Source organism: Solanum verrucosum, unplaced genomic scaffold (genome assembly GCF_900185275.1).
Source record: "Solanum verrucosum unplaced genomic scaffold, falcon-dt-bn FXZP01000012.1, whole genome shotgun sequence".
Classification (NCBI taxonomy): domain Eukaryota; kingdom Viridiplantae; phylum Streptophyta; class Magnoliopsida; order Solanales; family Solanaceae; genus Solanum; species Solanum verrucosum.
In genome coordinates, this window is record NW_026020063.1 from 2,993,224 (window position 1) to 3,065,312 (window position 72,089).

The 72,089-nt window shown below is 32.4% G+C and overlaps 4 protein-coding genes across 4 annotated transcripts; all 4 read right to left on the bottom strand.

Moving 5' to 3' along the window:
• Positions 1-1,022: 1,022 nt before the first annotated feature.
• On the bottom strand, positions 1,023-3,423 carry LOC125823448 (pentatricopeptide repeat-containing protein At2g37230). Its single transcript, XM_049502829.1, has one exon. It carries the CDS (start codon positions 3,251-3,253, stop codon positions 1,058-1,060), a length of 2,196 nt encoding a protein of 731 aa, XP_049358786.1. The 5' UTR covers positions 3,254-3,423; the 3' UTR covers positions 1,023-1,057.
• A 10,105-nt stretch (positions 3,424-13,528) lies between these two features.
• Positions 13,529-27,646, bottom strand: LOC125823489 (terpene synthase 17-like). Its single transcript, XM_049502864.1, has 7 exons — positions 27,536-27,646; positions 16,162-16,444; positions 15,491-15,863; positions 14,862-15,080; positions 14,596-14,737; positions 14,002-14,250; positions 13,529-13,825 (listed from the first exon to the last, which is right to left on the bottom strand). The coding sequence occupies exons 1-7, from the start codon at positions 27,644-27,646 to the stop codon at positions 13,529-13,531; spliced, it is 1,674 nt and encodes a 557-aa protein (XP_049358821.1).
• A 38,650-nt stretch (positions 27,647-66,296) lies between these two features.
• Positions 66,297-67,945, bottom strand: LOC125823481 (uncharacterized). Its single transcript, XM_049502858.1, has 2 exons — positions 67,563-67,945; positions 66,297-66,378 (listed from the first exon to the last, which is right to left on the bottom strand). Exons 1-2 carry the CDS (start codon positions 67,943-67,945, stop codon positions 66,297-66,299), a joined length of 465 nt encoding a protein of 154 aa, XP_049358815.1.
• Positions 67,946-70,516: 2,571 nt separating this feature from the next.
• LOC125823482 (uncharacterized) lies at positions 70,517-72,004 on the bottom strand. Its single transcript, XM_049502859.1, has 2 exons — positions 71,472-72,004; positions 70,517-71,369 (listed from the first exon to the last, which is right to left on the bottom strand). Exons 1-2 carry the CDS (start codon positions 72,002-72,004, stop codon positions 70,517-70,519), a joined length of 1,386 nt encoding a protein of 461 aa, XP_049358816.1.
• Positions 72,005-72,089: the final 85 nt, after the last annotated feature.

The following is a 72,089-nucleotide window of genomic DNA, read 5'->3' on the forward strand; positions in this document are numbered from 1 at the left end:
GATGTCTTTTACTTTCATTGAATCTTTTCTTTTTCCTCTTCTTTTCTTTTTAGCAAAGCATCTTAGTGCAATCTTTATTGAACATAGATACTTACCATCATTAGACATGGAAGGAGACAATAGGATGAATCAGATTTTAAATGCCACAGGATAAAAAGTATACAACTCTGTCTGTCGGCCATCACATGGCAGACAGACAAGATAAGAGCAAAGAAATTGATGTTCAACAGGGATGGCAAGAGAATAGTGATTGAAAATACAAGGAAAATCATCATATATAAAAAAGAAAGGGAATAAATACACAAAGGGCGTGAACTTCAAACATAGGCAAGTACCATTAACAATGATGGCAAGGAAGCTAATGGAAGCTTAAATGCATGAAAAGAAATTGGTATTAGAGAATAATTCTATCTTTTATTTTTTTGTAAAACAGAAATCATTATGCTCGATGTATAGTGTGGATGGACTAGTCATTCAAAAGTATGGCATAAATGTATACCAACTGTATATGAAATCCTGTCAATCCTTTTTTCACTGACCCGGAAAAGCAAAAATAACTAGATCTTTACAATTTCTCTCGAGCACAGCAGTTCATTGGACAAAAACAGGGGTAATACAAAGATATTTTTCTTTCACCATAACATCAACTTCTTCCATATAATTGAAATGATACAAACACCTCATTTAGTATAAATATTGAAAGATGGGACAAACCAAAAAAATTTATGTTATTCACTAAAGCAAGAGATAAAAGAATAAATCGAACAAAGGCCACTCATGAAAAGTTAAACACCCATCCGATTGTAGATGTCGTTAGACCTCAAAACACATTCCCTATGTATTTTCCAGATAACTTATGGTTATATGCATTTGCACATCTAAAAGATAAAATTCCTACTTAAAGATATAATATCTGACTTCAAAATGCAAAAGCTTAAAAAGGGAAAATGTCCATAGGCTTCTCATATTCTGCTACAAAACAAAATTCCTGCCATCATCTTTCAGAGAAATGTGATTCAGAAATTCTAACCTGTAACCAGAAGCAAAATTGCAGGAATCAGGTAGCAATGGGTGTCTTTTTCTTCCCTTTCTTGCTGTCAAGTGTTGTTTCCTTTCCGAGTATCATTCTTCTTAGAATATCTGCTTGCTTTGTGTTTCCCTCATCATTAAGGCTCTTAATTAACTCTTCACAACTCTTGTGATCTTTAACTCCTCCATTTTCCATCATCTTGCACAAAATAGAATAGGCATTAAGTGTCTTCCCAGCAGCTAAGAGAGAATCCAGCACCTTATCATAGCTTGGAAAGTCTATGCTACAATTTCTTTCTAAAATGAAATCTAACAGCTTCAGAGCAGCAGAAGTCTTTCCTTTCTCACATAGAACTGACAAGAGACCATCAAGATCAGGTGAGAGACTGTTGTGTAACAACAATTCAATTCTTCCGAGGGCCTCCTCAACATGGCCCCGCATGAGGAGGGCTTCCAAGATAGTAGAAATTAAATCCATGTGTTCTTTCACTCCCTTCTCCAACATGATTTTCATCACTCGACTTGCTGTTTGAACCCTTCCATCTCCCATCAGGCTCTTCATCACTGATCTATACAACAATGAGTCCGGGTCATGTCCATGTTCAAGCATATTGTCCAGAGCAGCTTTAGCATCAGCAGGCTCCCCTTTCTTCAGATAGCTCTCAACAAGTGATTTGTGAGCAATACCGTCAGAAAGAACCTTTCTTCTGCCCATAATCTTCAACAGTTCAAAGGCCAAATCAGGAACCCCTTCCCTTGAGTGCCCACAGACAAGATTGTTAAAGGCAATAGGATCTTGAACCCCAGTTTTCATCAACTGTCTAAAAAAAGTTTCAGCCTTGCCTGTCTGGCCATTATTGCATAGGTAGTCAATAATCAGGTTATATGCACTTGGTTCCATAGACGAACTACTCTGTGGTCGCAGGACGATTTCTTTCTCAATAAGCTTATCCAGAAATTTGATAGCTCGATCATAGATACCAGCCTTGCAGAAATTCTCAATTAGGACACCATAATGTCCAGCCTCAGTGGGAACACTTAACCTGATCATAGTTTTCAGAACATCAGCTGCAGCATCTAAATCACCTGCCTCACACTGTCCAGATATTAACCTTATGAAGATAGAGTTATCCTTGGGTGCAATATACTTATCTTCCATCTCTTTCAAAATCGTTCCAGCTTCAGACATTTTCTGAGCATCACAAAGCCCTGGTAACAGTGTCGAATAAGTAATAGCATTTGGTTTAATACCGAAACTCTTCATCTCTTCAAACAATCTCACTGCATCATCTATTCGCTCAACCGCACTATATCCTTTAATCAGTGTTGTATAACTGATGACAGTCGGCTCTATATTTCTTGCTTTCATTTCCACAAAGTACTTCTCCGCTTCTTCTATTTTCTTCACCCGAATATATCCATTAATCATAGTATTATAAGTTACTACATCAGGCATAATCCCCTTACTCTTCATATCCTCAAAAAACCTAATTGCAGTATCCACCTTTGACGATAAAAAGAATCCCCAAATCAAAAGATTATACGTATGTCCAGTCGGTTCAATACCCTGATTAACCATCTTATTAAAGTACCTCTTGGCCATCATATATCGTCCTCGACGAGTTATCACATTAAACAAAGCATTATAAGATTTAACAGTCCTTTCAACACCTAACTCTTCCATTTTCTGAAACAACTTAACACTCTCTTGAACAATCCCAGCTTTACCATAACTATCAATCATCAAAACCCATAAATCCTCATCCCAATCAACACCCTTATTAGGCATATCAAGGAGTATACACCTAGCATGATTAAGCTTTTCAGCTCTACCAAGAATTTGAATAATCTTGAAATGGGTTTCTCTATCATGCCTAAAAAGACCAGATCTTTCAACCCACCTGAAGAACTGCAACGCATGTTCAGAATTTTTCGCACTGTGTAGCACATTGTAAACAAGTTCATGATCGAATGAAGGAACAATATTTCTAATGGAATTCTGTAGACGTGTAGTCCAGGCACGAGTAGACATCATTCGGCAAATGAGATCTTCTAGTTTTTCTTGGGGTTTAGGACTGTTACCTTTTGGAATTCGATCATGATTGTTGAGAGATTCGGAGTTGTAGAAGAAGATTGTTGATCTTAGGCATAATGGTGTAGGCGAAATTGTGAGGAGCTTCTTCGGCTTGAAAATGGTTGCTCTTGAGGCACACAAAGAAGCCATTTTTGGTCCAATTTGATGTTTGTGCGATCTGTAAAATGGAGAAGAAATTAAACTTTGGGTATCATATTGAGAGATGTGGGGAGGCCGCAGGGTTTAGGGTTTTCCAACTTCTTCCAAGTCTTTTTTTCTTTTTCTTTATTTCTTCTCTTGACAATTCACACATTGCCCCCTACATTGTCATGTCACATACAACAATATATATTTAGAGTCGTTTGGTAGACTATATTAGAAAAAAAAATATATATATGTATTAATTCTGCGTATGGATAATATCATATTTGGTATATTTTGTATTAGTTATACATTCTATTATATATTGAGAAGGGTATTATTAATATCATGAATTTTTAGGTATTAATAATGCAAAGTGATTTAGAGCCTGTTTGGCATTATTGGGAGGCTAAAATTGTTATTTTTAAAAGTAGTGTTTGGCAAATTCTCAAAACTGCTTTTAAATGGAAGGAGAAGCAGTTTTTCTATTGTTGGGAAGAAGCTAAAAATTTTTGCTTCTTAAAAAAAGCAGAAGCAGAAAATTATTTTCTTGAAGATTAAAAAATATCCCTCCCATATATACATATTTACCAATATATGCCTTATTAATCAATTAACATCTATTATAAATTTGGTTAAGTTTCATACAAGATTTTTTTATATATATAATATTTTTTTATTTTATGTTTATACACTATTTTTATTTTATATTTTATATATTATTTAAGTCTTATTTTACAGAATCAGAAATAAATGTAACAACAACATTTTTATAGGGTTAAAAATATGAAGGGTTTTATTTCTTTTTGTGGTGATTTTTTTTGTATATAGTGGTTTAATTTGTGGAATAGTTTTTAAATTTATTTTTCTTGATATTTTAAATTATATTAAAGTTATCATGTTAATATTATATTAATATTTAATTAATTAATTTATGTATAATATTGATTGAAAATTTGAATAGCATATTTTCATTAAAAAAATTCTAATAGATATTTAAAATAGTTTCTCTCTATAAAATAATCTTAGTATTAAAAGTATATTGATACTTACCCTTTTTTGTAATTTGATTCTCAAAAGCACTTTTAAAAAAAATTTATACACGATTTGCTTATCAAAAGCATTTTTCAAATGAATTAGTTAAACACAAATTATTATTTTTCAAAAGCACTTTTTTTAAAAGTCATTTAAAAAAAGTGCTTCTAAAAATAAGCAGTTTTTAGCAGCAATGTCAAACAGGCTCTAAATACATGCATTGTCATGGTTAAAGACTCAATTACTCTTCAAAACACCTTTTACATCTTTTCCACCATAATTGTGGAGGATTTTTTTATAAATAATTTTTTATATACAATACATGATGTTTTTAATACATCAAACTAAACAATACATAAGAGATAATATGTGCAATTAATGCAAGCATAACTAATACAAGTATTACTAATGCACTATATTTAACGTTATTTTTATACATCTTATCAAATGACCTCCTAGTGTAAATGTAATTCATATATAAGATATGAACAGAATAGTGTGTACTAGAGCTATCAAATGAGTCGAAATATAAGTAATTCATTCAATTCGTCCAGAATATTATAGGTTGGGCTTAAGATCATTTAAATTTGGTCAATCTCAAGTCATTCTAGCTTTGGCCTATTTTAAAAGGATCTTCAATTGACCCCAATTCAATCCGTTTTTAGACTTTATATTTGCGTTGGTGAAATGTATTTTCTCATATTGAATGTATGAATTACTATCTATTTTATATCTTTTAGGATTTATCTATCCATTCTTTTCATTTTTAAATTGATATTTTGCTTTTCTTGATCAAACTAACTAAAAGAAATTAAACTATATTTTTTCATAGAATACATGTTGAGTGAGTCATATTAAATGTATGTTTATTTGGTTGGTATAATGTTTGGTGACTTTCCACTTCAAAATCAAGAATTTATTTTTTTATTTTCTCGAGTTGAAATTCAAATTGTGATATAAAAAAAATAGATATGACACCCTATATAACGCATATGCTAGTTATATTCAGATGACACTTGACATAACTTTATCGTATAAGTGAGGGACCATGTTTCGTATATGAGAAAGTGTTGGTTTAATATAGATTGAAGGTGTTGTAATTCCTTGCACGTTTCAACAAATACTTCAAGTTAACCTCGACGGAGTATTAAGCTCGAGATAGTAAGGTGGTGGTTGAGCTTAAAGTTAAAAGTTAAGTGTTAAGTCAAAGCAAAAGAGATTAATCTTTAGAAAATGAAATAAAATAGTGAGTAACTTGTTTGGCTTAATTAAGCTAACAGGTGTATCACCTACTTGAGCTATATGGATCTAGTTAAAGAGGTCAAGGTTAATGGATCAGATTTAGGCCTATCTTAATGGACTTATTCCAGGCCCAAACTAAGTAAGAGAAAAAAAGAAAATGAAAGAAAGCTAAACATTCAAATCCGCCAAGACCCTATGTAGTTAAGCCCAACTAAGAATAAAGCAAGTAGATGATGATTTTTTGAGCAGCTTGATCTAAACAAGTAGGTTCATCACCTACTTGATCAATTAGTGGCTGAAATGGAGCTAAAAGAAGGAAGATTCTATAGGATATTTTAATCATTAAGAAGGCTAACTATTTTTTTCACTCATTTTACCATACAAAAAATCATATTTAATTTCAACTTTCTTCAGTTCTCTCAAGGCTTAAAACTTCAACCTTAAAATTTCTCCTAGGGATCTTGAAGAAACCATCATTTTTGCAAGACAAAGTAAGTGAAAACACTTGTAAATTTAGCTTAATTCTCCCATGAAAGATTAGGAAAATATGTTATTCATGCTTAAGTATAAATACAAGGTAGAATGTTTTCACAAGATACTGCTCACATTTCTTGGTTATTAAGAGACTTTTCTCTTCTTCTTTGTTTTAGGTGTAAAGGGAAGTTGAAGTTCTTGAAAATTTCAAGTTAAAATTAAAGGAGAAGTTGCAGAAATTGAGATAAGGTAACTGCGTCATTTCTATCCTCCTTGTGTATGAGTTTGGATAAAGAATTATGAGTGTGTTGTTATTAAGAACTCAAGGGATGGTGATTTCAATATTTAATTGCTATGATAAAGAATATTTGGAACAATTTTAGTAGCTATTTTATGTGTATATGTGTCATGCCTTGAGACTGCTCCTTAACGCAACACAATGCTTAGAGCCTCAAGTGACCCCAAGTTATCCTCATGACATGATACTAAGATATCATATTAAGATTGAAAATACTGAATGCAGAAATAAGTTTGAATATGCTATCATATCACATAAGAAGAATCTGATAAACACATCGTAAACGGAAATAGCTATTTGTCCAAAAGCCTCTACCAATGCGAGTCATTTAAATTGATTAACAACAACAATGTAATTATTTATTACCTCCACAGCCTCTCTAATTACCTTCACGGCATTCCTGAGTACCTTCTCGTCCATTTTGTGGACGTCCTCTACCATTATTACCTCCTCTCGTTGGAATCATTATTCTAGTTTGTTGTTGAACCTGACCAACGATTTGTTTAAGGGGGCATTTCCTCAGTGTCTCAACTTAATTACTACAATTAAAACATTTGCGGTTGAGCGAGGGTATGTTAATTGATACATACAAAGTCACTTGACCGCCTTGAGTTAGAGATTGCTCTGGAACCCCTGAATGAAATCCATAGAAGTGGGTATAACTGACTGAATCGGACAAGCTGAATACAACTGTTGACTGGAACCTTTAGAATACAAACTACTATAGTTATCCACATTTCTAGAATTCTTAGACAATGTCTTGGCATGTCCAATTTGTCGAACTTTGATCCCTTTACTTTCTTCACATAGTCAGTCACTTCATTAAAGCTCTTACCTGCAGAGGTTATATGCACAAACAAAACTTGTAACTCACAATTCAAACCCTTGACGAACAAATGAATCCTCTCTTCCTCATTGTTCACCAACTATGTAGCATAATGGACAATGCATGAAACTTTGCCTCATAAGCAGTCGCAGTTATGTTGCCCAACTCAAGAGCTATAAACTCATCTTTCTTTCGATCTCATAGAGTATGAGGCACATGCTTCTCTAAAAATAAGGCATGAAACTGTGTTCAAGTCAATAGAGGTAAAATATGATAATCGACATTCCATAAAGGCACTCCACAACTGTTTAGCTTCACCTTGAAGATGGAAAGTCACAAACTTCATCCCATGTTGTTTCATAATATCCAACTTATAAAGCCTCTCACAATAGTTCAAGATGAATTCAAAGGCATCCTCACTCTCGGAACCATGGAACACAGGAGGCGTAAGCTTCAAAAACTTGGTCAGCATCTTATGTTCAGTGTTAGTCATCACATGATCAAGTTATGGACAGAAGAGAGAATTAGTGCCCGAGTCTTAGTCCATCTTAGGAATTACAATAGCAACAAGATGAGTAACTGGAACCTGAGTACCCTATACAGTAGGAATGTCTCCAGTACCTGTTAACCTGCTCAGAAAGGCTAACACTTGCTAAATCACACCAATGTGCATAAGGAGAAGACTTGTAACCCCGTTTTCACCTCTAGTTCAGCCTCATCCTCGACCTCTATCTCAACCTCTTCTTCCACATGATTCTAGGGTGGGGTGGGGCTGCCTCACACAGTACATTCTCTTCCTGAGTGTCACCTGTCAAGCCCCGAGCCTACACCCTGGATGTGGCTGGCACTCGAAGACCATTTTTGGCCCCAAGCGAACCCTTGGCCTAGCTTTCTTAACTCAGCGGAAACCTAACTCAACAGAATAAATCCATGCAATGCAAGAAACAACTTAACTGATAAAATCTGGCCAAAAAGGCAACTCGAGTCCCAAAATAGCATATTTTCATATATACATAGATAAGAGACTCAATTCTAACTGACTGACTGTCTATGAAGCCTCTATAATACTGAGATAGATGTTGGGACAGACCCCACAACATCCTAACAAAACAAAACTAGAAACACAAAATAACAGAGTCCTCCGGAATGCAAGGAGGCTCACCACTGACTCTGGAATGCTCAACTGGATCAACGGCGTGCCGGGTGCTGATCCCGGGTACCTGCATCTGCATCGTCATAAGATGCAGGCCAACTGACATCAGTACATTGAATGTACAAGTATACAAGCTGGAAAGCTAAGCAACATAGGCTAGAAGGAAATCTGGAAGAAACTGAATAACTTACCTGGCTCAACTCAACTCAACCTGACTGACTCATTTCAATATAATGCAATTTAAAACAAGTGCAACATAAAGAAAAGTTGTTTAAAACCTGCTATAAACTCTGTGTGTATACAAAGATACAATAAGCCTAAAATGTATATAGAAATACAAATGAGCTGATGTATATAAAAATACAATAATTTCTGTGTATGAAAATACAATAACTGTTGTGGGAGTTTCTCTAACCGACAACCATCACATAAGAGCTATAGTGATGATACAGCAATCGACCTCACGCTGCTAGAGCAATCTATACCCGGCCAAAGGTATAAGACCTAAACTGCCTAATGGATCCACTAGTCTATCTGAAAAAGGATTCATCTAAAAAGTATGATCATTTTCTACCTATGGTGGCTAACATGGTTCTATGAGGGTTGTGGGTTCCTTGAACAGTCCCCCAACTCGGTGCTCGATACTACTCCCAAAATGTACTGGCTCTTATGTTTTTAAAACATATTTCTTCCTGCTGATTTGAGATAATTACTCAAAAACTTAGCTCAAAGGCTATCTTGAAAATCTCAGTTTCCTCTTTTGCTTTATTTAGAAAGCGATAACTCTTTTTTCTGAAAAACTAGCCCGAAGGCTCTTTGGAAATCTCAGTTTCCAAAGCTTGTTTAAATGTGAAAACATTTATTAACTTCTTTGGGAATACATAGTCCCCATATACTTCTTTGAAGAAAAGAACTTCAAACCTTAGCTTTACTTTTAAAACAACCTCTTTCTTTAGTTTGAGATAATTACTCAATGCTTAGCCCAAAGGCTCTTTTGGAAACGATGTTCCCTTTTCTTGCTCAAATGTGTAAAAACATTTATAAACTCTTAGGGAATACTTAGTTCCCTTATAACTTTTGAGAAATGAACTCAACTTTATACTCTTGACTTAACTTGAAACTCGATACTCTTTGCTTGACTTGAAACTCTATACTCTTTGCTTGACTGGAAACTTGAGCCTTAAAATGAATTTAAAACGTTCATTAAAGACTCTTGAAAAACTTTAGAGACTTGCTTGACTTACTTCTTAACTTCTAAGCTTGGCTCTAACTTCACTTGACTTTGATCCTAACTCGCCTTGAATTTGATTATGGATTCAAGGTATATGATCACACATTATGGATGAGTTCTTGACGTTAAGAGGTACTTTGGAGTGTTGGAAACAACTATGAAACATAGGTACAATACCTAAGAACATGCATGAGAAAGTGGGGAAGGAATGGGAAGACTTAGCGCTCTGAGAGGCGCGGAGCACTAGACCTCAAAGGTCAGAAGGATCTGGTTGGGGCTCTGCTAGGGGCGCCGCCCCAAGGGCTGGACCTCAGAGTCCCCTTTGAGCCGCGCTGGCTGGCGCGACGCCCCAACCCTTTTCCCCGAAAACTTGACTTTTCTCCTTCATTTTTCCAACTCTAAACCTCCTTTACCTTCAATGGTTTCAACCCCAAACTCTAAGGATCATAAAATCCCTCAACATGCAATAGATTCAACTCAAAAACTCCACCGGAAACATACACCAAACCAACAAGAACTTCAACACAACACAACTACAACTTCAACAAACATCACCACAAGATTTCAACAACCACAACTAAATCTTTTCTCAAAATTAAACGAGTTTGGCGTGTGGGGGAAAGAACCAACCCAACACTATGAACTCACATACCTAATAGGGATCACCCCCGACGATATCCACAACGATCTATGACGAAACCTTGCTTGACCTTCTCTTTTTCCTCTTCTTCTCCTCTTCTTCTCCTCTTCACTCTCAAACCCTTACTTTCACTCTTTAAAAATGAGAAAAACTGATCAAAATCAGTCTAACACACTCATATATATCCAAAAGAAAAGGCTAGGGAAAAGACCAAAATACCCTTATAAATTTCCAGACAGACTTCCCTGCCAACTGCCCAACTTCCGAAGGGCATAACTCACTCATACGAACTCGGAATCGAGCAAACTCGGCGGCGTTGGAAAGGCCATTCCATGAACTTTGCAAACATAACTGAAACTACACCTAACTCATCCTGAGATAGGAGTTATAACTGTTCAAAGTTGGCCAAAAACTCATTTTTTTCCCATACTTGGCTAAATTTCCAGATTTAATTATTTCCAAAAATGACTATTTCCAATTCTAAGCCTCTTCATAGTTATTTCACATTGCCGGATGTTACATCACCTCTGGCAGGTGTTGCCCTTTCTCTATCCCTGCCCCTACCTCTGCCTTTACCTATGTTGTGTCTTATCATTGCTTGCTTCGTGGCTTGCTCTGCCGCGGAGCTACTTTGTTGCACCATTACGTCTCGTGTCAACCATCTACAAATAGAAGAGTGAAAGATGTTAGATACCAATTTAGATCGTCACATATCAATTGGAATCAAGTTATAGCATAAAAGAAGAAAGAAGAGATAATTTTCCTAAGTCATGTAGCCTCTTGCAGAAAGTACATACGTCTCCATACCATTCTGTATGACTCTAGTAGACCCGTTTTGGTACATAAGATCAACAAATCTAGTGCTTTGATATCAACTTCGTCACAATTCAAATCGTCGTGAGTGACACCCACACTAAACCACCTAATGATGGAACCAACTACCAACCAAAACCTTAATCCAACAGATCATTTCTAAAATTAATTCTTCATATAAAACTAAGAAAACGATTTAAAACAACTAAAGAATTGAGTCCTCATAAACTCAATCTAATAATCGAAACATGTATGCAGAAATAAACATCTAAGAATTGAAATTCATAGTACTAAAACTCTAGATAATCAATATTGGGGATGCAACCCCGAAATTAAAAACATAAGTCTAATAGTATAAAGTGTCTATGCCCGAAAAAATGATCAAGAAGATGATAGAAAATTCCCTGAAAGAGTAGAGTACCCTTGAATTTGAAGACAAACATTCCTTAACTAAGGTTTCGGATCAGCCATTAGAAGATATCATGTACTCAACAAGAAAATAACATGTACAGTATAGGTACACATGCCACAACAATCACCAATATGTATAGACTACCAGTCACAATATCATGAAACAACAGATACATGGATGCATGTCACACATGATCAGAATTACAAATACCCTATCCTTTCATGGAACCACAAATACACAAATTGTTAGTATACCGGCGCGGTACCTGACCCAAGCAGAGACAGTGATCATATCAGGTGTAGTACTTAAGTCAATTGTTAGTATTTATATCAGGTATAATATTTGAGCCAATCATTGGTATACCTATACCGACATGATACTCGAGCTAATAAGTAATCACAAACTATCATGGACAATCACAAACACAATGAACAATAACACTTAAAACTACAAGTCACATAAATATGTTCATTGCATGATATTACCAACATGATGTCATTTCATATGCTTCCTTATGTTTTACCCTAACATGCATTGCACTAACGATACTATAAAATAGTAGACATGCATACATACATAAACCGAAAAATATACAACCATCACCTACCTTATATCAAGCCCCTTGGAAACTCTAAAGAACCCAAGCTTTCTCCTTTTAAAGTGTCTTGACTTGTTTTTGGTCTAAATAAATAAATAAACACAACAATCAATCATAAATGGCCTAACAATATCCAAATTATCACAAAATCCTAATTTTAGGCCAATTCATGATCATTCTATCCAAACTAGGGATTTTTCCACCATTAATTCAAGTCAAAGACCTCACTCAAGAGTAATATCCTAGATTTTAATGCCTAAGAATCAATTTACAAAACTGAAGAGTAACAAACTTATCTTTACCTACGAATTTCGTGCAAAAAACAAGTGCAAACAACCCTAAGCCGCCCCTCCCAATCCCAAGAACAATAATACATAAAATAGAAGGTTTTGAGACTCTTTCTACATAAAATCTTGACCTACCCCGCTATAGCAATGCTGACCCGCTATAGCAATGCTGACCCGCTATAGCGGCCTGAACCCTGCTATGGCACCTACTCATGCCCTCTATAACGGATGCCTCCTGCTATAGTAGACTATGCGAACTTCAAAGACTCGGAATTCCTTGAAAATACTATTTTTCACAACATACTTCCTTTCCTTGACGTCCCAAGCTATCCCCTTCATGCCGAATTTGATTACGGGAGTTTTACTCACCTGAATTCGATTGTGTGAAGCCCTGCAAATTCCTTAATGTCTTGGCTACTAAAAGATATAAACAAAGCCTAGAAATTTCACCAAAAATTATAAATCACTATATTCCGAAAATTTTTATGGCCCAATTTATTTCACCGTTGACCTACTCACAACGACTCGGTCAGGTCGTTACTGGATGACATTGAAAATTTTGTTGAAGCTTACGGACAATGGGACCGGGTAAGGTTTATACCAATTCCTAAGCTTAGTGCCTATTCATTTGGTATTGTAGCTAGCATTATTCACTCCTTTGGGTTTTAAGATAAGATAGGGTGACATATTACACCATCATACCCCTTATAAGCATTCAATAGCATGTGTTTCTTTCAACCTCATACATGATATGATTTTTCTTGCAAAACAAATCAAATCAAGTTATCAAAGAGTCGATTATATGTTAAAATGTCATACTATTTATCCCTAAATTCATAATCCACTATATCAATTTAATTTGTTTTTATGATTTAAGGAGACACAGATTAAAACGGTCAAAAAGTAATATTCTTGATGCTAAATCTCAAGGTTAGTATGATATAAAAAAAACTAATATTATAGACGGAATAATCAAATAAAGCAAGGTAGTGAAAGTAGTAGCTATTTGTGATGAAAATATTATATATCAGATATAATTGTGGGGAAGAAATACTTTTATAACATGACCCTAACTAACATATTTGCACTCTCCTTATTTGTACATCATACTTGCAAACAGAATACATTACATAGATTTAATTTCCAACAAAGCAAACAAAATACATGCATTACATAGATCTTGCCTTTACTTTTATTTTTGTAGAAGAAGGGAGTGAACCTAAACCAACATAGAAAACAGCATACATGCATTACATAGAAAAGTTTATGAAGTTGTCATGTTATAATAGGATGAATTAACAACATAGAAATGACGTCTTTTAAGCTATTATTGGAAAAACTATAAGCATCTTCATCTTTATATACGAATTCTGCTGTCCTTGTAAGATTGAGCATAACCATGAGCAAAACCCTTGGTATAACAACAATGTGCTTGAGGTAGTCTTCATTCAAATCTTTCCAATAATTTGCTATTATTTTTCTTATCTCCATATGTGCCTTTTCCTTTGTGACACCATATTCATTCATGTAACATTCGATACCAGAAGCTGCATCTCCTCTTTCCTGTTCTATCTTCATCCCACAATATAAATAAACAAACAAAGTTAATTACTTCATATTAAATGGTATGAGTTATACTTATGTAATAATATTTTTTATACTTACTAGCTAGTATATTGAGAGGAAAACCTTATATTTCTATATATTTACAAGAATTTCACTAAGAAAATTTAATTTAATCTCTATACCTCATGTGATACAAGATCATTGAGTAATCTTGCAATGATACCGGAAGCAACTAGTATTGGAGGTTCAGTTGCTATCCAATCAAATGCATCTTTAGTTGCTACATCTCCCATGCCTAACAAAAAAGTAGTTGAAAGCAAATGGTAAGTGCTAGATAGAGCTCCATTCTTCACATACTGCTCCATCTTTGGCACAATTTTCCCATGATACCATTTTGTCTCTTGGAAGTAAGCTTTCAATAGTTTTTTCATCTGAAACATCATAACAAAAATGAAGTTTTTTCCCAAAAACACATCGGGAGAAAGGATGCAATTTGAATAGCACTTTTTCACATTGAATGAATTGTGACAACTTCGATAAGGCACAGTAACACTACTTTTTGTTGGCTATAAATTTAGAGGACAAGTGTCATTTCAAACAATCAATTTTCTCCACATTTTCTTAAGTCTTTGTGTGATTTGTTCCGTCTTTAAGTTTGTGTTAAATAGTTGGCATTTGATGTACCACTACTCTAATGACAAGTATATCTATTTTATCTTGGGAGGAAGTAATCCAACAGTAATCACTACGTGAGTAATTGTTCACAATTTTATTACCTCATTTATGGAATAGTTGACAAAAATTAATGATTTATTTTCATTTGTCAACTCTTTCTCTATTTCATTGTAAACATCTAGAAGAGCATGGTAGGTAATCTTCATATATGGTGGTAATTGTTCTGAAGCATCAATATTCCACCTACATAAATGAAATACATCAATAATTATTTCTCAAGTCTCACTTCTTCATTTAAGCTTGTATCATCGTCGAAGAAAATAAAATAAAAGTGATAAATAGTTATCAATATCATCAAAAAAATTACCTTTCAATTGCATTTGTGAGGAGAGTAAGCTCATTTAGTGTCCCATAGGTATCATAAGTATCATCCATAATTGAACAAAAGGATAAAACTTTTGTTAATATTTTCCTGGAAACACTATATTGAGGCTCAAAATATATGCCTAAACACCAAAAATATAACTCAACCATTCTGTCTCTTGCATAAGGTACAACCTTCACAAGTTCCAATTCCTTCCACCACCTAAAATGTCAAATTCGACCAACAAATTGTGTGTTGATTTAGTAGACATTTGGATAATATTTGGTGGAAATTGATGTAATGAAGTATATATTTGGAAGTAAAAATTGTGTTTCCAAATAAATTTCACTTGAAAACTAAAGTTCAATAATTTAAGTTAATGTGTCACTGTTAAAAAAATACAATTTTTTCATTGAAAAATATTCAATAGATATTTTGATTGAATCAATAAAAAAAGAAAAAAAATAGTAGTGTTCTCATACGGAAAAATTAAGAATGCATTTTTTCAGTGAGCTGATTAAGTGGGGAAAAAAATCATATTTTATAGCATAAATTTTTCGTGAATTTTTAGTGAGAAAACCCTCTATTTTCAGTAGAGTGAATAATAGGTGAATGAGTAGGTTGTCAATTACCTTGTGATATCACATAACTCCTTTTTATGCAACATTTGCAAGATGTTGAAGTCCAATTTGGCAAAGTTTAGTAACACTTTATTGCATGATTTATCTTCTTTGTAAATTGATATGTATTTCCATGCTTCTAATCTCACTATACCATCTCTGATTGAAAACTTAAATGCACTACTTACTTGTTGTGCAAGAGAATTATTCAAATTAGGCAAAATTAGTTTCAATTGGGTGGTTGTGAAATTCATTGCTTCATCCAGAATTTGTTCATCATGTACTCTAAATTGTGCTGCCTCATACAAGCTCAACATTCCTTGCACATCCCTAACCAATGCTTCCTTGTAGCTTCCTTGTTCATCAGTAAACTTCCTAAAAGCATCTGATTCAACATTTTAAATAGGCTAAGCTAATCGAAAACGTTATTTGGACTGAGATGGATTAAGTCAAGATGGGCTAAATAATGAATCATATCTCAATCGACTCAACTCTTACCATGTTTTTTTTTGTGTTTGTTTTCTTATAAATTATTTAAATATAATATATATATATATATATATATATATATATATATATATATATATTATAACTATATACTATATATACCATATAAAAAAAGTATTTTAAATATTTTTCATGAGCTAATTCAATTAAATTAAAATATGATGCAGGATACTTACCACAGGAGACATAGTAACCTTGTACCCTAAGTAATCGAAAACTTAGAGCAACAACATGAAGGTTATCGGCATTATCAACTTCACCAATCCATTCTTCATAACCTTCAGAGAGATAACTCAATGATTCTTGGATCTCATGTTCAAAATGATAATCTACTCCAAGACGTTGGATTGTGTTGATCACTTCAAGCTTTTGTATAGATTTTGAAGGAGATATCACTAGCATCTTTCTCACTTCTTCTTTTAGGTTTGCATGTTGCTTCTCTTCCTGCTCATTGGCTCCCTACACGATCGAGTACATCTCGGAATATGTTACTTTCTTCGTTTCAAAACAGGTGTTAATTATAAGTAATGATTTACAAGTTATCAAATTATCATAATATAGGAGCGCAAGACTACATACGAATTATGATCTTGAGTAGCTGTAAACTATATATAGGATCGTCACTTAATTATTTAAATACTTAATTTTTCTAAAACATAACAATTAATAAATATGCAAAATTTCAACATTATTGTGTGATTCTCTTGGGTTTCTGTCTCATGAACCATATAATTTTTATAATGTATCGACGTACCATGTCTAATGTTCTTGAGTTTTGACTGTTGTTATTAAAATATTTTCAAATTAAATTTTAAAAATTACTTAATTATGCAGTTTATATTTATTTGAACATAATAATTAATAGAATTTCTTTTTTAGAAGTCATATATATCAATAACAAATATAAATAATGATTCTCAAATTATCAAATGACGTAACATAGGAGTGTGTGGAAGACCACAACATAATCATGTGACTCTCTTGGATTGTTGTTCGACACTTATGAACTATATCATTTTTGTGATTATCTATAATGTGTTAGATATCTACTGTATCTGATGTGTTTTGAGGTTTGAATGTCGTTATTAAAATATTTTCAAACTATATTTAGAAAAGTTATTTAAACATGCAAACTTTTAGATCTAAAACTTTTAATATTTTCAATTCTTTCCTTTATTTATTTTTCTTATCATGAACATATAATTAAAGTGTACAATTTTTTATAAGGTAAAATTTTAATGATATTGAAGTTTTAAATATTGCTCCCTTCGTTTAAAAAAAGAGTGGTCTAGTTTGACTTGATACGGAGTTTAAAAAAATAAAGAAGACTTTTGAATCTTGTGGTCCTAAATTAAAGTTATGTCAAATGTACAAAATGATCATTTAATCTTGTGTCCTTAAACATGCCACGTGGAAAACTGAAATTAAAATGTTAACAAAATATGAAAGAGGTCATTCTTTTTTAAACAGATTAAAAAGAAAAGTAAGTCATTCTTTTTTAAACAGAGGGAGTAGTAATTTTAATATAGGCCAACTAAGAAAATATTTACGCAAAATTTTCAAATAGCATATTTACTTTCTCGTCCTATTTCTAAAGATAAATAGAAAATGTTTAAAATGAAAAAAAAACCATTTAACTTATCACTTGAAAAATATATAATAAATTAAATCACGTAACTAAAATCATAACAATAATAATTTAACTTTTATATTGGAAATTTCAATAATTGCTTATTATATGTAATGCTTGAGTAAGAATCATATTTTAGAAGAAAAAATAGAATAATTTTAAATATTGAAAATTTTTATTATTAATACCTATATCTACCTATTTATCTATATAAATAGCAGAAGCAAAATAATATGATGATGCACATCATAAAATTCTAAAATAAAGATTTAAAAATTTAGGGATTAACAATCCAGTTAAAACGCATAATTGAGTAAATACAATACTTGAATATATTATGATAAATTCAAACAATATTTCGAGCAGTATTATTTTGGCCATATGGGAATATAATTAAGTAATTTTATACTATGACCATATGAGTTCGACCATTCTTTTTCGAGCAATTCCATACATTAATATTTATGGGAATCATGGTAATTTGTCCATTCCCATGGATTGAAAAACTAGATATAACGGGTTCGTGCTTGTTATTTCATCTGTCTGAATTTTATGCATATAAAATTAGAAAAGTCAATTAAATTTTTGTCTGATTTTGAAATATTTTAAATTGTTAAATAATGTAATGTATAATATATTTAATGTAATTTTTAAATAATATATGTAGCTCTGTCTATCTCAATTTATGTGACACCTGTGAATATTTGATAGTTAACCAAAGTTTTAATATATTTTACAAAAATAGTTTAAGTTGTTAATTATTATGATTTATAGAGCATTTTATGTAATTTCAACTAATATATAGTATCTATCTGTCCCGATTTATATTGCATTAGTGAAATTTCGAGAGTCAGCCAAATTTTCAATCAAAATTTTAAGTTATTAATTATTTAGATTTATTGTACTCCCTCTATTCCATATTAATTGAATTTTTAGGGCTTATTTCATTGTTCAAAATACTCCCTCGTTACATTTTATATGTTACTATTTATATTTCACGTTCCTTAAGAAACTATGTAAGCTTACCTTTGTGTCCTTATTTAGTATTCTCTTGAAGTCAAGTTTTCAATAAATGAACATAAATTAATTTATTTTGATTAATTAAATCGACCAATGAACATGAATTAATCATTTAGTTTTTCTATGTTGGTCAAGTTCATACATCCAAGGTCAATAATTCTCAAGGGTTAAATAGGAAGAATAGTGTCATTTATGCATTGATTTTGTTAAATGAAAAATATTAAGAACCATTTATTTTTAGCAATGATGACATATAAATAGGAATGGAGGGAGTAATTGAATTTTTCAAAGTTCAAGATGGATGTTTGAATTTATTTTTTTTCACTTTTGCCCTTTCCTTTAATGAAGGTTTATATTTTCTAGGGATGTGCATCGGTCGGTTCGGTTCGATTTATTGATTTTCAATTTTTAAATATGCTAAATCAATAAGATATTTTTATCAGTTTTCTATATGTCGGTTTTTGATTCTTAAGGGTTCAGTTTTTAGTTTAACCAGTAAGAAAATGTCTCATAAAACAAATATATGATTTATTTAATAACTTAGCGCAACGAAATAATAATGTAACTTTGTGCTCATAAAATAGAAATAGTAGTAAATAACATTAAAAGAACTATACATGTGCAACACAAATAAAAGAGTTGTGACAACAATGTGAATTGAAGGGTACAGAACAAAGGTAGTAGCCACTATGGTACTGATATTAATATTTAATATTTATGTAGGGGTAAAGTAGAAAATCATTACCGTCTTAATGGGTTATTAGTTTAAGCAATAACCCAATATTAAAAATCAAAATCAAATCTATAATTCGATAATTTTTTTTTTACAAAACTATTAAAAATCTGTTAACCCAACAACCCAATCACTATAATCAATAGCGTTTTTATTGGTTCGATTTTGCACACCCTTAATATTTTCTAGGAGATAAATTAACTATTTACAAAGTTATATTTACAATTTCATATAGGATATCAGTGAAAATTATGATTTAAATTATGCTTTTAAATATTTTTCTTAATAAGTGTGTATTATCTCACAAAATAAGTTAATATAAAATAGAGGGAGTACAATTTATTATAAGGCGAAATATTCTGATAGACCCTTGTACTTGTATGAGTTTGTATTTTGGATCCTTTTACTTAACCATTTGTCAACTAAACCCATTGAAATTTAGTATTTTAAACTCGTCTTTTGATTTGTCATCCTATGTGGCATTTTTTGTCCAGAGTGTATATTATACGGCTTAAAAAAAGATAACAAATGTTAATTTTTTACCTAATTAAAGAGTCATCTTCTCCCCCATTTATTCTTTTTAGGGCTTTTCTACTCTTCAAATTTTTCTTTCCAAATCTTTTACCCATTATTTTTTCTGTTGCTACCTTTCACGCTCATCTTTTTTGTGCAAACTCCTCCTTTTATCACGTTAGAAAAGAGCTTCCACAAACGCTAAATCCTCTTACTATTCCACAAAAAAGGTAAGTAGAAGAAGAAAAAGAAGAAGGAGGAGGAGGAAGAAGAGTTAATATTGGGGGGGTTATATTGAGGGACATATATTGGGGGGTTTAATTTAACTTTAAATTGGTGTCAAATAATTTTACAGAGAAGAGTTAATATTGGGGGTTTAGTTTAATTTTAAATTGGTCTCGAATAATTTTGCAAAGAAGGGATCAAGCGAAGAAGAATGTGAAATGACGTGGCAATTAATAGAGGAGAAAAGTTAGAATTGGTCTCATTTAATTTTGGGGGCAGGGAAGGGGGAATGGTATGTGAGGCCTTTATACTTGGCTCCGTTCGTATATTTTATTTTTGTACTTACAATTTTGCCAATGGGATCCTTGAACTCGCTGCAACACAACATATTAAACATCTCCAACCATTGACTGAACATATGTGACATCAATATTGTTGGCTTGGAATGATGCATGATTCCACGCATTTTAAAGCAAGTGTGTATAAAATTTATATGAAAGGAAATTAAAAAAAATTGAAAAATAAATAAATGAAAACACCCAAAAAAAAAGAAGAAGAAGGGGAAGTCATCTTCTTCAAAGCAGCCTAGCACTGCTTCCCTTCCCCCCCCCCCCCTCGCCCCCGCCCCATCAAATTTCTTAAACTCATTACACTTCTTTCTTTGGATTCACCCACCATTTCCCTTCTTCTTCATCTTAACACCCCCGCACATTGTTCCACCCCTAAATATTTTCTCAAAATTCATTCTTTTTTCTGCAAATCAATGTCCCTCCTAGTTCTTTTCGTTTTGCCATATTTCTTCGTTTAAAATCTCGATTTCGTGTGTATTATTTGGTGATAGTGGATATTGAATAATGAAAAACTTCATTGATATGCTTGATGAAGCTTCAAGAATAACAAATGAGTTTTGTGAATTTATGAAATAAATTTAAAATTGTATAAAGATTTGTTGAGTTTGTGTTTGTGAACCAGTAGTGTAAAATTCAGGTCAAATGGGTAAAAATTCCACCCATTTGACATGAATTTGGTGCTCAATTTGAGAGCAAAAATGGAGAAAATAATTTTCAAAATTTCTAGGGTGCGCTTTTTATTTTTATTTTATTTGTTTCATATTTAATTTCTTATATGTCATTAAAAATGATGTGGAATCCTATGTGTAAATGAGTGTACCACACGCACACACATAGGATGAGGAAATGGTTTAAAATATTGTGTTTCAGTGAGTTAAATGAATTAGTTGACAAAATCATAAGTATAAGGATCCAACTTACAAACAGAGCCAAGTATAAGGGCCTACCAGGTCATTCGGCCTTTTATTTTCTACCTGAAATTTGAGGTGTAATAGTTGTATTACACGCACCACAAGTTAGATGAGATAAAGATTTAAAATATCAAGTTTCAATGAGTTCAGGAGTTCAGTTGGCAAAAAGACAAGTAGAAGAGTTCAGAATACAAATTCATACAAGTACAAATGTCCATCAGTCCATCTCCGCGTTATTATAATTGAATGAAAATTACTTAAGAGTTTTTCTCAACCCCACATGGCCATTATATAATGTGAGTAGACTTTATTACATGTCGTTCTTGTTAAAATTAGATGTTTACTAATACACCCTCCGTCCAATAATAGTTATTCAATATGAGATGTCCAACAATATTTGTTCACTTTATAAAACAATGGATAATTTTACACTTAGTTTCTAATTTACCCTTGTCATTAATTACAATCATTTCCTTATTACATTTTTCAAGACATTATATTTATTATAGTAAAATTACCCTTCTATCTATAATTTCTTAAGAAGCGTGCAAAGCCAATTTCACAAAATCAATGCATAAATGACACTATTCTTCATATTTATCTTTAAGGGTTATTAACCTTGAAAATATGCATTTGGCCAACATAGAAAAATAAAATAATTAATTTATGTTTATGTAACGACATGTTCCCGTCGTTATAGAAAAGTCAACGGGAAAATTTTTTAGGCTGAAAAACTTTTTCATAGTAACTTGAAATTTTTCAACCTAGTCCAGATTTGGAAGAAATCGGAGTCAGTGAGGTCTAGGGAAATCTGATAACAAATGGGAGATCTAATTATGATTTTGATCACATGAGTAGATAGCTAATACGTTAACAAACCCGTACGATTTTACGGAATTGAATTCGGGTGAGCAGAACTCCCGAAACTGATCTTAGCGTGAATAGGTAGTTTCTGAATGTCATGGGTTGAAAGTGTGTTGTGAAATGAGAGTTTGAGACTCTTAATTCGACTCACTGGTTCAATTCAAGCTGTTGTGGTGGGATTATTCCCTCTAGGGGGGGACACTGTGGCGGGATGGTGGTCGCCATAGCGGGCCAATCGCGACTTAAGTTGGAAATAAACCCCAAAAACGTCTTTATTTTACACTTTTCGACCTTGAGAGCTAATGAATGACCCAAGATGTTTTCTTAACAACTTTTCCCCATTCTTGAGGCTAAAGGTAAGGTTTTTACTCCCCAAATCCGTTTTTCGATCCGTAGAATGTAAATCCATGGGTAATTATCGATGAGGGAGGGTTTTGATATGGGATTTATGGTGGAAAAAGCCTTAATCTGGGGATCAAGGGTTCGACCTAGGGTGGATATTTTGATTGTAATCAGGGTAATTAGGCTTCGTTTATTGATCCTCACGTTTTATTGATTGTTTGTAGACCAAGAACAAGCGGAAAGAATTCGAAAATGGAAGAATCAGGTTTCTTAGGGGATTCAAGCTTTGTTTGAGGTAGGTGATGGTTGTGATTTCATGTTGGTGTGATATGTATTTGTAATTGCTTCATTATAATGCATGTATGTATGTGAATGTTGCATTATTGATCACACTAATCGTAAATGAGGATGATTGAGTAATTGTATGCCATGAATCATGACTTGATTGTATGATTATGAGAATGTACATTGTGATTGTGATTGTGGTTTGTTGAATGGATCGGGTGTTACGTTCTAACACACTAACATGGATCGGGTGCCACATTCCGGCGCATCTATGGGATCGGGTGTCACGTCTGGCACACTAACTTGGATCGGGTACCACGTACCAGTACACTAACAGTTTTGGTTTGGATTTCATGAGAGGACCATTGACTTGACATGACTGTATATCTTAAGATTTGTGAAATTGTACGTTGTCGTAAGTGATAATTGATATTGTATATGTTCAGTGTATGCATGTTTATTATTGTTGTAATGACTTATATATGTTCACGTATTGGGATAGATGTATGATCCTATCAGTACACTGTGGTTGTGTACTGATACTGCACTTGCTCTTTCTTTGTTGAGTACAGGGCATCTTCATGTGGTTACTGATAGACCTCGTTTAGAAGATTAGTGATCGACTCGAATTCAAGGGTGAGTCAGTTCTTCCGGGCTGCCATGAGTTCTTTTTTGTTTATGTCCACATCTTCGGACTTAGACTAGTACTTTAGATTTTCTTATGTTTAATTGGGTTGTGCCCATTTCCTTTAGACTTATGATCCTTGTTAGAGTTTTGGTACATTGACTTTCAGGTTCTAGGCGTTATTTTCGCAATCGTTGATTAGACTTTTGGAGTTTATGAGAACTCTATTTTTCCTTTAGCATTTAAACCTGCTTCCATATCTTTAAATGCCTTAGTTTTTGGTTGAGTTGTTCAGTTTGGGTTGTAGTAATGGTTCTCACACCGGAGGGTTAATATGTGTGCCAATCACGACGGTCTGAGTTGTGACAGTTTATTAGTCAAATTAATTAATCAGAACAAATTAATTCACTCATTTATTAAAAATTTAACTTCAAAAAAAACACTAAATAAGAGCTAATGATAAATTTGCCTAATTTCTTAAAGAACGTAAAATCTAAAAGGATGACAACTAAAAAGAAAAAAAAAGTACTCCCTCCGTCCCATTTTATGTGGCAACATTTGACCGAGCACGGAGTTTAAGAAATAAATGAAGACTTTGAAATGTTTACCAAATTACCCTTTAAAAAGTAGATTCATTTTTCTCTCTCCTCATATATGTATTGGAGTATTATTTTAAAATTAAGTGGGACCAACAAGGGTAAAAGAGAAAGTGTACCTTTAAATACTTACCATACAAGGAAATGGTGCCACATAAAATGGGACGGAGGGAGTATAACATTGGGGTCATTGTGGCCAATAATTATGACCAAAAAGATTTTTCCATTATTTAAAACCTTGTCCTCTCTTTTCTTTTTATAAACCCCATGTCGCCACAAAATGAACACAACATAAAAATTGGATCCCACTATCAATTTACATCTATGAAAAAAAGACATGTTTTTTAGGGGAAGAATTACTATTTCCTTTTTTTCATATTATAAGTTATGGGCAAAAAACTTAAGTATACAACTTAAGTACCTTAATTACTACTATATAACAATACTTTTTTTTTCACTTACATAGCAATAGTTTTTTACAAAATTAGAATTTTTTTATTTTTATTTTTAAAAAAAGAAACGTAGAATTAGAATTTTTTTTTAAAAAAAAATCGTAGAACGAGTCTGCCATATTATCACATATCCCTTACCTTCCCTGATTTACTCAGATTTGTTAAATATTCTCTCTCATGAAGAGAGGTTTCTAACAAAAATAAAACTCCCTGACTACTATGATCAACTATTGAAAAGGATACCAACAATTTTTCAATTCTAATACAACACAACGGGCGATGGAACTCATCAGGTATGTGAAAAAAAATGATTGAATTGGTTTTTTTTTACATTGTTGATATATTTGATTTTTCTCACCATATGTGTTTAATGTTTTAGATAATTAGCCATTTGTTTATATTGTACTTTGTTGTGGTGTAATATAAAATTTATATGATTTCGTTAATAGCATGATACATCGATTGGATGGATTTTATTGTTGAATAAACATTAAATATTGATAATAGTTTTTGGTATAATATTAGGGTTTTGTTATATTATTAGGTTTTTGGTGGTATAGAAAATAAACTTTTGGTTACTGTGCGTATAAAACAATACAACTTAAGTATGCATGTTGGCATCAAAATGGTTTAATTGGTATGTTGCATATGTTATACTAACAGCAAAAATCAATATGGTGTTATTGCTAATATTTAGACGTTATACAAAGACCAACTTCAAGTTAAAATTCTGATACGTGTATTGGTGTATCTAATTTGATTTTTTTTTTGGTATGTGATCAGATGTAATTGGTATGGTACATGCCTTATATAAAGAACATAAACAAATAATTGTTTTTGTGTGTGATATTTTGTTATTAGTATTTTTTAAGGTCTTATACAATATATCAAGTTCAATCAATATTTTGATATGTGTGTTGGTGAATTTGTTTGTCTGATTGGTGTGATAACGAATTTTATATCTTAATTCTCAAATACTTATGATATGTGCTTTGGTGTAATTAGTAATTTTTTGACCCTGTGTAAAAACCAAGTTAAAAATTTTAATATTTTTGTACATATTATAGCTAAGAAAATTAATGAATTATGTGTTGGTTATAATGCTTAAGGATGGTGTAGATGATTTCGTTTAGTTGATCTCGTGTATTATATATTTTATAAAAATCAAATTTCATATCAATTTTATTATGTAGTTTTTGTTGGGGTGAATAAATACAATGACATTGTGGTATGTGATATGGTGTAAATTATTTGGTGTAATTGATATTATGAATAATGTTTTGGTGTGTGATTTGGTATGTGAAATGGTAAGTTATTTGGTAAGTGAAATTGTGGTGTCTGATTTGGTAAGTTTTTTGGTGTCTGATTTGATAAGTTTTTTGGTGTCTGGTTTGATAAGTGTTGCTTTAAATATTATCGTACATCAAATTGGTGTATTAATTTACCTGAATTGATTTATATAACATGTTTAAAGAAATATTGAGTTGATAGTGTAAATAAATTATGTTTTGGTAAGTCATTTGGTAATTGATGGTTACTAATTGTGGTACGTGATTTGGTGACAATGTATTTGTGGTGTATTAATTTGCCTAATTTGGTATATATAACATGTTTAAATAATATCGAGTTGTCTAATTTGTGTGGTGAAATTGATAGTGTGAATTATGATTTTATAAACACCATAAGCAATCTCAAAGGTATTCTGTAGTTTTGTTTTTGGTGAAAATGTTGGTCTGAAAACTACTTAAAAACAACACCCGTATGTATACCATCAATTCCCATACTAACCACCAATAATTAATACCAACATATCTACATATATATAAAGCTAAGTGATCATTATTATAAACTGTGTAATTTAATTTATGTATGAAATGCATTCTGCTAAGTAATGAAGTTGATTGATAATTTGTAATCTTATACAGGTAATTACGTGGATTATGATATCGAAGGAGTGATGTATGATGCAAACACCAAATACGAAGGCTTGATGCATACTATATCTTCTCAATTGGGTGTGGACACGACCATATTTCATTTAGAACTCAAATACGTCGTGAATGATCCATCTCCACCAATGAAGAGTCATAACGATATGGGTGTCCAAATTTATTTAGATCGAAAGAGATTCAATTCAGAGTTAAATAATTACCTTTTTACGCGATTTTTCTAATGCTTTAGAATCTGTATTTAATCTTAATCTTTTGAAAATTGCATTTAATCTTCAAAATCACTATCATGTTGGTAGTTTTCAGAAATAGAAACTTCATTTGCCTTTTCTTTACGCAATGGTGCAAGAATTATAAAACGCAATAATGGAGAAACAAAAGAAATGCAACAATGGAGAAACAAAAAAAAAGAAGGAAGAAGAGAGAAGGAAGAATTCTAAATAGCGTGACTAACTAAGGAAGGAGTAATATTGAAAAGAGTAAAAGTATTTTTTTTTTACCTTACCTAGATTGTATCATATAAGGAATAAAATAAAAATAAATATTATATTAAATTAAATATCCGTCACTTGTAAAATTAAGAAATAATGATGGAAAGACTAAAAGTTTTTACTTTTACCTTACCTAGATTGCATCACATAATAATAATAAAATTATTATTTATCAAAGGAAGTAACGTGTTTATTTATTAAAGGAAGTAACGTGTCGAATTAAAAAATATCCATAAATTTAGGCACGAATTCCTATAAGGAGGGAGAGAGAAAATTCAGAAATTGAATAATTAACTTAAATTAAAAAATTAATTAATTTGTTAAGTTTGTAATTTTAAAACTATATTTGTAATTAAATACAAGTATATGTATATACGGTTAATTAAAAACTTAAGTTGTATATTATAGTAATTTTTCCTATGTTATTTTCTTTTTGTTTCTTAAGAAATCATATAATTTGAAGTAAATAATTATAGTAATATGAATAATTAATAAATAATATGAAACGGAGAAAATATATGTGGTTGTTGCATATGCATTAATCATGATGTAAACAATGTTTACCGTGAGTTCATCATATGCAAGAAAATGATCTCCCCAAACACTAGGATGATGATTGCCAATGCGACGTGTAACAACCTCATTAATCGCAATGGTTTGAGTGCACAACTCCATTTTACAGAAACTGTTTGGTAAAAGGAAATGAACCAAAATTTGAACAAACATGAGTTAGTGTGATAAAGATCGAAATCTCAAAAAAGTTTCATTAACTTTTTTTTTTTTTTCTTGAGATAATTGAGAAACATTTTAGGGTCAGTGGAATAAAATACAAAATAAATACTATTAGAATTTTGACTATGACATAAAGTTCCATTAACTTACTATAACTATAGAACTATCCCCCACTATAACTATATATAGGATAATCTCCTATAGTTTTTTTTGTTATTATGGAAATTTAAACAGATTCCATAATTACTACTTTTAGGAAGAAAAATATAATAAGCTACTCTTGTATAAAATTACACTGTTATTTGAATTGATGATCTCAATAAAAGAAAATGGGACATACCTTCCAAGTTGCAAATTGAAGTTTTCTTTGACTTGTGAATACACTGAAGGAGGACTCAGTTCCTATTTATAGCCATAAGTTAGTTTCCTTTTTGACATTTTTAGCCTTTTCCTTTCAAATTTTAAAAATAAAGCTATTTAGTTTTTCCTTGAATATGACAGACACCGACACATTATAGAAATAATAAAAATCATATAGTTCATAATCGTTGATCCTGGTTAACAACAATTCAAGAAAGTCACGTATTATTGTTGTAGTCTTGTACCTCTAATATTCTATCTCGATCTAATAATGACAGATATAAAAACTAAATTACAATATAGCCGTAATTTTTTTTAATTATACACTACAAGAAAAGTGTGAATTACATAGGGATTTTTCTGGCGATTATAAATGAAAATTCGCAGGAAAATAAGTTTCCTATGGATTTTCCTATCAAAAAGAATCTGAAGGTAAAACCTTCCTAGGTAATTATTTCCTGCGAATTTCAAAATTCCCAAGTAATTTACCTAGGGATTTATATTTCGCACGTAAATTACTTGTGATTTTTCTTGCAAAAAACAACAAAAAAAAGAAAGAATTTTTTTACCAATTTATTTGCAAGTAAAGCTGCATAAAAATATTCTAATAATTTATTTAAAATAATATTAATTATTATTTCCTAGTTATTTATTTGTTCATTGAACCCCAACCAACATTTCTCACACTCACCCCACTGCCCCCTTCACCCCATTTAATAAATTACTATAGAGAAATTATATCATTTTTAATGCTTGTAAAAAAAATATATCAATTTGATATATAACTAAAATTATTTATTTTTCATTTAATATAATTCTATCAACTAGGGGTTGATTAAAATTCACTGTATATAATTTAATTTTTCTCTACTTAAATATAATGTTTGTCTTATTCAATAATGTAAAATTTAATATAAAGTAATATTAAATCAAAATTAATTACATTTATGATAGTTGGTTTCTATTAAACAAATAACTAGCCATATAATTTTAATGTTTTGTATCTTTCAAATTAAAAAAAAAAACAAAAAAAGATTGCATCATTGATTTTTAAAATAAATTTTGTAACTATATATAAGTTAAAACTATTGTTCCTGCCATTTGTGGTAATGTTCCAACACAGTGCTAGATTGATATTATTGTATAATAATTTATTTAATCTAAAAGTAGAGTAAATATTTAACAATAAATTCATTCTAATGTTATTTTTATTTTTTATATTATTATAATTTTAAATTTTGTTAAATGTATTTTTTTTTTAAATATTCCTTGAAGACTCCAAATATTCTTAGATTCCAAGAAAAAACTTCCAATTAAATTGTATTAAAAAAATGTTCAAGTATGCATCCTCTATAAATCTCCAACCAAATTCAAATAAATAAAATCCCCAAGTAATTCTCTAAGTAAGAAAATTCCCAAGTAAATCCTCAAGAAATAAAATTCCAACAAAATTCATTGAACATGAATCCCCAGGTAATAACATGTATAAAATTATTTCTAAATAAATTTTCAAGTAATTATTTCTAGCTAAATCTGTAAATAAGTTTTTCTAGGAATTTTCTTGCAAACATTTTACAATTTTTATTTTTTTTATTACTTGTGAATTTACCTATGAAAATGATATTTGTAAAATAATTTCCCTAAATAATTCCCCAAGTAATAATTTTGTAAAAAAGGCGCCAAAGTTACCTACCAATTTTTCTGGGAAATTATTTTTCGCATGTAGAGATGTCTAGAATTTAGGAATTTCATATTTTCTCATGAAAATTTGTAGGAAGTTTGTGCGGAAATAATCCGCAAGTAAAATCCCCAAGTAATTTACAGTTTTCTAGTAGTGATAATTCTTTTTAGCTTTTTAATCTTTCTCCACTCAAACTTCTTTCTTTTTATTTTTTACACTAAAGAATGAAAGAAAACATAAAATAAATTAAAAAACTCAAATAAAAATAATCAAAGAAGTGAAAAATAATTTATGAGTGAAAAAGATTAAATACAGATTTTTAAGTCACTTTTGTAACATCTTGCAATTCACCTTATCCGGTAAGTTACCTAACAGAACTTGAAACTTTGGCTCATTTTCTTTATAAGGGTATATGTAAACCACTTTTGTAACACTAGGGGTATATATGAGTCATTTTGTAATGATAGGAGTATATGTGAACCACTTTTATAACGAGGGACATATTAGCTCTAAATGACAAAGTTAAAAAATATATCAGACCCTTATAAGTAGAGAGTAATATTAAGTTATTTATTCATGTCCTATATATTAACTTACCAAAATAAAAAAAATTCTCAAGAATACTATAATTATACAATACAATTAGACTTCTTATGAAATTGAGAATCATACATTGATATATGTATTTGTAATAATTTGAATGTTTAAGTTATTTACTATTCAATTTTGATATTCAAAGTTGATAAATTTATTGATTATTTAATTAAGAACTATGCCTAGAAAACTCAAAGCGAATCAAACCAAATTTTAGTTTGAATTAATCATTTACTTTGTTTGGTTTTCTGGTTTAATTTCAAATTTAGAAAAATTAAAATTGAAAAAAACTGAATTGCACACACACACACACACACACACATATATATATATATATATATATATATATATATATATATATATATATATATATATATATATATTCAAATTAGAAATATAACTTTGGTTATGTTATTAATTATTGACATTAACCGATTAACCAAATCGAAAAAAGCCGAACTGAATAGAGAAAAATCAAATCAAACCAAATCAAACCAAATTTATTTTGATTTGGATTGGTTTATACTTTTAAAAAATCAAAAAACCGAATAATTCAAATCGAATAGTACAAAATCAAACCGAAAAATCGAATGTAGGTATATATAAGCATATATATAAATATTTTATTTCTATTTTATTTTGAAACATCTGTTTAATTAGAATATTGTATTAACTAATTTCGTAGTCGTGATTATAATTCAAAATTATATTTATTTTTTTCTTAAAATAAAAACTCACACATTATATGGATGATTCATTAATCATTGTAGAATTATATATAATTTTATTCACTGATTATATTTTAAAAAAATTCTATTGTAAATTTGAAACTCATACTTCAGTTAACTAAATTGTGTATTGCTGACTAATTAGTATAAATTTTAATTAAAGAAATATTTATTTATATTTACTATTAGCTTGAAGTTCATTGTCTCCTTCAATAAAAAAAATACAAAAAAGGAAAAATTACCTTACTACATATCATTTATTATCATATTTTCTTATTTTTCCTACCATTTCAAAAATATCAAAAATCCCCTCTTTTGCTCCCATCATCCCCTTTTCTGAATACATTAATTTGAAATCTCATATCATGATTTTCCTTCCTTTTTTCACGCCACAAATCTCTCCACAATTATCTCCATTAATCCATTTTTGTATTTAAAATCTTTTCTCTTTCCAATTAATGATTTCAAGAGGTAGATTTCTTTCCATCACTTCAATTTTCAATTTCTTTTATTTATTTATTTTAGTTTTTCATCTTTTTTCTTCATAAGAAACATAGAAATTATATTGTTTTGGATATGCAAAAGGAAGTTGTGTACAGTGCATACTTGCAAGAACCACACCAAAGAGGGGTAGAAAACGTTGCTAATGCACAAAGTTCATTTTGAAGTGCATTTGGAATGGTTCCCAAAATTTCTAATGGCAGTCTTGATACACTTCATTTCATTGGTTCGATCTTTCAGTAATGGATTTACCCAATTAGTCCGAGAAGGATACATCTTCGTTGCTTTCCGTTGATCAGATTGTTGACTTTTTTTCGATCTTTTGGTTGTTCATCTTTTTTGATACATATAAGTTCAGATTTTTAATGTATCTAGTTGATTTTGTTTCTTAAACTAATGTATAATGTCTTCGTTTCAACATTATGATACATTACAATTTTATCATGCACAATGTATCGTGTTTAAATATTAGTTTTGATACATAACCTTAATTAGTATTGATACTTGATACAAAAATTCTACCAAATGTATCATTTATCATGTATTAGCCTTTTCATCTACAAATTTCTGATACATATGATTTTTGCTCTCAATAAAAATAAGTTACATAAATTATAATGTATCATGTACTAATTTTTTAGGCATGATACGTAAATTCGAATTTAAACTAAATGTATCTGATACATAACAATTACCAAATAGTAATGTATCTATCCCAAACCTAACATCTTATGAGCAACAATTTATTATTTAATGTATCTAGTAGAAATACAACACTTATCAATTTAACAAGATACATAATTAATAATGTATTGATAAATCTATCCGTCTCGGAAACACAATTCAAAAAATAATTACACAACATTATAAAAGGATAGATGATCCATCAAAGCTATGTATCTCTTAAACCTTTTTGTCTCTTGTATTAACGCATAGCAGATACATTGAAAATTCAGGCTCTTGTTTATTCACCTGAACAAGGTATCAGATCTCCAGTGTATTTTGAAGTTTTAATTCAAAAATTGAGAGTTTTTTTGGAAGAATCGGAAAAAGAATTTTAAATTTTGAATTGTGCTAGTTTGTTATAATTTGCCAAGGATTGAATCCCATTGTCAATAACACTTACCCGTAATTTCCTTCTACTACCATCCGACAAACCCCTCCGTCTTCCACTTCAGTACGTTACAAGAGTAGTGGTATTGGAACTGTACTTGTTGGTCACGTTGAGACTGGTGTGATCATGTCTGGTATGGTTGTGACTTTTGGCCATACTAGTTTGACAACTGAAGTCAAGTCTGTACAGATGCACCACGAATCTCTCTAGGAGGCACTCCCTGGTGACAATGTTGGGTTCAATGTTAAGGATCTTCAGCGTGGTTTTGTTGACTTTCCTCATCTTATCGGTCTCCAACAATGATAGATTGGAGACTCACAAAACAAATTGTTTGTCCCAACAACTATTCATTATGTATCTTATCAAATTTTCGATAAATTTGAATGGTTGAAAAAGAAATTTAATTTTCTAGGGTTTGTGTTTGATTGATTGACAGTAAGAAGAAATGTGTAGGCGTAATTTATGAGATTTTTTAATTGGATTTTCTGTTTTTTTTTTCCTTTTTTCAGCGTAACAACTTGATACATAACAGATCAACATTAATGTATCCGAATAATGAATTATGTATTCGGACTGTGTAAAAATTAAGGGATTATTGTAATTAGAATAAAATAGAGATAAGATGTAATTTACTCTTACACTATGGGATTTAGGTGAGTTATAATTTTATCTACTTAGTAGTTATATTTAAAGTAAGTATAATTTAGTTATAATTGTTTTGAATTCACGCTGAATTAGTTTATTTTATTAAACTTGTATTACTAAATAATTAAGTACATTTTAACTAGATAAAATATTCATTTATAGTTATTATTATCGTGAAATTTAATTGTCTCCTTCAATAACTTTTTTGCATTTTTTAAAAGATATTCATTGATACGTTCAGACATGATTGGATTCAGGGGATGGGTAGGGTGATGGTCATATACTCATATATATGTTTAGAACTAATTTGTATTGCATAGTAATTTAAAAATAAAATTAATATGTAAAAATAAAATTAAAATATATTTTAAAACTAAAGTTTATAACTTTCTTTTTCATTAATTGAAAAAAGTATTGATGTTCAAATTATATTTGTTTTTTAATCAAATGAACTATATAACACACACAAAAAAAAGATGCACATACAAAAAAAAAACTTTTTATCTTCCTTACAAGTCAGAGCAATTCAAAAACTCTGGGGAAAAGAAAAAAAATAGTGAATTTTGTTTTGGTGCAAAATATATTGGGAGAACAAATGCAAAATCTAATATAAAAATATTATAGACTTTTATCTTTGTGGTCAAATTTGGGCCAAACTTTTGTAGCAATATAGGGATATTTATTGAAGGGAAATTTTCGCTCCATATATATACTCTGTCCAATGATAGTTGTTCACTATTGATTTTGCACACATTTTAAAAAATTATTAATAGAAGGATAATTTTATTATACCATCATTTGAATATAATAAATACAATGTCTTGAAAAATATGATAGAAAAATGACTATAATTAATGATGAGAGTAAATTAGGAACTAAAGGTGAAATTATCCATTAATTTTATAAGTGAGCAAGTATTGTTGAACATCCCAAATTAGTATAGTGGACAACTATTGTTGGACGGAGGAAGTATTTAAGACCTATAGTGGAAATTGGAAAGCACGGATACTCCCTCTATTCTTTTTTATATGTCATCCTTACTATAAATAGTTGATCCATATTTATTTGTCATTTCATAAAATTAATACATAAATTACAATATTCTTCCAATTTTACCTTTGCGAGTTATTAGCCTTGAAAATATACATTTGACCAACATATAAAAACTAAGTGAATAATTCATGTTTATTGGTCAAATTAATTAATCAAAATAATTATTTCATATTCATTGATTGAAAAGTTGACTTTAAAAAATAAATAAATAAGGGTAGAATAGTAAACTTACTTAATTTCTTAATGCACCTAAAATAAAAAGAATGACATATAAATAGAAACGGAGGAAGTGTTTAATCATTGATGATTCAGATGTTTGTAGATATTTTCAATATATTGTTTTGTACGAAAGGACAAGATTATCTTATCTTCAGAGGACAATGTAGTCTTTTCGCCACATAATAAATAATAAGTTAGGATTAAAACACGTTTAAATTATCTCAATTTTTTTTAGTTCTTTATCTGAACTATTGAAAGTGTGAGTTTCTTATTTGAACTATCATTTAATAATTTGAGAAAAATATCTTGATTAATTTCTAATGATGTGTGTACAATCTTTCCTTTGTTTAAAAATTCTGCCACTTGAAAAAATAATTTTACCATGGCAAGTCTAAAGAAATTAATGGCCAAACCAATATGCAGACCCTTAAACTTGTCCCTAAATTTCATTTTGGCACTTCAACTCAACCTTGTTCCATTTTAACCCTTCAACTCCAATTTTTATGTTCTATTTTGACACTTCTAAGTGATATGGCAGAGTGTGCATCACACTTTCTCTAAGAGAGTGAAAGACAAAAAAATGTATTTTAAAAAAATATAATAAAATATTACCCTTCAACTCTATTTCTTTTATGTACCATTTAACACAAAATACTAATTTTATGATTTCTTTATTTCAATATATGTTATTCAACTGCAATTTTGCATTTTAAAAATCGGCGTTCATCCGTTAGTTATTGTAAGAAATTAAAATTGACGGATGATCACTGATTTTTTTTTAATAAAAAAAGTAACAATTTTTTAAAAGAGTTTTCCTATATTTATGTGTGAAAAATAACCGACGAAAGTGCGTCAATTTTCTTTCTTAAGAAAATCAATGACAACCCAACGAAGTATATCGAGTTTCAATATTTTTTTGTAGTGTTATTAATTAGCAATGAACATGAGTTTTTTTACTCGTATTTAGTTGAATAAAAAATAGAAAGCTGATATTTGAGTTAGTTCAAATAGACTAGATATGGAAAAAAATATGTGGTGTTATTTAATTTAATTAATTGCTTAAAAAAGAAAACCAACACACTTTCGTCGACACAATAATGTACAGAAACTCTAAAAAAATATATTTTTTAAAAATGATGTTCATCCATTATTATTATTTTAAAAAAAAATGACATTGATTTTTAAATGAAAAAGTGGAAATGAAGAACATAAATAAAAATAAAGAAATCATAAATTTAGTATTTTGTGTTTAAATGATACTATATAAAATAGAGTTGAAGGATTAAAATAGAACAAGGTTAAGTTATCATGACAAAATAAAAAATGGGGAAAAGTTAGAGGAGTTATGTATGTGTTTTTAATTGTTTTTTGTGTCATATCATGGCATGTAAAGTACACACATCCCACTTTGTTGATTCTTTGGAAAGAAGTGTCAAAATGGAACATAAAAATTAGAGTTGAAGGGTTTAAATGGAACAAGGTTTGAGTTGGAGTGCTAAAATGAAATTAAGGGACAAGTTTAAGGGTCTGCATATGTGTTTGGCCGAAATTAATATTAGGCTAAAAATTAAGGTGAAATATCAAATTATCACTATATAAATTAATTTATTCCAACCATGATATCCACTACATTTTCTTCTCCACGTTCTTAGCTGTGGTCCCGCCTTTATTGTGGCATTGATATTTTCGACGTGATAGGGGAAAGTTTAAGGTTTTAAAGAAGCCAAAAATATATTCCAAAAATTAATGTGTTAGAAAATTGTCACGACCCAGGCCGTCGTGATTGACACCCACATTAACCCTCTAGTGTGAGAACCATTACTACAACCCAACTAAGCAGCCTTAACCAAAATACTACACATTTAAAGATACGAAAGCAGGTTTAAATGTAGAAATAATATAGAGTTCCCATAAACTCCAAGGGTTTAACTAAACTAGCCAAACTAATGCGGAAGAACAACCCATAGAACCTGAAAGTCAGTGTACCAAAACTCTACCAACGACAAGTCTAAGAACAAGGGGTACAACCCCGAAACTAAACAACACCTTAAACAAATAGTCTGAATCCGAAAAGTGTGGACTTAAACAAGAGAGATCCATGGCAGCCTGAAAGAACTGGCTCACCCTTGAATCCGGTCACGCTCAATAGTCACCTAGTTAAAGTCTATCAATAGCCGCCTGAAGATGCCTTGTACTCAACAAAGAACAAGCAAGTGCAGTATTAGTACACAACCATAGTGTACTGGTAGGATCACGCTGCTATCCCAATAAGTGAAACACATGCAAGCAACCACAACATTATAAAGCAGGCATATACCAAACATATACAATATTAGTAATCTTTTCAGGATCAATGTAGCATTCCACGTTTTCAATAATACACATTTGTTGTCATTTTAGAACAACAAACAGTCTTTCAATCTCAATCACCATTAGATATGAACGTAATCATCACAAGTAGATACACAACACAATTCAATGGTCCTCTCACGGAAGTCAAGTCAATGGTCCTCTCATTGAACCCAATTCAATGGTCCTCTCATGGAACCCATACCCAAATTGTTAGTGTACCGGTACGTGGTACCCATTCCAAGTTAGTGTGTTGGATCGTGAAACCCGTTCCAATGTTTTTGTCGATACGTGGCAATCAATCCCAGTTAGTGTGTCGGATCGTGACACTCGTTCCAATGTTTATGCCGATACGTGGCAACCGATCCCAGTTAGTGTGTCGGAACGTAACACTCGATCCATTCAACAAGCCACAATCACAATCACAATGCACATTCTCATAATCATACAATCAAGAGTTGTTTCATTACATACAATTCTTCATTCATACTTATTTACGATTAGTGTGATCAATAATGCAATATTTGCATACATACATGCATTATAATGGAGTAATTACTAACATATATCACAACCATCATCTACCTCGAATCCAAGCTTGAATCCCCTAAGACACTTGAATCTTCCCTTTTCAAATTCTTTCCGCTTGTTCTAAGTCTACAAACAATTAATATACGCAAGGATCAACAATTAGATGTCTAATTATCCGGATTATAACATATCCAATAACCCTAGACCAAAACCAAGATCCTAATACCCAGATTGGAGCTTTTTCCACCATAATTTCTAAATCAAAACCCTCCCCCATCGATAATCACCTACGAATCTACATTCTACGGATCGAAAAACGGATTCAGAGAGTTAAAACCTTACCTTTTGCCTCAAAAATGGTGGAAAACTGTCAAGAAAGCACCTGGGGTCGTTCCTTAGCTCTCAAGGTCGAAAAGTGCAGAATAAAACATTTTTGGAGTTTATTTTCGACTTAAATCGCGACTGTCCCGCCACAGCGGTCCTCACCTCGCTATAACGGCCCCGCCCTGGCAGGAATAATTTCGCCACATCGGCTTGCACGAAAATAGTGAGCAAAATTAAGAATCCCAAACTCCCATTTCACAACACCCCTTCATCCCATGACACTGAGAAAATACTCGTTCACGCTAAGATCAATTCCGAGAGTTCTACTCGCCTGAATTCAATTCCGTAAAGTCGTACGGGTTCCTTAACGTCTTAGCCATCCACTCACGCAATAAATTTCATTATTACACTTCTCATTCATTACCATATTTCCCTAGACTCGCCTAACTTTGATCTCATTCAAAGTTGGACTAGGCTAGGAAATTTCAAGTTACTACTCAAAAGTTTTTCTGGTCCAATTCTTTCCCCATTGGCTTTTCCCTAACTTCGAAATCAGGTCGTTACAATAGATATCAATTTACCCATCACTCGTTCCCGAGTGATCAACTAGGAAAGACTGGCTAAAGTAAGAGTAGAGTAGTAACTGAATCGTTGAATCACTGGGGATATACTTGTCCCGCATTTTTTTTCTGGCGACTCTGGGTTGCGAGAAGCTTAGCTTGGATACTTCTCACCTTATCCTGGGCATCCTTCACCAAATCAACTCCCAAAGGTTTTACATCTTCAGCCCCAAACCACCCTATGGGTGATCTACACATCCTCCCATACAATGCCTCCATGAAGTCATCACAATACTCGAGTGATAATTATTGTTATATGTAAACTTAACTAACAACAAAAGTTATTCTCAATAACGACCAAAGTTGATTGTACACACGTTTGCCACATGTTATCAAGGACCTTAATACAATCATCAGGACTAATCCTTTCTCACATAAGCATAATAAAATTCTAAATCAATACTCGCTACAATTAGAGGTGGACCTGAACCAACCAATACACTCATAATACTCAACCAATCATAGTTCTTATCAACATCTCCTTCTCATATCATAAATTTCCATGAGCTTAAGTTACAAAATTTGATCTTTAGACATTAGATACTCATCGAGGGATATGTCCAAGCATACAAACCCTTTAACAACACTATCGAGAAACTAGATTTAGTAATTGTAAGTTACCTCTTAAGAACAGTAGAATTGGACCCAATGATCCCCACATTCACCCACACACAATCAATACATGACCTTGACGACTAGATGAATGTTAAAATTGTCGGACAACCATAATTACACATGGTAGCTCTTCTATGAATTCTCATAAGCAAGTGGTACATGTCGAACCACTAAAATTCTTTAACAACTCCAAGACAACACCAATTATGTCATTTGAAATAATCAAATCTTCCCAATTTTTCCACTCAACCAAGAGAACATCGCATGATTTGATACTCCTGATCCACTACTAGGGATCCACCCACAAAAGTGAAAACACACGAGAGCATAGCTAGTGAATCATACTCACAATCGTGTACAAAATGAAATAGATGGTCACGTAAGAATTTTACGAAATAACACTAAAGGTTTTCCTCTGAAGAGTCGATACTAGTCATTTCTATTGAGTTGACTCTACATACTCTTCATATCATTCCACTGAAGTCCACACTCTCAATACTAACAACCATCATCAACACTCCGACCATTTACCTTCTATAAACCAACACTTTTAAATGAAAACCTTTCTTAGGTACTTAACAATCAATAGTAATAGACTTTACAACTCAATCCAGGTGTAAGTCCTTTCAAATGCTCAATACCTGATACAATTGATCATTTCTCACCTTGCAAATTCATACCTTAACACAATATATCACCACGAATGTAGATTTATAATGAAAAATCTGAATTGTAAATTCAACCATATAACACAATCCCCTTATCTATCAACATTAACTTGTACCTTGGAGATTTTTATGAATTCATAGATCTTCGCTTATCATTGATCGCATCTCTATCGATCTTACAATATCCTTGGCTAAAAATTCAATCATACTTATTACTAAACTCAAAACAAAAACATAACACTTATCATTACTTTCGAGCTAATGTTTGTACACTCCTTTCTCAAGTCTTTTCCAATAGTTGTCAACCAATCTGATGGCCCGTGACACTATTACCATAGCCACATCAACACAAATAAAATCACGCGTCTCTAAACCCAATTATTTACCCCTCTGAAGATACCTCTTTAGCCTCCGCAATCAAATAAAATTTTTTTGTTCTCGCCTCTCTCTAAAGGCTGTACTACATCCCACTATACTCTAGCTCTTTGAAATTCTATTCGAGTGGTGCCCCACCATCTCTTAAAACTTTCCATACAACCACGTTACTCACCAAATATTAGAAAATCACAACCTTAGATACTTACAAGTTATAATTACTATACAAAATTCGCTTAACCAACGATCTTATTATATAGTTGAATTCCACAACAATCCATCACACATTCTTACTATCATTACGCTCGGTTAGCCTTGTCTAACTACAAAGTCGACCTTTTCATCGACATGACACCTCAAACTCAGGTATACTCAACAAATTAAAAAAGGACTAACCCAAATTTTACACACTCTCTTACTAAAATACTACAGTTACCTTCACCAAGTATACTCATTGGGACTTTATTTATCCATAAGCTTGTCATTTCGGTACCAATCCAATCCTTTATGGCTTAAGATAAAATCATCAGTCCTCACACCACCATCCTTCTTCTTAACAATAAGACAGGAGCACCCCACAGGGAAGCACTAGGATGGATAAAACCTTGATAAAAAAGATCTTTGATTTGAGCTTTAAACTCTCTTAATTCTGCTAGAGTCATGCGATAAGGAGGAATAGGGAAGGGCGAGTGCCAGTTTCCAAGTCAATGTAGAAATCTATATCTCTATCCAGAGGCATACCAGACAATTCAGTAGGAAACACTTCTCTAAATTCTGATACCACAGGAAATACTCAATAGAGGGAGACTCAACCTCAACATCCTGAATATGATCCAATTACGCCAAATAATCCCGCCCCACCAATTTCCTACCCCGCACGAAAGATATGACCTTAGCTGGCTTAGGCTTGTACCCCATTCCCACTTTAACCTTTCCCTACCCGGGATCTCTAGAGTTACCGACTTACATTACCATTAAGCACAACATAACATGGGACAACCAAGCCATGCCTAAGATTATATCAAGTCGGTCATATTCAACATAACCAAATCAACCCAAATCTGAAAATCCATAACACAACAGGACAACATGATATACATGGGTGACTATGATTGACTCTTCAACTGGGGTAGAAACATAGATGGGGGCATCAAGTATATCACAAATTATATCAAATTATGAGGCAAATCGCACAGACACATAAGAATAAGTAAAACCCGGATCAAATAACACATTAGCCATCCGGTCACAAATAAGAATAGTACCTGTGATCACTGCGTCAAATACCTCTACCTCGATCTTTCCCAGAAAGGCATAAAACTGAGCCCTGTCATCTTGACGGGCAACCTCTTTACCTAGCTGCACTACTCCTCTACCCGTATTACCATTTTTCCGGCCTCCATGGCCTCGCTGATTTCCTCATCATATGCCCAGGTTCTCCATAATTTTAACACACTTAATAACTTAACCAAGTAAGCGTTGTTTCTATTGGAGTAGTCGTATCCTGACCCTCCTTGATATACAATCGATCTATGAAATCGTAGTATAGCTTCTAACCTCAATTTACATAACTTAATTTCATCATTCGCTAAACAACTCATACATGTTATGACAATAATACTAAATGCATTTTCCAAAGTAAGGGTGTTCATTATCTAGTCGTCCCTTACCAAAACTTCTTGAATGTTGTCACCTATAAACTTGAATCTGCAAATCTGACCTTAATCCTTTCACAAACTACGATAGTAGCTAGCAAATCCCACAAAACTCTTAATTTCAGTCACAAAACTAGGTCGGACCCAATTCCTGACTGCTTCAATCTCTTGGGGATCTACCATTACCTCTTCCCTTGAAACTACATGCCCCAAAAAGGCAACCGAAGTCAACCAAAATTCACACTTAGAAGATTTCGCATACAACTTTTGTGTCCCAAGAATACCTAGAATAATACGAAGATGGTCGGTATGCTCTTCCTCACTTTTCGAATAAACCAAAATGTCATCAATAGTTACTATAACCTACGAATCACGGAGTGGTTTGAACACACTATTCATCAAACTCATGAAAGCTGCAAGCGCATTGGTCAATCTGAACGACATAACTAGAAATTCGTAGTGCCCATAGCGGGTCCTAAACGCCGTCTTGGGCACATCCTCAGGCCTAATCTTCAACTGATGATAACCAAACCTTAGATCAATCTTAGAGAAAATTGATACACCTTGCAATTGGTCAAAAAGATCATCTATTCGGGGTAATGGATACTTGTTCTGAATGGTGACCCTGTTCGACTATCGGTAGTCTTTACACATCCTCTCTTGCTAGTGATGGTGTTAGCAGTTTTGTTGCTCTAGTTCGGACCATAGAGTGAAGGAGGAAAGATATCAATTTGCATCACCCAGATACTAATTGGATTCAAGTCATAGTAGGAAGGAGTAGAAAGAAGTAAGTTTTTCCTAAAGTCCTATAGACTCTCGAAGAAAAGTATGGACGTCTTCCTACCGTTCCACAAGACTCTACTAGACTCATTCTGGTACAATGAGATCAACGAACCTATGGCTCTGATACCAACTTTGTCACGACCCAGACCGTCGTGATTGACACCCACACTAATCCTCCGGTGGGAGAACCATTACTACAACCCAACTAAGCAGCCTAAACCAAATTACTACACATTTAAAGATACGGAAACATGTTTAAATGTAGAAATAATATAGAGTTCCCATAAACTCCAAGGGTTTAAATAAACTAGCCAAACTAATGCGAAAGAACAACCCCTAGAACCTAAAAGTCATTGTACCAAAACTCTACTAACGACAAGTCTAAGAACAAGGGGTACAACCTCGAAACTAAACAACACCTTAAACAAATAGTCTGAGTTCGAAAAGAATGGACTTAAACAAGAGAGATCCATGGCAGCCTAAAAGAACTGGCTCACCCTTGAATCCAGTGACGCTCAATAGTCACTTAGTTGAGGTCTATCAATAGCCGCCTGAAGATGCCTTGTACTCAACAAAGAACAAGCAAGTGTAGTATTAGTACACAACCACAGTGTACTGGTAAGATCACGCGGCTATCCCAATAAGTGAAACATATGCAAGTAACCACAACATTATAAAACATGCATATACCGAACATATATAATATTAGTAATCTTTTCTGGATCAATGTAGCATTCTACGTTCTCAATAATACACATTGGTTATTATTTTAGAACAACAAACAGTCTTTCAACCTCAATCACCATTAGATATGAACGTAATCATCATAAGTAGATACACAACACAATTCAATGGTTCTCTCACAGGACCCAAGTCAATGGTCCTCTCATGGAACCCAATTCAATGGTCCTCTCATGGAACCCAATTCAATAGTCCTCCTATGGAACCCATACCTAAACTATTCGTGTACCGGTACGTGGTACCCGTTCCAAGTTAGTGTGTCGGATCGTGACACTCGTTCCAATGTTTATGCCAATACGTGGCAACCGATCCCAGTTAGTGTGTCGGATCGTGACACCCGTTCCAATGTTTATGTCGATACGTGGCAACCGATCCCAATTAGTGTGTTGGAACGTAACACCCGATCCATTCAACAAGCCACAATCACAATCACAATGTACATTCTCATATTCATACAATCATGAGTTGATTCATGGCATACAATTCTTCATTCATACTCATTTACGATTAGTGTGATCAATAATGCAATAGTTGCATACATACATGCATTATAATGGAATAATTACTGACATATATCACACAAACATGAAATCACAACCATCACCTACCTCGAATCCAAGCTTGAATTCCCTAAGACACTTGAATCTTCCTTTTTCGGGTTTTTTTCGCTTGTTCTAGGTCTACAAACAATTAATATACACAAGGATCAACAATCACAGGTCTAATTATCCGGATTATAACAAACCCAATAACCCTAGACCAAACTGAAGATCCTAATACCCAGTTTAGGGCTTTTTCCACCATAATTTCCAGATCAAAACCCTCCCCCATTGATAATCACCTACGAATTTACATTCTACGGATCAAAAAATGGATTCGGGGAGTTAAAACCTTACATTTAGCCTCAAGAATGGTGGAAAACTGTCAAGAAAGCACCTGGGGTCGTTCCTTAGCTCTCAAGGTCGAAAAGTGCAGAATAAAACGTTTTTGGGGTTTATTTCTGACTTAAATCGCGACTGTCCCTCCATAACGGTCCTCACCCCGCTATAGCGACCCTGCCTAGGAGGGAATAATTCCGCCACAATGGCTTGCACGGAAAACAGTGAGCAAAATTAAGAATCTCAAATCCCCATTTCACAACACCCCTTTCATCCCATGACACTCTGAAAACATCCGTTCACGCTCAAATCAATTTCGGGAGTTCTACTCGCCCGAATTCAATTCTGTAAAGTCGTACAAGTTCCTTAACGTCTTAGCTATCCACTCATGCAATCAATTTCATTATTAAACTGCTCATTCATTACCAGATTTCCCTAGACTCGCCTGACTCCGATTTCGTTCAAATTTGGACTAGGCTAGGAAATTTCAAGTTACTACTCAAAAGTTTTTCTGGTCCAATTCTTTCCCTATTGACTTTTCCCTAACGATGGGATCACGTCGTTACACAAATAGAACCGTTATATATGATATGTGGATGGATATTTTATGGACAAACATGCCTAAGAAGCATGTCTAGATAACATTTGGTCTGGTTAAAGTCTAGATATGTGTTTCCCTAACCATTCGTTGATGGTATCGATGAGAAACTCACACACTTAATAATTTATGTATAAAATTCAATAAAGTGAAATAATTTAAGTGTATTTTTAATTGAAACTCTTGCATGGGAGGACAAAATTATCTTATCTTCACTTGTAAGACATGGGCAAATAAAAAAAATAACTCCATTATCAAACTCCGAAAATACAAGCAATTTATGAGTTTCTTATTTGTCGTTACTATTTTTTTTACTTTAATTCTTATTTTTGTTCTTAGCCTAATTTTTTCTTTCGTGTTCTTTATCTTGCTCAAACTATTTAGCCAAAAAAGAAAAACACTTAATAAACCTTAATTTACTTGTCTTTAACCGTATTTAATTTTTTTTTAATGTTATTGGAAAATAAACAATTTTTTCGACAAACAATACACTATATTATGATAATATGCTGCAAAGCCACTTGACAAATTTAGGATAATATTGGTAGTATTATGTAATAAATCTAATTTGAATTTAAAGTTGAGGTTTTAAATTCAAAAGATGTAAATTTGAAATTGGAAGATTATAGCCTTTGCATGTTTATGTTTTTATATTTTAAAATCTTCTTAAATAAAAATTCTTACTCCAATACTAAATGGATAAATTTAACCATTTTCATAGATTTTTTACTCTTCATTTTATACATTCCGCTGTTGAAATTTTTTTGGCGTAGCAATTTTATGTTAAAGGAATTAAACACCCACAACTATCAACCACTGTGCAAGATAATTATAAATATGATGGAGTTGATGATGGCGGACCCAACTTAATTAGCGCATTTGCCTATCTTTTTGGTGGTTTGTTACCTCTACCTTTATATATCTATATAGGCGGAATGAGCTGAGAAACTCTTGTACTTGATTCCGTTTATCAGCTAGACCCTTCTACTCTAGACCCTTCTACTCACGACTTTGTCAACTGAACACTTAAAGTTATTAAAACGCACTATTTTAAATCCATTTGACCGTTGACTAAGTTTATGTGATGTTTTTTTGCTGAATCAGATCAAGAGCGTGGCTACACACGTTTAAAAGCAAGTGAAGACAATTATTTAAATATTAAAAAATATTTAAATATTAAAAAATATTTAAATTAAAAGAAAAATATAACAATTCTAAAAACAAATTTTAAAAAAACTCCATTCCCAATATGTTGTATGTTTCTTCTTCTTCTTCTTCCTCATAATTTCACCCACCATCACCACAAACATCTTCTTCGATTTCCTCCAATGCTCTTACACACAATTCTTCCTCTTTCTCTTCTCATATGCTTCCTAGCGTTTGAGAGTTCTATAATGATTGGGGAAAATATATTTTTTAAGATTTTTGTAAAAGAGAGGGGAAACAAAGAGGTTCTAAATTGTGAAATAGATGCGGATTTTAGATGTGGTTTTGCCTTGATTTTCCTACATTATTTGAAATTTATTTTTTCCTAAAAGAAAAGACAAAACATTACCATAAATGTTTTTACTTTTCATGAGAGGAAAATGTATTTTTCTTCTATATTTGATTTAAGGCCCGTTTAGCCATGCGATATGGAATCATGAGATGAAATTGAAGTTTTGTTTGGATATGCGATGTGAAATATATGTGATGTACATTTTCTCATAAACATAAAAATCTCATAAGTTGTAAAACTATTAAAATAGCCCCAATTATTTATTCAACCTTATCAAATAAACAAAAATTTATAAAATCGCATAATAAATTATTACAAAACTATTTGTTCTCCTATTAAGTAATTGTTTCATCTAACTTTAATTTAATAAAAAAAAATTGAACATAAATTGTAGTGTACTAGTCTTTAATATAATCCTCCCACATAGTATGGACAATTTCCTCACGTTGAACTTGCATTTCTCGATCATGTGACCGAGAAGACGAACCAACATTGTTACTTTGAGCCATTTGTTGGTCAATATCATCCGCAACTATATTTTCATGCTCATAGACCATAAATATTTCATCAGTACTTTGGTATTCTCGCAAATAATTATGTAACACTGCACAAGCTATGACAATTTTCACTTGTGTATCGATATTATAATGGTTCATGCCTTGTTTCAGTATTCTAAATCGATTTTTCCAAGCTCCAAAAGGCCATTCAATCACATTGCGCAGAGATGAATGCCTATAATTAAAAAGTTCTTTGGCATTTTGAGGCTCTCTTTCACTTCCTCGGTAATCTTGCAAATGATAGTGTAGTCCTTTGTATGGAGCTAAAAATCCTTTTGTGTTTCGGAAACCAACATCAACAATATAATATTTATCTACCAACAAACATTTTATAAAGAATTACTAAAAGCATATGTGACGTAAATGAGACAAAACAAATTTATTACTCAACAATCGGTTGGTGTGAGTTAAAGTGACTATATGTTGGTGAGAATAATAAATTTTATGTCGGTGAGAATAATAAATTTTAAAAAGTAATGATGTGATTATAAATTTTGTTTACATATGAAATAAATGGTTAGTACTTAGTAGATATAAATGTGGGTTTGTTTTAATAAAATATAAACTCGTGGATCAATTTTTGTATTAAAATATCTCAAATCATGATATGGAATTCCCATTTAATTACATATCATAGTTTTTGGAAAATATGGAATCACATCTCATGATATGGAGTCATCAGATGAAATCAACGTAAAATCGCATGTCCAAATGTTGATTCCATCTCATGATACCATATCATGATATGTTATCGCATGACCAAACACCTACTTATTCTTTCCTTGGAAGAAAAGTTTGGAACTCTATAAATTGAAGACCCCTCTTCTCATATCAAGAACAACAAAATAGATACACAATGTAGTCGTTTATAGAGTCTTGTTTATAGGGAGATTTTACTCTCTACAGTTTGAATATCTTTCTATTAGTTTTTAAATATGTAGGCTAATTGGTCAAATCATATAATAATATTTTAATTTTTAGTATAAGATTTTGTCATCTGATTTATCGATATCATGATTTGCAAATTATAAGCTTCCGCATGACGCCTAATCACCTTCATAACCCAATAAGTGGAATCAGAGCTAATGGTTCAATGATCCAATTGTTCAACAAGATTGAAGAAAGGCTCAAGTGGTTTCAAATCAATTTGTAATCAATTTGATGATAATGAAGATTTTTGTCTAGCTACATGTGCAGAAGAAGTTTTAAACCATATTTTCAACATTCCTGTTGCTGCAATTTTTAAAGATAAAAACAAAAAATTTTAAACCATTTTTAACCCATATATTTTAAACCTTATTTTTAACCATGGCAAGTAGCAATGATGAAGACTATGTGAAAGAACAAGATTATCATGCATATGAAGAAGGTGGATCAAATTTTGTCAAGAAAATCCAGCCAAAAGGGGAGATTTGTTAGGGTTTTACCCTGATTTTCCTACCTTATTTGAAATTTATTTTTTCCTAAAAGAAAAAAAAAACATTACCATAAATGTTTTTACTTTTCATGAAAAGAAAATATATTTTTCTTCTATATTTGATTTATTCTTTCCTTGGAAGAAAAGTTTGGAACTCTATCAATTGAATACCCATCTTGTCATATCAAGAACACCAAAATAGATACACAATGTAGTCGTTTAGAGAGTCTTGTTTATTAAGAGATTTTACTCTCTATAATTTTAATGTCTTTTTATTCGTTTTTAAATATGTAGGCTAATAGGTCAAATCATATAATAATATTTTAATTTTTAGTATAAGATTTTGTAATTTGATTTATCGATATCATGATTTGCAAATTATAAGCTTTTGCATGACGCCTAATCACCTTCATAACCCAACAATATGTTGTACGTTTCTAATTCTTCTTCCTCATAATTCAACCCACCATCACTACACACATCTTCTTCGATTTCTTCCAATGCTCTTACACACAATTCTTCTTCTTTCTCTTCTCATATGCTTCCTATCATTTGAGAGTTCTACAATGATTGGGGAAAATATATTTATTAAGATTTTGGTAAAAGAGAGGGAAAAAAGAGGTTCTAAATTGTGAAATAGATGCAGATTTTAGATGGGTTTTTGAATAACATATATTTGATTCTTTCTAAATGTAACACAATTTTATTGAGTGCATTTTGAAAGAGTTTTTCTATAATGACCCATTTTTGGTCTCCTTCTCTTCTTTCTCTCATCCTCCATTTTAATTAGTCACTTTATTCATACCACCATTAAACAACAAAATTTATAATAAAAACATAACAAAGCTTTGCTTATCTCTAAATTCCTCTTCAACGTAAAAAATTCACCTAGAAAAAAAATGAATGATAACATAAAATCTAAGTAGCAAAATAGATGAAAAATATGGCAAGAGAAGAAAAAATGGAAAGAAGTCAAGAAATAAAGGATTTTGGAGATTAGTTTGAGATTTCTTTTAACAATATATTATTTGTAATAAAAAAATGACGTGGCAATACATATCTGTTGTGGATAGTGAGGTGTTATCCATATCATTGCGATTGAGAGACACACATGATCAGAGGGGTTTGAAATAGTGTGTTTTAATAACTTTAAGTGTTTAGTTGGCAAAGTCGCGAGTAGAAGGATCCAAGTGACAAACAAAGTCAAGTATAAGGGTCTCCCAAGTCTTTTGCCATCTATATATTACTTTATTTATTTAATTTATGTGACACAGATCAAATTAGGAGAGTCAACTAAATTTTTAAATATTTTTAATGTACTTTTCAAATAATATATGTGACATGCAATATTTTGAAAATTAGTCAATTTTTTGATATATTTGGTTAAATATTTTAAGTTGTTAATTGTTGCGATTTATGTGTCACATGTGAAATTTTGAGAGTTGATCAATTTTTTAAATGTATTTTAAGTTTTTAATAATTGTGATTATGACACTCTTAGTTAACGTAATTTTCAAATAATATATGTTACCCTCTCTGTCTCAATTTAAATGGCATAGGCGAAATTTCAAAGGCTAATCAATTTTTAAATATATATTAATTAATTTTTCAATATATTTTAAAATATTTTAAATATTTAATTATTGTGATTTATAATATTTTTAACATTATTTTCGAATAATGCATGTTACTCCCTCAGTCTCAATTTAGGTGGAATAGGTGAAATTTTGAGAGTTAACCAAAAATTTATATGTGTTTCTAAATATTTAAAATTATTGACTATTGTGATTTTCAATATTGCATTTTTTTTCATAGTTTTTAAATACATAACAGACTAATAGGGAAAACAAGATAAATTAATTAAAACGGAGAAAACCCTAAATATAAATAGAGAAAATTGAAGAAAGACAAATCGACCAATTAATCGACTATCCCTAAGATCTTTTATTATAGTACTATTTTTTCCCATTATTTTTAAATAGAAATATACTAAAAAGGAAAGTAAAATAAATAATAATACTATTTTTGCCTAATTTTTAACTACATATAATATACTAAAAAGGAAAATAAACGAAGATACACTAAGTATAATATAGAGAATATTTAAGGAGAAAGGGAAATCGGCCAATTGACTAACTGACCCTAAACTCCTCAAATTCGCTCTTATATAATAGATAGTTTTTAAATATATAATATACTAAAAAAAGTAAAATAAATAATAATATTATTTTTACATAATTTTTAAATACATATAATATACTAAAAAGAAAAATAAATGAAAAATATTAAATATAATATAAAGAAAATTTAAAGAAAAAAATAAATCAATCAATTAACCACTCTAAGCTCCTCAAATTTGCTTTTATATAATAAAAAAAAAGTAATAATGCTGAAGCATGTGGGTCATGTAGAAATTATATCGATCAAAATGTATATTTAAATGTTTGATCTTTATTAAAGTAACTTTTGTTTGATAGTGTAAATATTATGGAATGATTTTTGATGTTTCACCAAATGAGTTGGTTTTATTTGAGTAGAGTAGACAACTTATCTTATTTTCAGAGGACAGTGTAGTCATTTTTGCCCCTGAATAAATAAACTCTTGTCATTACTTTTTTTACTCTGATTCTTATTTTTTGTTCTTAGCATAATTTATTGTTTCTTGCATAAATAATAGGGGTAGTATTACTATATTATCCTTTAATTTTATTAAATTTGATGCTTTAAAAAATGTGTGAGATAATAAATAATATTTAATTTCAAGGACAAACTTAAGTATACAACTTAAGTACCTTAATTACTACTATATGACAATAGTTTTGTTTTTCACCTATATGCAATAGTTTTTTTTTCAAAACTAGAATTTCTATTTTTTTCAAAAATAAAATAAAAAAATAGCGTAGAAATAGTCAGCCATGATTACCTCTAATTCCTGATTTTCTCCAATTATTTTACCTTCCATGATTTACTCAGATTTGTTATATATTCTCTCCCATGAAAGAAGGTTTTTAACAAAAATAAAACTCTCTTTCTACTCATCTGATCGATTGTTCAAATATGAATACCAACTATTTTTGAATTCTAATTCAACGCAATAGACGGTGGGACACATCATGTATTTGAACAAATAACGATTGAATTGGTATTTTTTTTATGATTATGGTAATATATTTATGATTTTTTTCTTATGATCATTTTTCTTGAAATCTGTATTAGGTGGTTTTGGTATTTGTTCTTTTGTTTAAATTGTATGTTCTTGTGGTTAGTAAATTCATCTGCCTTGGTAAATGGTCAGGTGCAACAATATTATTTTTTAATTCTTGAATAAATAATAAATATTATTAATTATTTTTGGTATATTATTAGGTTTAATTGATAGTGAACATTGTGGAGATGATGTGGTCAAATTGGTATTCTGTATTATGTTTTTTATAAATACCATTATTCATCGTTTATTTTTAGTGTGAGTGTTATACATTAGGTCGTATAGAAAAATAAAATTTCGTTGGATTCAGTGAACATTTTTTGGTATAACATTAGGTTTAATTGATTAGTGCACTTGCGTATCTTGTTGTCCATAGATAAACACCATAATTCACAATTACTTTTTGTATGTGTTCTGGTGTAATTGATATGTTGTAGGCCTTATATAAACACAATAAATTGATAATTTGTTTTGGTGTGTGATCTGGTATTATTGGTATTTTTTAGACCTTATATAAATATCAACTTCAAGTTAATATTTTGGTACATCTATTGGTGTATTTAGTTGTCTGATTTGGTATAGATAATAAATTGAAGAAATATTAAACGTCCGATACAATAAATATTTTTGGTGTGAATGTTATACATTAGGTCGTATAGAAAAATCAACTTTGGTGGTTATTAAACGTCCGATTCAGTGAATACTTTTTGGTGTAATATTTAGAGTAATTGATTAGTGCACTTACGTATCTTTTGTCTATAGAAAAACACAATAATTCGCAAATTATTTATTGTATGTAATCAGGTTTAATTGGTATCTTTTGGACCTTATATAAACACCAACATTAAAGTTAATATTTTGGTACATCTATTGGTGTATTTAGTCTTCTGATTTGGTATAGATAACAAAGTTGAAGAAATATTAAATTGGTTATAATGCTTGCTGATTTGTGATTGTAGAATATTATGTGTAAATGATAGTGTAGATGGTGTAGATGATTTGGTGTAATTGATATTGTGTATTATGTTTTTATAAACACCAGAAGTCATATCAAGTGCATTATGTAGTTTGTTTTTGGGTGTTTAAATACAACGAAATTGCTGGTATTTTATTGGTAAATGATTTGGTGAAATGTTGATCTATACAACTAATTTAGGTCTCGTCAATCGTTTTTAAAATTTTCATGGTGGTTTTTTGGTTCATTTGTTGGCGTAGTTAATAGTGTATTTTATGTTGTCCAAAATTATTTTGGAGATTGATTAACAATAAAATTGTGATGTTACGTAGGTATAGGTACTTGGATTACAATATAGAAGGAGTGATATATGACTCGAACACCAAATACGATGGCTTAATTACTACAATTGCTTCCCAATTGGGTGTGGACACGACCATTTTACAGTTAGAACTTAAACATGTTGTGAGCATTCCATCTCCACCAATGAAGATTCATAACGATATCTGCCTCAGAATTAACACTGATGTTTTCTTTTTGTTTTGATTTTATTTAAACAAGTATGTAGTTGAATTTTTTGTGCTTTTGTTGAAATTTTGATGTTTTTAATGAATGTTAATTGCAGTTTAATCCAATATTGGTTAATGTTGATTGGTTAATTCGTATTATTGGTTTATTGATTATTATATCATTATTGTTTGCTTGTTTGTATAATTCATATTTTTGTGAAAAAATTACTGTAAAAACTGATATTGGTGTGATTTTTGTAATATTAATGAAATATTCGAAAGTGATTGACTAAATCATATTAAGGCTCACTTCATAATATTGATGTAATTGTTATTGTAACATTGGTGATGGCATATTGATTTACTACATTGTTATTTTCTTGGTGAAATACGATACAAATGTTCAAATTAATTGGTGATATATAATGGATGAATTGTTGGTATTATATACTAACCTCACACAATAAATATGTAATACATCTAATTGGTTTTAAAAATAGTTTGAGACCACAATTACACACATTTTGACAAATATGAATACAAACAAGTAAATGTATTTGTCAGTTCATTGAACACAATATAAGCACCAAACTGATATATTTTTCATAATATTGGTGTAAAATGTACACAAATAAGTGGTGGTAATTGAACGCAAAATAGGCATAATAATTGATCGAAAATACCAATTAAAGTGACGTCCAAAAGTGTAACAAAAACATTTTGTAAAGAACAAAAATTCAACAACATATTTCATAAAATTAAGTGTTAACAAAACATGCTCCTTTTTAGTCCTCCCCCTTTCAAATTAATTTCGGCATCTTCCAATTGGTTCACTTTCACTAACAGTACCGGTATCAATCTTTAGGGTTTTTTTGGGGCATCCTAACCATATTTATCGAAATATGAAAATAGAATATTGAGTGATGAACTTAAGAGGAAATATAAAAATAGTGCAAGTGATGAACTAATGAGAGAAGTGATGAAATATGAAAATGATCAATATGAACGGAAGAGAGAAAAACAATGGTTAAAATTTCTCTCAATGAAAACTGCACAGGGGATAATGAAGTTTAGAAAAGAGTGAATTGTTGGAAACCTAAAAGACTTTTACTTTACATTAATTGAATAAAAAAGGAAAAAAATTAAATAATATTTGAAAGGTAGAAACGTGTGTATTAAGAACTTTAATTGGAGAGATAAATAAGGCACATAATCCCAAAAAATAGGAGAGAAGAAAATCGAAATTAAATAATTAAATTAAAATAAAAAATAATTCATCTATTATGTTGGTAATTTATAAACTACATTTGTAATTAAATAAAAGTATATGCATATATTGTAAATTAAAATCTTAAGTAGTATATTTCTGTAATTTTCACTATTGGGGAATAGAAAAAAGGGAAAATTAGCAATTAAGTCATAATAGCTAACATAATTAGTCAAAATAACAATACTTTAAAATATTTATTTAAAATGGCAGAATGACAATATTTTTATAAAATAATATGTATTCAGATTTTAGTATTTTAAATTAACAGTCCTATATTAGACCAAATTATATATCAATAACCGTTTAAAGTGAAAAAAATAAATTTAAACCAATACCATTAACCTTTTTTCATTACCATTCACGTTTCTTCCCCAACTTTCACATTTCTTCCCCATCTTTCACGTTTCAAGTTTATCTTTCTTCAAAGTGCTAAATTGTTGTTCATCAAGAAATTTTCTTTATTGTTAAACGAATTCTCTTTATTAATTCAAGCAGATTTCTCGGTTGGCAAGGTAATTTTCATTATCAATTTTGATTTTTTTTATTGATGTTTAAATCACTGATTCTATACATTACGGATTTTCAGTCAATTTTTCCAATTTTTATGTGATTTTGTTTAAATATTCATCATATATTTATTAATTTCATTTTTTTTTTGTGATTTTCTTTTAATTTTTCAGATTTTGTAGATTCTAGAAATTCATATATATGTTTGTTTTGTTTGATATTTAATACATTTTAAAATTTGATAATATCAAAATTTGCTTTTAGGGTTTTAGATTACGGGGAAAACATCTGATTGTCTACAATGACTGATTCAATCAGAATTACTAGAGGTATACCAAATAATATTCAAAATTTTGGGGAATTTCCCTCATTTGATTTGTGTATTACCCAAGGGTTTCATTGTATTTCAATCTCAATTAGTATACCAACATGTTTGTATTTCCTTCTTAATTTGTATTCATCCTAACTGTATGCTAACAATTTTGTATTTTATTGGGTATTCATTCTGTATTTCAATCTCAATTTATATGTGAACAAGTTTGTATTTCTCTTTTGTTTTGTATTCAACCTAATTGTATACCAACAAGTTTTGTATTTTATGTGCCTACTTTACCTTTTAAAGTCACTTTGTATTTCAAATGAAGGGAGTATTTAATTTCTTTTGTATTCACAACTTTATATTTAATCTCACTTTGTATTTATAACTTTGTATTTTCATCTCATTTTTGTATTCATATATTGTTGTATTCAACATATAGTTCATGATCGATTTGTTACATTAACTTAATGGGATACAAATTATTGTATGCATTCAAATAGAAAAAACAGCTACTAAACTAAAAATAATAATAATTTCATTCGTTATACATCATAATTTGGATACAAAACATCCGAAAAAAGCTACAAATCCCAATGCATACAAAGATTTCACTGATTCAATCAGGAAAAAAAAAAACACTCTTGTACTCGACATATACGAATATCTCATCCAAACAAATAAAAAAATCAAAAAAAATACCTGATTGTTTTTCGATTGTTCACTGGATGCGACAAATTTATAATTGTCAATTTTGAAAAATTCTGTTTAAAAAATATGTCGTATTCAACTTGAAGAAGTTTTGAAAGTTATCAGATGAATGATTCGGAAGACAAACTAAATTATTTTAATATTTTTTTATGTTCTTAAGAAGAAAGCAAAAAAAGGCTCAACGGAAGTTGGCTATTTATGCTCTTTTCAAAACGTAACTGATTTGTATTTAAAATCTTTTTTACCTCTTTTGATTTTTTTTGTTCCATGATTTTCTCTGTTCTGTTATTAATTATTTGTATTCTTTCAAATTAATCAAAATAAAATAAATACATAATTAATCCCTTAACAAACTAAAATAATGACATTTTTAATAAATAATGAAACTGTTGCTAAGGAGTCCCACTAAAAGCTAAAATATTGCTCTTTTGAAAAATTTCCCTAGAAAAAATCCTTTGGGCCAGAATAATTTGGCCATAATGGCCCAAATACATGTTCACACTATAAACTGATTTATTTTTTTGACAATTATACCATTCTTTGTCATATTTATATTTTTCTTATTAATTTATTCATTAATTATGCTTCAATAAATGAGAAAGCTTTTTGTTTTTTTTGGTAACTAAATTTCCATTAATCACCAAAGCAAGTCTTTACAGAGCCGTAGCAATACATACACATATTGCTATCTTAAAACAAAGAATTTAAACAAAACTCTTAAAAGCTACCTATCAACATAAAAACATAAAAATAAGAGTTGTTGTAGCTTGGCCTTGATCCTCAGTGGTGCTCTCACATTATAGGTGAAGGCAATCTCCTTTGCAATTTCTTCACTTTGTCTTCCCTTGTTTTCAAAGATCCTTATGTTTCTTTCAATCCATATCCCATATACTAATTCTGCATAAACCATTTTGAAGATTTGTGCATTCAGTGATTTCCCTTTTGCCCGTACGATACACCAAGTTAGGTGATCATCCCAAGTTGTTGTACTGTTCCATTGCCATGTTAGCCACTTCATGATTCTTTCCCACACCTGTTGAGTAAACAAGCATTGAACATATATATGATCCCTGGATTCCAGTTGTTGTTTGCATAGCTTGAAGCTTTGATCCACATCCATCCCCCAAGCTTGTAATCTATCAGTTGTTTGCAGTCTGTTCTAGAGTTGGAGCCACATAGTAAATCTAGCCCTCGATCTTGCATTGTTAGTAAACATTAAACATTTCCAATTTACTCTCAGATTGTCCCCCAACAGCTTCTGGTAAATAGCTTTAATACTAACTATTCTTAGGTGCATTTTCTGAGTATGTTCCAGAGTATTTCTTGCTGCAATTATTTTCCTGATTATCCACGATGCTTGTGCTGGAATTAGAGCTGACTCTATTATATTGGCCTTGATGTAGTATGTATGGATCCATCTAATCCATAGCTTGTCTTGTTTATGACCTAGGTCCCAAGTAGTTTTTGCAATAGCAGCTTTGTTCCACATCCGAATGTTAATGAGATTTAGACCTCCCATGGATTTCGGTGCACAAATTCTTTCCCAAGCAACTAGGGATTTTTTCGTAATGACATTTGCCCCTGACCATATAAAGCTTCTGCAGTGGGAATCAATAAGCTTTAAGACCTTTGCTGGGATAATGAAGAGTTGGGACCAATATGATTAAATACCAAATAAGACTGTTTGGATTAATTGTGTTCGACCAGCATGAGATAGCTTTTTTGCAGTCCAAGATGAAATCTTACCGACTATTTTCTCTACTAGGGGAGACCATTGCATCAGTTAAAGTTTTATGGTGGAGAGGGGAATACCTAGATATTTAAATGGGAGTTGGCCTGCAGTAAATTCTGTATACTAGATGATCTTCACACTTTCTATGCTAGAAACTCCTCCAAAGTAAAAAATGAACATTTACTCATATTTGCTTGTAAACCTGAAGCTTTAGAGAACAATTGGAAGGATTCAAGCACTGTTGTAACTGATTTGAGATCACCCCTGGAAAATAATAACAAGTCATCTGCAAAGCATAAATGAGCTACTCCTAGCTTAGCACATCTAGGATGAAAAGAATAGCTTTTGTTGTCCTTGAGTGTGTGGAGTGATTGACTCAAATACTCCATTGCTATGGCAAATAAGAAAGGAGATATGGGGTCACCCTGTCTCAGTCCCTTGGCAGCATTAAAGGGAGCAGTTGGTTCTCCATTTATCATCACAGAGTAATTCACTGTCTGCACACACTGCATGATCCACTGAATAAATTTTGTTGGGAAACATAGTTCAATCATGACCTGTTGCATGCATATCCATTCAACTGAATCATATGCCTTTTGTAGGTCTATCTTAACCATACACCTGGGGAAATATGTTTTCTCTGATATGCTTTGACAAGTTCAGTTGCCAAGATGATGTTGTCTGTAATTTTCCTACCAGGAATGAATCCTGATTGTGCCTCACTTATCACTGAAGATATCAACTCTTGGAGCCTGCTTGTTAAAACCTTTGCTATGATTTTGTATAGAACTGTGCAACATACAATTGGTCTATACTCTTTCACAGTAGAAGGATTAGGGATTTTTGGAACCAAGGTGATAGAGGTGCAGTTAATGGCTTTAAGCATAATACCTGAGCTGAAGAAATCCTTGGTAGCATGTATGATATCCTCTTTAATCACTGGCCAAGATTTTTTATAAAAATAGGCATCGTATCCATCTACTCCAAGGGCTTTGTCATCTCCAATAGCTAGGAGTGCTGAGTGGATTTCCTCATCAGTAACTGGTCTGCATAACTGACGTCCTTGCTGGTGATTTAGGACCGGCCCTTTTCTCATAATGACACTATTGACTGCAGACAAGGTTTGAGCAGCTGATCCCAGCAAGGATTTATAGAAAGTTAGGATCTCTTCCTTAATATCCTTTTGTTCACTCAAAATAACACCAGTGAGGGATGTGAGGATAAGTATTTGTTTCATGTTTACTCTCTCTTTTATGACTGCTGAGAAGTATTGGTTATTCCCATCCCCAAGTTGTATCCACTTAGCTCTGGATTAATTGACCATTTTTCTAAGTCTTGTAAGATCTTTTTCTCCAGTAATATTAAAGTATCATAACCATTCCTTGTGAGTTGATCTTGAACTTGTTGAAGATCCATCCTTGCTTTGGATAGCTTCATTTCTATCCCTTTGAATTCCCCTTTATTCAAATCTTTTAAGGGTGATTTTAGCATCCTCAATTTCCTCCATAGGTTCTCCATTGGATCAATTGCCATTTGCCTGGCCCATATATCTTCAATAATGCTTTTGAACTTTGAATGGTCAGCCCAAATATTGAAGAATCTGAAGGGGGTTCTTGGTATCCAATGAGTAGTTTTCAGATTGAATAGCATAGGAGTATGATCTGACAGTTGAGGAAGTTCATAAATGGTCTACACATGACCCCATTGCATCATCCAGTGATTATTGCCAAAAGCTCTGTCAATCTTACTACAAATTCTAGCCGTCCCTAGTTGTTTATTTGTCCATGTGTAGTAGGTGCCCCTTCAAGATAGTTCATTCACATGTAATTCTTGAATGCATTTTGTACAATCTTTAATCTCAGTAAGAGTAACAGGATTCCCAAAACTTCTATCAGTTGTATATAGAACTGCATTAAATTCACCACAAAAGATCCAAGGCAATCTTGTTTTATGTCCTATACTTCTCAGATCAACCCAGGTGTCTTCCTTAACTCCATAGTGTTATATCCATATATCATTGTGCATTCACAAGTGAAGGTTCCCAGTACATCAACAATTAAACAGTGGATAAGTTGTGCAGAGGTTGTGATCTCAGTAACCTTGTAGACATTAGGATCCCATGTAATCCATATTCTTCCATTTGCAGCATGCTGATAATTAGTGATAGTACCTTAGCCTAGACAAATATTCGGAGCAATTTTTTGATGATTGTGTTGCTTTACTCTTGTTTCTATAAGGCCAACCAATTTTATTTTTCTACTCTTCAAAAGGAGTTTCAATTCCTTTTGTTTATGCCACTTATTTATTCCCTTAACATTCCAAACTATCCAGTTCATTAGATAGTGTGGGATGGTCCTCCTTTTTCCGAAGGAAATTTACCCAATTCTCTCACCCTCCCAATGTTGCATATCAAACTTCTGAATCCATTCTTCAATGGAATTGAGTGCAAAATAGGGAAAATTGTTAGGTTAAACTCGGGCTAGGTTGTGATGCTTCACGGTGGCTCTTAAGTAGGAGTATGAGCTTGTTCATCCTCACATATTCTGGTAGCTGTTGTTGCTGGTATGACTCCCTTATACTTCCACTCTTAAGTGACTAGTCTGTTGTCTCTTCTGATCTCCCTTGCCCGGAATAGGAGGTTTAGGTCGACAACAATGTCCTACCACAGAACATTATGGACAAAATTTTGGCCTCCAATCATAAGTAGCAACTTGTTTAATCTGCCTACCATTTGATTCTAACACAGTGATTTCATCAGGTAAGGGGTTAGAAACATTAACCTCTATAAGCATTTGTGAAAATGAGATTCTGGTCTGTTTTGCTGTGCATTCATCAGCATACACAGGCTTACCCACTGTACTAGCAATTCTACTCAGCGAGTCTTTACTCCAACATGTCATGGGTAGATTTGGGAATTTAATCCATAACGGAATTTCTGTGGGGAATTCTTTGCTGAGATCAAAATCTATCGACCATGACTTTAGTATGATGGGTTTATTATTGATTGTATAAGGTCCATTGTAGAAAATTTCTTGCATATCCTTTTTGTTCTGGAACCGAAATATGTAATAACTCACTTCATGCAAGTATAGGTTAGGTTGAGCAACATTTTCTCAGAATTGCATCACATACCTCTGCATTGTGCATTGTTTTGTACCTATGGGTCTCTCCGATAAAATAGCTATTAATGAGCAGTTCCATTTACAGAGTTCCTTATCAATCTCCTATTGAGCAAGTTCAACAATCTGTTTTCCATCCACCATCCTAAGAGGGATATATTATAGGTTTAACCCATTTGTTGCAACTCTGTTTTTAGCAAATAGGTTAGTCCAATTCGAAGCAGGTGGATCTTCAATGGATTCATCAATGGGTTCAGCTTCAACCTCAATTCTAGGACTGTCCAGTACTGTTCCATTGGTTACTGTAACATCTATACCTTGAGTTGATCGTGGTGATAAGATTGTGAGATCTGGCATTTCTACCATCGATTCAACCAGATCTGGTTGCTTTGGTCTCCACTATGCCTTAGTGAGTTAGTCATACTCTCTGAAAAAGAAAATACTTTTAATTTTTTTATTTTCTCTCTTTTATTCCATTCTCACTCTTTCTTTTTATTTTTCATTCTTTTCAAAATAAGAAATTAAATAAAAATAAAATATTCAGATGATGATAAGTAAACAAATCCACAAATAAGTTATCTAAGACTAAAATTAATCGTTGAAATAAAAAAAAATCACTTGTGAGAAGTATCAAAAAGAAAATTAAAATAAATAGTAATACTATTTTTTCATAATTTTTAAATATATATTATATACTTAAAAGAAAAATAAACGAAAAATACTATATATAAAATAAAATAAATTTAAGGTAAAAAACAAATCAATCAATTAACCACTCTATGTAACGACCTGATTCCGTCGTTAGGGAAAAGCCAATAGGGAAAGAATTGGGGCCACAAAACTTTTGAGTACTAACTTGAAATTTCTTAGCCTAGTCCAGATTTAGATGAAATCGGAGTCAGGCGAGTCTAGAGAAATTTGGTAGCAATTGGGTTATCTAATTATGATTTTGATCAAATGGTAGATAACTAAGACGTTAAGAAACCCGTACGACTTTACGAAATTGAATTCGAGCGAGTAGAACTCCCGAAACTGATCTTAGCATGAACGGGTCTGTTCTGAGTGTCTTGGGATGAAGGTGTGTTGTGAAATGGGGGCTTCGAATTCAAATTCCAACATTCTATCTCTGTGCATGCCGCTGTAGCGGGATGGGTCGCGCTGTAGCGGGATAGACACCACTTAAGTCGGAAATAAAACCCCAAAAACGTTTTATTTTGCACTTTTTGACTTTAAGAGCTAGGAGACGACCCCAGACGAGTTCTTGAGCGTTTTTCACCATTCTTGAGGCAAAATGTAAGGTTTTCACTTCCCAATTCGTGTTTCGATCCGTAAAACTTAGATTTTTGGGTAATTATCGATGGAAGAGGGTTTTGATCAAGGAATTATGGTGGAAAAAGCCCTAATCTGGGTGTGGGGATCATGAATTTGGTATAGGTTATTGAGTTCGTTATAATTCGGATAATTAGACCTTTGATTGTTGATCCTTACATATTAATTGTTGTTTGTAGACTTAGACTTAGCGGAATGAATTCAGAAAGGGAAGATTCAAGTGTCTTAGGGGATTCAAGCTTGGATTCGATGTAGGTGATGGTTGTGATTTCATGTTAGTGTGATATATGTTTGTAATTGCTCATTATAATGCATGTATGTATGCGAATGTTGCATTATTGATCACCCTAATCGTAAATGAGGATAATTGAATAATTGTATGCTATGAATCATGACTTGATTGTATGATTATGAGAATGTACTTGTGGTTGTGATTGTGATTGTGGCTTGTTGAATGGATCGGGTGTTGCATTTCGACATACTAACTTGGATCAGTTGCCACGTTTCGACATAAATATGGGATCGGTTGCCACGTCCCGGCATAAACATGGGATCGGTTGCCACGTTCTAGAATAAACATTGGATTGATTGCCACATTTCGGCATAAACGTTGGATTTGGTACAACGTTCCGGTATGCTAACAGTTTGGGTGTGGGTTCCATGAGAGGACCATTGATTTGACATAACTATATATCTTGATAAATGTGAAATTGTTCGTTCTTAGTAAATGATATCGATATTGTGTATATTCGGTGTATGCATGTTATTATATTGTTGTAATGACTTATGTATATTGCACTAAATGGGATAGTCGCGTGATCCTATCAGTACAGTGTGGTTGCTTACTGATACTGCACTTGCTCTTTCTTTGTTGAGTACATGACATCTTTAGGTGACTATTGATAGACCTCAGCTAGGTGACTGTTGAGCGTGACCGGATTTAATGGTGAGCCAGTTTTTTCAGGCTGCTATGGATCTTTCTTGTTTAAGTCCACTTTTTTTGGACTCTGACTTTTGTTTAAGCTATTGTTTAGTTTCGGGGTGTTACCCCTTGTTCTTAGACTCGTCGATAGTAGAGTTTGGTACAATGACTTTTAGGTTCTAGGGGTTGTTCTTCCGCATTAGTTTGGTTAGTTGTTTGTTAAAACCTTAGAGTTTATGGGGACTCCATTTTTTTAGTCATTTAAACCTGCTTTTGTATATGGTTCTCCCACCGGAGGGTTTATGTGGGTGCCAATCACGATGGTCTTGGTCGTGACAAAGTTGGTATCAGAACCCTAGATTCGTTGATCTCATTGTACCAAAACGAGTCTAGTAGAGTCTTGTAGAACGGTACGAAGACGTTCGTACTTTTCTTCAAGAGGCTATAAGACTTTAGGAAAAACTCAATTCTTTCTACTCCTTCGTGATATAACTTGAATCCAATTGGTATCTGGGTGATACGAATTGGTATCTTTCCACCTTCACTCTATGGTCTGAACTAGAGAAACAAAAGTGGTAACATCATCACTAGCAAGAGAGGATGTGTATAGACTATCGATAATTGAATAGGGTCATCTATGGAACAAATTAATTCAGAAATCGGGCTTGTATGTGAGTTGTAACTTGAAAACTGTGAATGTGGAAGTTGTATTTGCTTGGATGTGATGATAGGATCATGTGCATAATAAGTGTGGGTCTGAATTTTGATATCTGCAATATGTTGGCAGAATTGATTGAAACTATGCAAGTCGTAATTGCTGAGTATCGTGAAACTTGTTGTGAAAAGAAGGTCACGACTAATTAAGTTCGATGCAAGGGTCTAGATAATGTACGAGGTGATTCGTAAGAAAGATCTGGACGTGTCTTGCGCTTGAGTAATAACCGCGTGAGTGTCTGGGTGTATCCTGGGATGTGTGGGTTATGGTGTGGAATTAAGCATAATGAGTTGGATTGTGTATCGCTGGATTGACTCGTGGTAGACAATGATTATCCTAGTTTAGAGGATTATCCTAAATTGCTCGGTAAAGCTGAAAACCATTGGGAGATTTAGAAAAGAGAAAAACCCCAGAAAAATTTATTGCTTGGGTACTGTTTCCGTCTGAGCCGCTAGGGAGGAAGTTTTCCGCCAGCACAAGGCCTCCAGAGCGGGACAGAACCTCAGCCCTGTCTCCTCTGTTTTTTTCCCAGGTCTTCTTATAGAACCCGAATTGAATCCGAACTAACCCCCGCAATCCAAACAATGTTCAACAATCGAGGATATACTATAAAACCTTGTAATAAATTGAATGCTGTAAAAAACAGCAGAAAAAATAGCATCCATGTGATTACAAAAACAAAAGGAGTGTGCGAAATTTTTGAAATGTGAATTTTGGTTGACTTCGGTTGTCTTTTTGGGGGATGTAGTTTCAAGATAAGGGGTAATGGCAGATCCCCAAAAAATTGAAGCAATCAAGAATTAGGTCCGACTTAGTTTTGTGACTGAAATTAAGAGTTTTGTGGGGCTCGTTAGCTACTATCGTCGCTTGTGAAGGGATTAATGTCAAATTTGCATATTCAAGTTTATAGGTGACAACATTCAAGAAGTTTTGGTAAGGGACAGTTAGATAATGAACACCATTACTTTGGAAAATGCATTTAGTATTGTTGTCATAACATGTGTGGGTTGTTTAGCGAATGATGAAATTAAGTTATGTCAATTGAGGTTAGAACTATACTACGATTTCATAGATTGATTGTATATCAAGGAGGTTGCCTGTCAAGATGACATGACTCAGTTTTATGCTTTTTCGGGCAAGACCGAGTTTGAGGTGAGTGATGCAGTGATCACTAGTAGTGTTATTGTTTGTAACCGGATGACTATTGTTTTGTTTGATCCGAGTTCAACTTATTCATATGTGTCAGTTCAATTGCCTTGTGATTTTATGTGGTTTGTGATGTACTTGATGCCCCAATCCTTGTTTCTACTCAGTTGAAGAGTCAGTCATAGTCACCCACGTATATCGTGTTGTCCTGTTGTGCTTATGGATTTTCAGATTTGGGTTGATTTGGTTATGCTAGATATGAATGAGTTGATATAATCTTAGGCATGACTTGGTTGTCCCCCTATTATACCGGACTTAATTGTAATACTAAGTCGGTAACTCTAGAGGTCCCCGAGAAGGAAAGGTTAGAGTGTGAAGGGGGTACAAGCCTAAGTCAGCTAAGGTCATATCCTTCGTGCGGGGTAGGAAACTGGTGAGGCAGGATTGTTTGGCATAATTGGCTCATATTCGGGATGTTGAGGTCGAATCTCCTTCTATTGAGTCTATTCCGGTGGTGTCAGAATTGAGATAACTTAAAGCTCAAATCCAGGAGCTTTTTTATTAAGGTTTCATCCCTCCTAGTGCTTCCCCGTGGGGTGTTCCTGTCTTATTTGTTAAGAAGAATGATGGTAGTATGGAGACTGGTGATTTTATCTTAAGCTATAAAAAAGTGGATTGATACTGGAATGACAAACGTATGAATAAAGAAAGTGTAACGACCCTTCCGTAATAATATAAGCCTATAATAATACAAGCCAATAACTCACGAGATTTTTGCATATATATTGTCCTCACACTAGTAAAAATGATATAAAAAGAATATTACAAACTTTCGAGTACTCAAACTATGTGGTTCATGCTTCACGCAATCATTCAAAATTAGTGGTAAATTTAACAAATTACAAGACTTGAGCTTATACACCCCAAAAGAACAAAACATAGAGTCATACTTATATTACAACCTATGGTGACATGATCACATTAGTCCTCAAAATTTCATGTAAATATACACCACATAGATCATGTACAAGTCCCAAGGTTTATACAAAATATAGATGCCTATATGCAATTGTGATCTTCCATCACCAATGGCCAGCTTCATGCCTCCTCTCGATCATTCTCTACGATAGAAACAACTATCGCTAAGCATATAGCTTAGTAGTGTAAAAACTATAGGTTCGGAGTCATCAGATTCGCAAAACTACCTTTCTCAAGTCATGGGCAACATAATCGAACATAATAAATAAATCAAGTAAACAATATATCAAGAGTATCAAGTTTGATAATTAGAGGTCCAAATGTAAAGAACGCTCATAGTACCAATTTTCAAAAGATTCAATAACAAGGCTCGCCCAATATGTACATCATGTCTTCACACCAAGCACAATCAAGTATCAAGAAGACCCGACGCCCTGTATCAAGAAGGGTCAAATCCCAATAATCAAGAGAACCAAGAACCATATTAAAAATGGCTTTCTAGTTCGTACTTAAAATGGACAACTTCCATTCTTAAGCCGGACTACAAATCCAGAGTAAAGATGACAAATGATCCGAATCAAGAGGCATGCCAATAGTGATAAAGTCACAGCCACAAGAAAGACAAGGTCCCAACAAAAGTGCCAAGTGATCAAACAATCTGTACAAGTGGGCGAGTTACACAAGCGTCTTTAACGTCTTAAGAATACCAACACGACAATGCAAAGTGACAAGAGGTAACCAAGGTACCAAGATCAACCTTCAGATATACCAGCAGTTAAAAGAGTACAAATACAAGTTTATACACAAACCTCAGTGCTTTAGCAAAGAAACAGTCCAACACAAGTTCAAGAGTTCAAACCGTAGACCAACCAATGTATTAAGGTCCTCAACTGGTTCACGAGTATATACAACCTCTAAAATACAATTAAATAACTTCTTTAATCCCTAGCAGCTCAATAATTTTGATGTAAAATAGGATTATCATCACAAGTAAGATTAGCCTGTACAAACACAACTATGCTCCCAAAACAGTGATTCTGGCCAGCCTAGTACCTCATGTCGCAACTTAGATTTGAAAAGGAAAACGGAAAAACTAGACTTTATAGCCTTCATGAAAGATGTAGCTACATCTCTTAAGGTTGCAAACAAATAAGAATCACCGCAAAATATATTTTGTACAACAAAATATAGTCAAAACACTAACAGTTGTTCATATAGGATTTGAAATTCCAAAATCTGGACAGAACTTGTCATATGTTGCGTCCAATATTTCAAATCCATAACAGCTAAATCAGAGTTTTACATAAATATAAGAGTTGTAGGTCTACTAATTAGCTTTCCGAATCATATTTATTCACTGTAAACTAAGTTCTAGAGCGAGCGATATGCATAAAATACCAAACACTACCCAGCTCAGAAACAAATTTTGTCACTTACCAACAAGAAGTGTGTGTTCTTGAATTCCAGCCAAAAGGGCCAAGTTTTTATTTTGTAATTTTGAAGAACAACTGATTAAAGAAGGCTCTAAGTTTTTCTAGACTTGAAAAAAAAATGAATTAACTCAAGGTGATGAAAATATATATAGTCACACAAGTGATGTTTATCACTTGTACAACTGTCTCCAAAAAGGGCAGCCCAAATAGTTGTGTGCTGCCCAAAATGCATACATATACACCTATATATATATATCCCTCATCTCCTTTTAAAGTTATACATAATTGTAATTAGAATATTTATGAAAATACCCTAATACAATACCTTAAATTACTATCACAATTTATGTTAAGCAAGTTAGCAATTATCACAACATTTCAAGTTCCCAAAATGAGACTAAAACATATTCTAGTAATTAAGCAATGGTAAATCGACATGCGACTCTTGGTTAGTATTTAGGGGTGATACAATTCTCTCCCCCTTAAAGAATTTCGTCTCGAAATTTACCTTACACTAGTCCGGAATAAGTGCGGATACTGGGTCCTCATGTCTTCTTCTCTTTCCCAGGTAGCTTCCTTTCCAGAATGGTTCCTCCAAAGCACCTTTACTAAGGGAATTCTCTTGTTTCTAAGTTGCTTTACTTCTCGAGCTTCAATCTGGATAGGTTCTTCATTATATGTCAAGTCAGGATTAACCTCAATAGATTCAACTGGAAGAACATGCGATGGATCAGAACGATATCTTCTGAGCATAGAAACATGAAAGACAATGTGGATCTTCTCCAACTCCGGTGGCAAAGCTAATTTATATGCAACTGGTCCAATCCTTTCAAGTATCTCATAAGGTCCAATGAATTGGGGACTAAGCTTTCCTTTTTGGCCAAATCTCATAATCTTTTTCCATGGAGACACCTTTAAGAATACTTTATCTCCCACTTGATATTCAATGTCACGCCTTTTAAGATCAGCGTACAACTTTTGTCAATCTGAAGAAATCTTTAGACGATCCTTGATAATTTTTACCTTGTCCTCTGTTTGTTGCACAATTTCAGGACCAACAAGCTTTCTTTCACCAACTTCACTCCAATAAAGAGGGGTTCGACATTTCCTTCCGTATAGAGCTTCATAGGGAGGCATTCCAATACTCGATTGGTGGCTATTATTATAAGCAAATTCTATCAAAGCCAAGTGTTTGTCCCAACTACCCTCAAACTCCATAATACAAGCTCGAAGCATATCCTCCAGAATTTGTGTCACTCTTTCCGACTGGCAGTCTGTTTGAGGATGGAACGAAGTGCTAAATTTCAGCTTAGTACCCAAAGCTTCCTGCAAGCTACCCCAAAATCTAGATGTAAACCTTGGGTCTCGGTCAGATACAATAGACATAAGGATACCAAGTAGTCTTACAATCTCACTAATGTACAATTCGGCTAAACGCTCAAGTGAGTAATCCATCCTGATTGCTAAGAAGTGAGCACTCTTGGTTAACCTATCCACAATCACCCATATTGCATCATGATTTCTTTGAGTGCGAGGAAGTCCAGAAACAAAGTCCATAGTTATTCTCTCATAATTTCATTTCGGCATCGACAAGGGCTGTAGTAAACCAACTGGGACTTGATGTTCTGCCTTTACTTGTTGACAAACCAAACATTTGGAAATGAACTCCGCAATGTCACTCTTCATACCATTCCACCAATAATGTTCCTTGATGGTCTGGTACATCTTTGTACCTCCAGGATGCATTGCATATGGTGAAGTATGTGCTTCATTCAGTATTTTTCTCCTCAAGTTGTCATCATTAGGGACGCATAACTTGTTCTGATAAAATAAGACACCATCCTCTAGTAATGTAAAATCCAACTTTTCCCCATTTTGAACTTCTCTGGTCAATTTTACAAGTTTCTCATCTATCTTTTGTGCTTCTTTTACCTGTTCAAGTAATATTGGCATTACCTGCAAATTAGCAATAACTGAACCAATTGAATCAGGTGTAAACCAAACATTCATGGCTCTTAACTCAAGGAGCAAGGGTAAATGACTCAAAGAAATGCTTGCAAAGGATTTTTGACTTAAGGCATCTGCAACCACATTGGCTTTACCTGGATGATAATCAATCGTGCAGTCATAATCCTTGATGAGTTCAAGCCATCTACGTTGTCGAAGGTTTAGCTCCTTCTGAGTACCCAAGTACATTAAGCTCTTGTGATCAGTGAATATATGACATTTCTCTCCATACAAATAATGCCGCCATATTTTTAAAGCAAACACTACAGCAGCAAGTTCAAGATCATGGGTAGGATAATTCAATTCATGCAGTTTTAATTTCTGAGAGGCATAAGGAATAACCTTCCCTTCTTGTATCAAAACACATCCTAGACCATTGTGAGAAGCATCATTGTATACTACATACTCTTTCCCTTCAATTGGTAGAGTAAGTATAGGCGCTTGAGTCAACAAGGATTTGAGAGTTTCAAAGCTCTCTTGGCATTTGTCATCCCAAATAAACTTTACTTCCTTCTGCAAGAGCTTAGTCAAGGGAGAGGCGATAATGGAAAAGCCTTTCACAAATCTTTTGTAGTATCCAGCTAAGCCTAAGAAACTTCTTACCTCGGTTGGACTTTTGGGAGGTCTCCATTCAACAACTGCTTTTATCTTACTAGGATCCACCTTCACACCTTCGGCTGATACAACATGTCCCAGAAACGTCACTTCATCAAGCCAAAATTCACACTTGGAAAGTTTAGCATAAAGTTCCTTCTCCTTCAAAATTTCCAAAATAATCCGGAGGTGTTTATCATGGTCTTCACTACTTCTGGAAAATATTAAAATATCATCTATAAAAACAACCACAAACTGATCTAGATAAGGCTTGAATACTCGATTCATTAGATCCATGAATACCGCAGGACCATTTGTCAATCCGAATGGCATCACCAAAAGTTCAAAATGACCATACCGAGTTCTAAAAGTAGTTTTAGGAATACCTTTCTCTCTAATACACAGTTGGTGATATCCAGACCTTAAATCAATCTTTGAGAATACTTTAGCACCCTTCAGTTGGTCAAACAAATTATCGATCCTCGGTAGTGGATATCTATTCTTGATTGTTATTCTGCTCAATTGTCTATAGTCAATACAAAGCCTAAGAGTGCCATCTTTCTTCTTTACGAATAAAACAAGGGCTCCCCAAGGAGAAACACTAGGTCGAATAAAACCTTTCTCAAGAAGTTATTGCAATTGAGATTTCAATTCCCTTAATTCTGCCGGAGCCATTCTATAAGAAGTGATAGAAATATGGGTAGATCCAGAAATAAGCTTGATTGGAAATTCAACCTCTCTTTTCGGGGGCAATCTAGGAAGGTTTTCTGGGAAGACTTCTGGAAAATCACATACAACAGGTATGTTCTTGATACAAGGACTTTTCAACTATGTATCAACTATGTGAGCAAGGTATGCCCTTCAACCTTGACACATCAGCTTTCTTGACAAGGTCGCAGAAATAATACTAGATGTCAATGATCTTTCACCTTGTACAATAATGTGTGAAAATGTTGGATCTTTAAAGGTCACATGCTTTGACCTACAATCTACCACTGCATGATATTTATGAAGCCAATCCATCCCGATAATAACATCAAAATCCTTAAAGGGCATTTCAATCAAATCAGTAGGGAAGACTAGGTTTTGAATCATGAATGGGCAATCACGATAAATTCTTTTACACACAACCTGATAATCCAAAGGACTTTCAACCAGGACATCATAATTAAGCCTCATAGATTTCACATTTTCAGGAGGAACAAGTGATGAACAAATATAGGAATGTGTAGAACCAGGAACAAACAGTGTAAACACACATAAGCCAAATAAGTGAAATTTATCGACAACCACGTCTTGTCCATCCTGCGCATCCCTCTGCATCATAGCATAAGTGTGTGCAGTAGTCCTTTGTCCACTAGCTTGATTAGCTCCACTTGTACATGCTGCTTGAGTGTTTTTAGGTCTTGCACCTCTATTAGTTTGAGGAGGATTAATAAAAGACTTATGAACTGAGCCTTCAGTTCTCAAGGAAAGAGCATTATTAGGATTAGGATATTTCTTCACTTTATGATCAAAGCTCCCACAATTGAAACATGCACCAAAAGCTCTCTTGCAAGTACCATAATGATTCTTTCCACATTGCGGACAAGTGGGAACACGAGGCTTGCCTTGGCCATAAGTTGGAGTGCTAGCTGTAGAAAAATCTGATCTATTTTGCTTTTGCTGCGGTGGCCTGTTATCACTACTAGCCTTAGAGTTATCAAACCTTCCCCTTTTTTATGGACCCCCAAAATCTGGTCTAGGCTTCTAGAATTTGTTTTCATTTCTACTAGCTTCTTTTTTATCAAGTCGCTCCCAAATAAAAGCAGCAGACACTAGATTACAAAAGTTCTCATGTTGCAGGATCGCCACATTCTTTCTAATGGAATCATTTAAACCATCTTCAAATTTCCTGCACTTGTCTTTTTCTTCTTTAATAATACCTCCAGCATAACGAGAGAGTCTTAGAAACTTCTGTTGGTGCTCAGCAATAGACATACCTCGTTGCCTTAAATTCAAAAACTCATTTCTCTTTGCATCACAATAAACAGGTGGGACATACTTCATACATAATTCTCTAAGAAAATCATCCCAAGTAAGAACATGAGGTTTTACCTTGGCATTTGGAACACTTACCCACCAATCGTAAGCATCATTTTGTAATAATGAAATAGCATATTTAAATTTGGCAACATTTGAACACTCTAACTGCTCAAATATCCTCTCCATGTGCTCCAACCATTGTTCAACATTCGTGGGATCAACGGTGCCTTCAAACTCCACTCCACCCATTTTTCTCATTTTCTCAAAGTTAATCACGTTGGGATCATGCATCGCTTCAGCCATGTGGTGGAAGAATTCATCCATTTGTTGAAAAAGAGGATTCATGGCTTAAGTACTACGACTCATGTGAGGATATGAACTAGGTCTTACACCCTGATGGTTTCCCACT

What these genes read in the sequence shown, in the direction of transcription:
- LOC125823448 (XM_049502829.1), bottom strand. Translation starts at nt 3,253, where the DNA reads ATGGCTTCTTTGTGTGCCTCAAGAGCAACCATTTTCAAGCCGAAGAAG.
- LOC125823489 (XM_049502864.1), bottom strand. Translation starts at nt 27,646, where the DNA reads ATGGAGTTGTGCACTCAAACCATTGCGATTAATGAGGTTGTTACACGT. An exon ending in AGGTTACTATGTCTCCTGTG is followed by an intron (nt 15,864 to 16,161) that starts GTAAGTATCCTG and finishes ATGTTGAATCAG; the next exon opens with ATGCTTTTAGGAAGTTTACT. An exon ending in ATGATCTTGTATCACATGAG is followed by an intron (nt 13,826 to 14,001) that starts GTATAGAGATTA and finishes TGTGGGATGAAG; the next exon opens with ATAGAACAGGAAAGAGGAGA.
- LOC125823481 (XM_049502858.1), bottom strand. Translation starts at nt 67,945, where the DNA reads ATGAGATTTGGCCAAAAAGGAAAGCTTAGTCCCCAATTCATTGGACCT. An exon ending in TTATTCCGGACTAGTGTAAG is followed by an intron (nt 66,379 to 67,562) that starts GTAAATTTCGAG and finishes GTATATCTGAAG; the next exon opens with GTTGATCTTGGTACCTTGGT.
- LOC125823482 (XM_049502859.1), bottom strand. Translation starts at nt 72,004, where the DNA reads ATGGATGAATTCTTCCACCACATGGCTGAAGCGATGCATGATCCCAAC. An exon ending in GAGAACTTTTGTAATCTAGT is followed by an intron (nt 71,370 to 71,471) that starts GTCTGCTGCTTT and finishes TCCATAAAAAAG; the next exon opens with GGGAAGGTTTGATAACTCTA.